This window comes from Mytilus californianus, unplaced genomic scaffold, assembly GCF_021869535.1.
Source record: "Mytilus californianus isolate M0D057914Y unplaced genomic scaffold, xbMytCali1.0.p SCAF_5, whole genome shotgun sequence".
NCBI classification, from domain to species: Eukaryota; Metazoa; Mollusca; class Bivalvia; order Mytilida; family Mytilidae; genus Mytilus; species Mytilus californianus.
This window is the reverse complement of record NW_026262701.1, coordinates 80,570,211-80,642,299: the sequence shown is the minus strand read 5'-3', so window position 1 is coordinate 80,642,299 and position 72,089 is coordinate 80,570,211. Positions and strand designations below refer to the sequence as shown.

Here is a 72,089-nt window from a genome sequence, read left to right as displayed (position 1 = left end):
CTGGGGTAACGAGTTTCCAATTGCCAATGGAAAGAGACAATCGCCAATCAACATCGTACCCGAGAATGTTACGTTTGATCAAAAGCTAGCAAGTTCTCCTTTGGTTATAAATTATAACCCAGAACCTAAGCCTGAAGTTATGAATACGGGAAAGTCAGTAAAAGTGCAAGCAACCCACTCATCTGGTAAGAATATTAGAAATAACGTCGTTTTCTCTAAGAAAATTTAAATCTTACAATTCAAGTACATTTTATCTGAAACTATTTTATTAGGAAGAGTTATTTATTGCAAGAAAGAAAAAAACACAACCAAAAAAACGCCGAGATTGAAAGTTACATAGCTTAAAATGTACTGCAAGAATCGCTAATTTGATCATTATTATAATTATGGCACCCTCAACGGAGTTGGGTGACATATTGTTATTCTACTATGGCACCCTCAACGGAGTTGGGGTGACATATTGTTATTCTACGTTTCTTTTTTTTCTTTTTTTTATTATCATTTTTCTTCCACTATTTTTGTCCGGAGCAGTTCTCAGAATAGAATGGACCAAAGTTGATGGAACTATGGTATAATGTTGACCACCATGCGAAGTTGTCCCTCTGACTTTGGAATGGTCAAGATGGCCACAGTTACCATGGAAACAGCAAAAATGCGAAAAAAATCAAAGTGTTCCAAAGTGGAAGAAACTTCCCAGGAATGGTAACTGGCATGTGCTGATTTACTGTTTGACTTCGGAATTTTCAAAATGTCCGCTGTTACCATGGAAACTGCAAAAATGTCAAAAATTTCAAAAAGCTCCAAAATTTATGAAACTTTAAAAAAAATGTTAATTTGCAAGTGTAGATGCACTCTTTGACTGAGGAATTTTCAAAATGGCTGCCGTTACCCTGGCAATGGGGGAAGGGTGCCATCCGTTATTGCTAGCAATTACAAATCTAGTTGACTTTTATTATTCAAATATATTTCTCAATGTATGTTTATTATTAGTTTGATAACGTCCATGCATGTTTAATGCAAACGCTTAATTTAATTTTCGTCTGTATGTTTTCAGAAATAAAAGGAGGACCTTTAACGGGGACGTATAAATTGGAACAGTTTCATTTTCATTGGGGAGCAAATGACAAAAAAGGTTCTGAACATACAATCAATGACAAGATGTACGCCTCAGAGGTATAAATGATACGAAAGGGAAATAATAAAATTTTCATAGAAACAACCGAGATATACATGTAATAAAGTTTTCAGCGACACAATTGAGATATATAACAAATTTTCAGAGGAACAACTGAGATGTTATAAAATTATAACAGAAAAAAATCGAGATAAAATAAAATTGTCATAGAAACAACTGAGATATTGAATACCGGTAATACAAAAAATAGATGTTGTGGCATGATGACAATCAGACAATTTTCTACCATAGAAGAAGAAGCAAATAGAATAGCTACATACAGAATAGGAAACGATAGTTTATTTTCTAAATAACTCAACTGTTATTCTTCTTGTTAGAATTTTATCATTCACTTGAAATGTTTGTCGATGTCAAAGTTTTTTACCAAATAAAAAAAACTCGTACAGCATATTGATGTGTTTACTGTTAATGTAAAAACACAAATGATATGATTTGCATACTCACAATACGTTCGGAATAACCATCAAGAGGTACGGTTTGAAAAGGCAAATATATAAAACGTTTGAGGAAAAATACATGATTGACAGATAAAATCGTCTAAATCAACCTTAAAGTTTGACAATATTTCATGAAGTCAAATTTTACAATCAAAATGTATCATTTCAATAGAGAAGATATAATATAAAAGACTCCGAATGTCGGTGGTTCCCTCCTGGCACTTAGCTTCCAAATGTATCATTTCAATAGAGAAGATATAATATAAAAGACTCCGAATGTCGGTGGTTCTCTCCTGGTACTCGAGCTTCCTACACCAATAAATAACTGGCCTCTACGATATAGCAAAGAGCCTTGAAAATGACGTGTAACACCAAAAACAAATCAATCAATCTATATTTTAAAAGAGAATCGACTAAACAACTTATTATGTTGGTAGGACGTTGAAATGTACATGTAATTCCACATTTATCTTGAGAAGGATTGTTAAAAGCTCGAATTATTATCTGTTTTTGGATTTTTTTTATACAAACTGAAACTGCCATAACTGATTAAACTTTATTTTCCTGTTTTACTTTCAGCTGCATTTAGTACATTACAATACTAAATATCCTAATTTTGGGGCGGCTGTAGATAAACCAGATGGCCTTGCAGTGTTTGGCTTCTTTGTCAAGGTTTGTATCACGAAGAATACATTGAAAAAAGGTTTATATATATATCGAACTTAAATATTGTCCTACGCTTTAAAAATAAAATAATGTAACAAACAAGTTGGAAGTTGATATGCGCTGGTTGTTATGAATATAGAATTTATTCAAGTGATAAAACAAATCAATTTTTTCATTCCAACATATAAATATTATTTCAACCACTAAATAAAATTGTAATACTGAAGACCGAAAAACAAGAGCAGAATAAGACTTTGAACGTCTCCGTAATGCTGAAGATAAAAATTCAAATGAATGTGAACATTTATATATTCACTTTTTAGCCAGGAGCCAAACATGTCGGCATGAAAGAATTCACAGATACTGCATTGGCAGCAGTTAGAGATGAAGGCAAGAAAGTCCATTTGACTACTGATCTGGATATGAAAACTCTCTTAAATTGTAAGTCTTGTTATATGTAGGACACTGAATATTTTATATTTTTCAGAGACAGAACTTACCAAAAGGACAATCAAATACATTGTACCATATTCAAGTATATGGAAAAAGCGCCAATAGCACGGCAAAACTCGAAAGACTAAAACAGTCATCAAAACACTACATAGAACACTAAAGAGTGAGTAACACGAACTCCACCATAACTTAGATTATGCTCAAGAAGGATCAGTTAATTCTGCTTCACGTTCGGAACCGTCGTGTTGCTCATAGCAAACTAATTTGAATATTAACAAATATATTCAGCTTGTCTACCATAAGCCATATTTGAAAGTCAACTTATGATTTTTTTCACAGCGGACACATCAAAGTATTGGACGTACTTAGGTTCACTGACAACGCCACCTTTGTATGAAAGTGTCACATGGATTGTATTTAAAGAGCCAATCGAAATATCAGATGAGCAGGTATGATTTGATTTATGTATGCATAACACGTGTTTCAAAAATAACCTTAATAAGGTCAACTTGAGACAAAATGTTATAAATTTCATCTTTCTGTGATACTAATTAAACCATGTAAGCAGTCCATCATAGGGACGAGATAAAAGTAATCTTAGAGACACTTTTCTCATTCACGTCGCATTGACATGTTCTGCTTTGGCATACGTTAACTTATTTACTTTGATGTTTTAAATTAACCCACACACAAATGCAGTCAAATTATTCTGAAAAACTTATTACTTCTCATATTTTAAAAAATGTTTGTTTTTCTTTGGGATTTAGACTCCTTCAACCGAAAACTTTTGATCAACAAGGTATTCGAAAAATCATACTACCTTCTATAATGTTGAACCTTTAGTTAGCATACATTTCAGATGTGTAACTCTTTATGAAGTATATTTTGATACGATATATTATATAAAAACACATTTGTTTTCAAATTGTGTAATATGGACGTAATGTTTTCTTTTCAGTTACATGAGCTACGTAATCTCCGATGTGGAAGTAACTGTATAGTAGACAACTATAGGCCACCTGTTCCACTGGGTGATAGAATAGTCCGAGCATCATTTAAATGAAAGACTTGATGAAAGGAAGAAAATTAGTAATAAAATTACAAATCCTTTTGCAATACTACAATACAGATACTGCATCATATGCCTATACATTTTTTCAACAGCATTATCAATGTTCCATAAATGATATCAACAGCATTTCATACAGTGCAACAGTTGAATAACTAGATGTCTGTTCGATTGTTATATATTTTTTAGCACGTGGCAGGTGCGTTTGACTCTAATCGTATAATTGGCGATTGTCAGTTTTCCTGCCAAAGGTAGGTGGTTTTCTCCGGCTTCCTACTCCAATAAAAATTCACCGCCTAGATATAGCCAATAGTGCTGAAAGTGGTGTTAAACACCAATAATCATTCAATCAATATATATGTTAGGAAATTCACCTGTTACGTAGTATCAGCATTTTTTAATTTAAAATATCTTTCTTGGAAGAGTTGATGTTTCCCTAACTTTTCGTATTCATCTTGGGCACAATGAACAAAATGAATACAGTCATTAAGTTATAGAACTGGAAACAGTTTGTACATGTTAAGGTATTATTAGGTATTATACCTAATGTGGAATTTTATTAAGTGCCATTTTACATGTGAAAGTGCTATTTCATCCTGTTTGAATTTTACTCATTTTAGTGCTTGAAATTTGTCGGATTAAAGTGCTCTGCTTTGTTTATTTTTAATGTTAACATAAATGTTTGTTTGTTTATAAAGAATCAGCATTATTTGAAATGTCTCATTTATATTTGATTTTATTGTTAAATAATTTTTATTATACAATTTTTACAATTTACATTTTACTCGACATTGGAGTTTTTAAGGTATTGAAAAATGTATTCCTCCTTTTCTATTGTCATGGAGGTTTTTATTTTTTACCATTTTTACTACGCATAATATTATTTTAATTTGATTATATGGTTGTAATTTTTTTGTTGAAACAATATAAATAAGTGATATTATAATAAAATACCCTATTATACGAAACAAATGTGTTTAAACACTAAATATTAATGCTATATGATTGTTGTTTATCGGCAAACTATCAAGTATTAAAGTTGTTATGTCTGTCTTTCTGTGTTATATCTTTCCGTGTTCCCAACAATTTGCCAAAATGTTTTCGCTGCCACATTCAAAATGTCCTGAAATGGGAAGTTTTATAAAAAATAAAAACATTGACATGGTCCATTATACCTTTCAATGACAACGTTTTAGTAAATCAGCTACGGTGTTAGTTTCTCAATTAGAAACAAGAAGATGGTTGTTTTGAAGTCATCTTAATTGCCATTTTTTTCTCGATAGCCTTAAGGTACGCCGCGAACTAGTTTGAGTCAAATTACAAAAAGAGACTCAATACTTTGTAAAACCCATTATTTCAAGACCAGTTAATGAATATAAATGTATGGTGGAACATGTCTGCCACTACTTGTCACTTAAATAAGTCAACTTGTCAAATAAACATGACAAATGTAATAAGCTTTTAATAAGAAAATCCTTGGGAGTGATTCATGCTCTTACATTTGTGTAAGAGCCTCTATACTGTATAGCTACCCTTTCTGGCCTAGGAGGCATGGCTTCAGGTTGACAGTGACAAACACCAGACTGAGTGTGTTTTATGGAACTTAGAACTTACTCTTAATGTATTCTGAAAGTTTATGGAAATAGTTTTTTATATACTCGAAATTATATGTTGAAGTTCGGGAAATGAATTAAAAATACCAGCCGAAGGGTTTTAATTTTTTGATTAAAAGATATGTATACGCCAATGAGACAACAACCCAACGACAAAATTAACTAAAAGACAACTAGAGGGAAACATACAGTCTTCAACAATAGACAGCTAAAGAACAATACTAGAAATCGACGAAGACAATCCTCCAACATAGTCTATGGACTGATGGAATATCATAAAAGAACTCAAAAGTACACACAAATTAAAATTCCAAGAGGAGGGGCAGCAGAATTATTGAGATGAATTTGGATGATGGATATAATCTGGGAATAGTATATCTAACGGGAAATGAATCTGATAGGCTTTTCAATATAAAATTGATAAAATCTCGGACTCCACGAGATTTCGCGAGATTTGTGGATTTTGGTGGCGTCTGACTGAAAAACTATCAGAACTGCTCAATAAATTAACCACATAATTCTAATCGAAATAAATACAAGTTTTATCATAAAGTAGATACATTTTGTCATATAAAATGACCAAAATAAGTGTGATTATTTGATGTGAAGTGTTTTATAATGTTTTTGAATTTGGGAAGGCAATCGGCGCCATTTTTTTATTACCCTGTTTGCATTCTGTACCATTCTGTGATAAAATGAATGCGATTATAACAAGTTTGAAGTGACAGAATACAAGTTTGATACACTGGCATCACTGTAAAACTAGTTTGAATGACATTTTATTGATATTATCAGAAATTATTAGGATAATAGCGAGTACATTTTTAACACATGTCCATTTCCGTATCGTATCTTTATTACCTATGACCCGACGATAAAATTGGCTACAATTAGGTAGTGTCAAGTCCTAATGGTCAGTCAAACCAAAAGCTCACCTTTGGTCCATCGATCATGCGAGATTTTGCTATCATCTGGAGGCAGCTGTAGTGGTCATAAATAAGCTTTCGTCACTTGAAAATGCTTAGCTGATTTGGATCAAACTTTGCCAGAATATTCCTTACGGTAACTACATTAAAGAGGGCGTAGTTTATTTTCATGGTATCCAGTCATTTCGTACCCGCATGATTTCGTACCATTGTCAATTCGTACCCAAAATGACCATTTCGTACCATGAACATAAACCATTTCGTACCATAAGAAACCATTTCGTACCATATGGGGAAAAAAATTACCATTTCGTACCATATGGAAAAAATGCTTTACCATTTCGTACCATATGAAAATTGAACTTTATCATATCATACTTGGTACATGAAAAATATTCAGTTTTAAATATTAGAAATTACATGGGAACATTAGTATGAAATTTATTTTATGAGAATTTTGTTTTGATAGGCAATTTCCCTTATACTGACTCAGTTCGTTTTAATAAACGTTTTATGTTTTATATATATCTAGCGTTTTTATATATTGTCTAGTGACGTAATTATTATTTATTATATGAAATAGTATACATTATAATATCCCATATGGTACGAAATGGTAAACATTATAATCTTCCATATGGTACGGAATGGTATACATTATCTTCCATATGGTACGAAATTATTTTTGTTATGGTACGAAATGACTATGATTCATTTTTATAAGCTAAACATTTTGATAACTTAAACTAAAAAAAGAACTTTTGAGTAGAAGAGACCACATCAACGACGAACAACACATGGTCCAGATAGCAGAACTACAAACTTAAGTTGATGATTCTAATTATAAGTAGCCTGGATTAAAGTTCAAATTATTAGATTAGTCAAGAAATTTTATGTTTTAACACCTTTTTACATTCTGCGTATAGATGTATATACTTTCAACAACGCAATGTAACATTCCCTCTTATCAATAATTGATTCAGTAGTTTAACGAGCAGATGATCTGACTTTCTCCAATCAAATCCTTTGGGTTTAGTTCCCATATTTGACCGGACGTGCCTGAGATCTAATTTTATGTTTGTATATGCATATATTTGAACGAAACTTGGCTTGGAAGTAATTCTATGGTTTAATTTACGTCAGTCTTATATACCTCATTGACGCTAGTATTCGTTTTCGTTTTAACAAAGTCAGGTCGAGACTCCTCCGGTCTTTTTTTTTTTGTATTGGTTGTTATACATTCTTCAATAAACTACGAGTGTACTTCTATCGTCTCCCGATCATAAATTATACAATATTTCCTTTGATAGAAAACATGAGTATTATTACGGAACATATTGGTTTTAGGAGTAGTAATTTATTGCTACTTTACTAAAGTGTAAATTAAATTAAAACAGCGTAAAATTATAGATTACAGAAAAATAAATAAATGTGGTATGATTGCAAATTAGACAACTGGTTTCAAATGATGTGCATGTAAGCAGCTATAGGTGACCGTTCGGCCTTCAACAATGAGCATTTCAAATGCGGTTAAGTCAGCTATTAACGGCCCTGGCATGACAAACTGTAAATGAATCAAACGAGAAAACCATGCGACGGCCTGAACTATGACAAAACAAAAAACGAAAAACAAATGTAATATACCATTGCAGCAACAAACGACAGCCACTGAATTAGAGGCCCCAGACTTAGGACCAGCACATACAGAAAGTGGCGGGGTTTAACATGAGCGTTCAACCCTTCTCTATCCTGGGATACCGGCGTAAAAGCACAACCTATCAATGATTCATGCTTAAAAATGACCCAGGACTTTTGATTTAAAAACACAAAAATGCTTTATCGAGAATGTAGGATTTCTGAGTTGTGAAGACTCTTTAAACAATGTAAAGCGTAATATCACCACGAGACAATAGGATTTATGTCCGATGAGTTTATTCATTACAAACAGACTAACGAACAATAGCAGAAAAGCAGGTCTTTTTATTACTGTATGTTGTAATGCAGAATTAACTTGATACAAATTGTATTTTGATGAAATGCACTCTCCCACCCGACAGTAAAACCCATGCTATTGAGGGACGCCCGCGTTTGGTTGTGAGGGATGTATAAATACGTAGCCACATTCTACCGAAATAGGGACGTTAAATTAGAGGTCTTTTGTAGAGATATTGCCCCACTCTCTACACGTTACATTATCCTGACAACAACACTTACAGAAGTTCGGTGGTAGCCTGTTGCAAGGAAAATGTCTGCTCCTATTCAACATGCCCCAATTTTCCAGTGGCCGTCGAAAGTCCCTTCATACTGGTCTTGTTGAAAATCTGTTCTCGTTTAGGACATGCTTAAACTACATGTTTTTCATTGGACGTCAGCAAAACAAATGTAAATATATTTCACACGATTGATGCCACTGTCGGAATGAACAATGAAAGATGTTTGATAAAAGAGTTATACATATTTAAGGATACACAACACATTATATTCTGGAATAACCTTCATCAGATAATTTTTGACGCATGCAATTTATAAAGTGTTGTCATTTTCTATCTTGAGACCGAACAAATAATTTCTAGTCTGTATATAAAGCAGATGATGTAGGTCTATCAAGGAAATTAAACTAATAAACTAAACGTTCTCTTGATATTCAATTAAATACTAGGATCTAACTATGGTTCCATGGACAGCTTTAATATTTTATAATGGATTAGAATTACTTTTACCTTTTCTTGTTTCCATATGCAAGTATATTAGTGAATACATTGCTTACTAGTCTTTTTAAGGCAGGGTTGGGGAGGATCTGAAACTTCACTTCTATATTTTTTAAAGATTCTCATTTTCGTTTTAACTGTCACTAACAATACACGTCTGGTCTTTCTAATAATGCTTTTTGTGCAATCACGTAATCCATTAAATTAATTGCCATATTCCTCTCATAAATTACACTTTTTAGATATTATAAAAGTTGAGTGGTTTTTTTTTTAAGATACTGACATAATATTATGTCATTCAAACAGTTGCAACCACATGATATAGTATGAATTACAGTTTTTTGTTATTTTCCCCACAGCTGTTCCTTATAACAAATAGCAACAGGTCTGATGACACATATCCTTGGATTGATTTCAAAATTGTGACAAAATATCGTTTATCGAAATTTGTCAACTTTCCAAGGTTTCCCACCGAAGCACAGCTTGCCTTGACGTTCTATTGTTTTATTTTGTTTTTTGTGTTTATTACGGTTCTATTTTTGATATTGGTAAATTTTCCATAAATGTTTTTTTTTCATCACTAAAGAGAAATGAATTTTCGAAATGCGCATGTGGTGCATCAAATTAAATTTGGTGTCTTATAACTCAGCTCTGATTTGTCCCTTAACATCGCCTTTTTGACGATGCCATATAAAATGCTAATATTATTATCACCATAAAAAGACGAGGCTACTGGACAACAGACTGTACATTTATACGTGTCAAATTATGACAATATTAATTCAACGAAATGAGAAAAAAAAAGACAATCTCACAATGACGCATTTGTAGAATTATTTTCTGTAACTTTTTATAGGCTGCGTTCGATTAGATGCCAGGTAAAAGTTATTCGGTTTTCACTTGCAATATCGATATGATTAAATTCTATGAAAATGTAGCAATATAAATTGCATTTACAAATCAATTTAATGCTTAAGCAAAAAGATTAAATCTACAATATCGTAATTCATTTCAAATAGCCAGTTATTGGAAAATATGCCAAAAAACTTTGTTTAAACTTTTTTTCTGCTCCTTCTAATTCTAATAGTCTTAAATTGCTTAAATTAGACCAATGACATTAATAAAATTGAGAATGGAAATGGGGAATGTGTCAAAGAGACAACAACCCGACCATAGAGCAGACAACAGCCGAAGGCCACCAATGGGTCTTCAATGCAGCGAGAAACTCCCGCACCCGGAGGCGTCCTTCAGCTGGCCCCTAAACAAATATGTATACTAGTTCAGTGATAATGGACGCCATACTAAACTCCAAATTATACACAAGAAACTAAAATTAAAAATGATACAAGACTAACAAAGGCCAGAGGCTCCTGACTTAGGACAGGCGCAAAAATGCGGCGGGGTTAAACAATGAATATTTCTAACTATTTACAAGACTCAAACAAGTATGCTAAAAATAAAATTCGTCGTATTCTAGATGACGCCACTTGTTGTTAGTTCTTAACAAATAAACCCGTCATATTGACCTTTTTTGAAAAAAAAACTAGACTCAGCATTATTTACGAAAGTACAAAGCACTATTGTTTAAAAATTCGTTTTCCGCTTCCATGTAAACGTGGCGTGTTATTCTGAGTCACCATTTATTTAAATATTAACTAACATCTTTTTTTTTAATCAAGAACAATAAAAATGTCCTTGAGTTGAATAAAGCGTCCGTTTTAAGTTTCATCGGTTGAGCTTTAATGACATTTTAACACAATTATTGGACACATATCATAACCTTGACATAACCCTAACATTGTTTAAATACAAGCAAAAAAACCCGGATAATTTCTGTCCAATTTATACAAATGTAGAAATAATATGTTATGTATGCATGCTCTTATGTATTGTATTGTTAAATATGTTAAGTGGAGAAGACTCCATTAGTCTGTTTAACGTGTGTCTAATCCAACTTGTGTTTATGCAAATAAAATATGTTTAAATTTAAAATAAACGAATAATTATTTAACATATGTAATGTCTCTGAAATATCATTAAAACACTGCTTACAACTAATGCAAATTCATTTCTGCAAGGTTATCCAATAAATTCACAGACTTATTTTTTTCATTTATTATACAATAATTTTATCATCTTTCTACCATGAATAAATAGTTTATCTGAAAAGTATATCCTGAATACTTATATAGAGATATAGTTCTTACAACGAGGTATGTATCTTGGTGATTCTTTTGGAGGAGGGATCTAAACGGATACATTTTAGAAGAAAGAAAATCTATTTTTTTCTTCATGTCCATCTCTTGGTGCAGTGTGAAAAATATTATATCATGCGTTTTAAGAATTATTATATTCATACTATCATTACTAATCCTAAATTGATTAAGTATAAACGCTGTAAATTATTAATCATATCATTTGAATGTTCCGTTTTGTATTGTACGTATTGCTGAGTGTGAATTCGCATGGCGGGTGACGCATGCATAGCAGGAGACGCTTACCATATCAACGCACCCGGTCTCGCTCCTTTTGGAGTTCATGCGATCCCCTCAGTTTCTGTTTGTTACCTTTTTTGTCTCTTCCTACTCGGTTTGAACATTAATCTAATGGCCCCAAGTATAAGAATATTGACTAGAGAATCTATAAATTGTGTATCACTGTATTGATTTCACTGTCATTTCTCTTTTAATACATCTTTTGCTTAAAACATTTTGACTAGGAGAGTTTCTCTTGAAGATCTATTTTATGGTCCCCTTTGGTCATATGTCTCTATACGTGTTAAGGTTTAACACATCCTTGGCTTTCAGATGTTGGGTTTAATCGTTGATGAAGATAGATCCAAATAAGCGCTTCGGACCCACGAAATTAATAGTGCTATATTAATTTTCTCTAGAAAAACAAACAGAATAAAGCAAAAAATGTATATTTATTTTAATTTATTGAATACGATAAGTTTTTTTTCTTGTCGTGTATCAAGAATTAACATTTCATTTAAGTGCAAAATTTAATGGGCGATTTATATTTTTAATACAAGGACATTTATACGATCGAATAATGATCCACACCAAGTGTGACTGGGGGATAGAAATATGGGCACTTTGGTCTTCATCCGGCCGGAAGTAAAACCCTGGCTAAAGTGGGATGTCCGTTTGGTTGCGCGGGATGTATAAGTACGTAGCCATCTCCAGTCAGAACGGGGATGTTAAATCATATGCCTCATGTTGAGAAAGGGCCACGCTCTTTGCACGTTGAGAACCCTTGCGACCACTCATTAAGGGTCCGTAAGTGTCCAGTTGCAAGGCCAAATTCCTTTCCCTTTACAATATACATAAATTTCCCGGACCTTTATCTCCGACTGTGTCTTTAAAAATAAATCATCCCTTCGTAAATTTTACGGACGCCATCACGAGTTGGTTGACCGTTATGGAATAACCGTTTCACAGATGATATCGGATATGTTCCTTATGTCGTAACTACAATACCCTTCCCTTTTCACGAATGTGACTTACCGAATTAGACTATTTACCGGATTTGTAATAACATAAGCAACACGACGGGTGCCACATGTGGAGCAGGATCTGCTTACCCTTCCGGAGCACCTGAGATCACCCCCAGTTTTTGGTGGGGTTCGTGTTGCTTAGTCTTTAGTTTTCTATGTTGTGCCATCTGTACTATTATTTGTGTGTTTGTCTTTTTATTTTTGGCCATGGCGTTGTCAGCTTGTTTTCGAATTATGAATTTGACTGTCCCTCTGGTATCTTTCGTCCCTCTTTTACAGGACCTACCTATTGTATTTATTGTAAATTTGTTATCGTCCTGAACATGCATGAAATATTTCCCACTGTACGTTAAGCAACCAATAATTACTCAATCGAATAATGATTAAGATATAGAAATTCCATTTTAACTTGAATACCAACATGCATAATACTATATTTTAAACGTAATGACTTCTGTTTGGTTATCATAAGATGTCCCAATAACCCTATTTTTGATCCATTATACAATAAATTTATCATTTATGTAGAACAAATGTAAATCTTGAATCACACAGGACATCTAAAGAACGCCTAGGAATACACGATCATCTAGTCAAATAAAAGTTAAATATACGTTACTTACCTTGATAAGTTTACGGATATTTTTCGCCACTGTAGGTATGTATATCTTTACATAATTTATCGATGTTTTATTTATATATTTTTTATCTGAAATGATTATTTTCACTTTTGTTAAAGCTGATTTAATGGCTAATGAACGTTACAGTAATGACATAATTTGTTTATTCTAATATCTTAATTACTGATTTATATAACTAGTCTAATCGTTTTTCACAAAGTCTAAAACATGCCTTGATAATTTTTATTCTGTAGTTACAATAACATTAAACGTTCCAAATTTTACTGCAGTCGACAATTAATATATTGTCGAAGTGATTGAAAATCAAAATCCTAATGCAAATGTTGATGAGCAGATATAACCAAAAAGGGCTAACAGTATAGCCAAACCCGGACAACCTTAATAATCATACAAAAATCCAAGAACACATCTGATGTTGAAATATACTTAGAATATTTTTTTTGGGGCGTCGGTATGAATTTACCTCATTCAGTCTGTACGTCTATCCACATAATAGGTATATGGTGTGTCCGTCGAGCTTCACTTACAATTTAAAAGGCAAGATATTTTTGTTTTATAGAACAGTTGGAATTTTCCCAAAAAGGGTACATTGTTTGTCTCTCATACTTCCTTTACGTTCTCTTGTCCTCGAATGTAGCCTACCGAATTAGACTTATCACCGGGTTTGTACTTACATGAGCAACACGACAGGTGCTACATGTTGAGCATGATCTGCTTACCCTCCCAGAGCACCTGAGATCATCCCCGGTTTTTGGCACGTGTTGCTCAGTCTCTTGTTTTCTATGTTGTGTTCTGTATACGGTTCTTTGTTTTTTGGTCGCTTTTCGTTTTTTGCCATTCCGTTGTCAGTTTGTTCTTGACTTATGAGTTTGACTGTCCCTTTGGTATCTATCGCCTCTCTTTTACAGTTTATATGGTAAACCCTTATTATTTAGTAGAACATGTGGACATTTGTATATAATAAAATTATGCATGTCGACAGGATTCTAATTTGTTTAACTTAATTTTTTTTTTAAATACCAGTTATGGAGAAATTACCAATATGAGGCACAGAAGTTGTCTGCCAAATTCCTCGTAAAGCTTACATACTTGTACCTTTTCATTGTGCCCAAAAAATTGTGCAAGTGCGAAAGATTTTGATTTTCCCAATTTTTCATAAAATGTTTTTGGACAATTTTAGGGAAATTCTCAAATGGTGTAGAGTTTTTTTTCCTGTCGAACACGCGTCTGTTTACACGATAAAACGTTTTTATTTTATAGAACATTATATTGAAGTACATTATTATATGCACTGAAAATGTGGACAGAATTCTGCTTTTCTTCAATTTTTATTAAAATTACCAATTCTTGTATTGTCATTTCGGGTTAATGTTTGGTCTGTGGAAGGTTCTTAGAGTTTAGCTGATATAACTTGTTATATTGTGTAGAACAGTTGCACAGAATGTTCATGTAGACAAACATGACAATTATTGTCTTTGTAATTTGCCAAATAAATGTACATGGTAATACTGAAAAAGTGAATGTTATAAAATTTTTGATTTTCACAAGATTGTAATTTATGTTTTCAGTCCTGTTTACATCTAATTTGTAAAGTAACAGTGATGACATGATAAGTGATCATTAGCCCATTAGACAGAGTTTTATATAGTTATTTGATATTTCTTCAATAATGATACGTGAAAAAATCCATTTGACAAAAAACGTTAAATTTGTTAAATTCTAAGGATGTCGTAGTCTTTTTATGAGCAGGTGTTCTTATTCTAATGTTGATTTCCGTTTTATGCGTTATTATTGGTATCTTCGACGTTTGTTAATTTTTTATATGTGGTTTCAAGCAGAATAGACACGAAATAAATTAGCATAACTATGGTCAACTTAATCGGAAAATCGCAATTTTAAACTCCCTTTATTTCTAATTCAACTTGAATCTTTCTACACAAACGAATATACCAGTTAAAAGGGGTTAACGTTTTGTTTGAAGAAAAGCCGAAGTGTGGGCGTAAATTACCGACAACGTCCGAGTACTAACAAACACTACTACAGACCTTTAAAAACCAATACACTGAACATTTGGCACATAGCCATACCAAACAGCTAGTTCAATCATACGATGTCTGGTGTGAAAAAGAGTTATTCTGGATTTTTTATTTCACCGGGGAAGCTCTAAGCTCTCAGTCAACAACTTTGAAGCTAAGGTAAGAATATTGGAAGCAATAAAAACTAAACTACATATTAAAAACCGAAAATTATAATGGTTCTTTGCACTGAGGTGTTGGACGCTTGATTTAAAGTGAATTTACAAAGTTCATGATTAAACCGATAATTTCATAAAAAAAGTTCATAATTGATAAAACTGATAAATCCATAAAAATTATCTAATTAATCAAGTGATCGTCAGGCATATGTATGTACTTTGATAAGTGCACGGACGTATATTTTAGCTGAAGGTATGTTTTTTTTTAAAGTAATAAAAATCATGATTTTATCTTTTAATTACTCTCTTCTTTTACAAATACAATTGCATGGGAGTTGAGAATATGCATTTTCGTAGAAATTTTTTCACAGCATTAGATATTATTAGATCGAAAATTGATAAAACCTGAAATTCTAATTTCAAGTGGCTCGAAATCAGGAACCAAGAAGTAATTTTTAATTTCAATAAAAGGCAATTTGGGTATAGGTCAAAACACACAAAAAACAGAAAATGAACGAGACCAAATTACAATCATGAGCAATAATAAGACAAGTATGTATATGTCAATTTAAGTTCAAATCAACTAAAGTCTAGTCAAAATCTATATCTCATTACTTAAACAATCATAAAGGTTTGTGACCTCATCTGTTAATTCGAACTGGTGATGTTAATAATTTTTGAAACATGATTGTACCACAAATTTGCAGATTTAACATTGTTGTGCTAAACAGGCGAATATATATGCATGTAAATTGTCTTGTTAGACCAGAAAAGCGCTAGGTCGATACCGATGCTGGGAGACTACTAGCTGGTCCCCCAGGGTATCATAAGCTAAACTCTTAACCTATTACGAAACACATGTTCCAACTCCCTCAGACAAAGTTTTCCTTGGATGTATTTGGTTGTTCTATTTAGGTCCCTTTTAGTCATATGGACCCTCATTAACTCAAGTTATATCCATGGCTTTCAAATCTTTTTGGTTGAGCGTTCCTGATAATAAATCCAGAAAAGTGCAACGGAGGAACCAAATTTATCTTGCCGACAAATCAGTCAATCCGTAAAGTATTCCAAACCTAAATGCAGCCGACGTGGAAAGGTGGCACTCGACTAACGATATCTACATTTTTTTAAGCCTAGTTGGCCGAGTGGTCTGGATCGCTGTACACAGTGCAGACACAGTACCATGATTTCACAGTTGCATGGGTTCAAATCTCGCCGAGAGAAGGAAATCATTTAACTACCAAAGATCTGATTTTGTGCTAAATATCAGACGGAGTTTAAGAATTTAAATATTACATTTCATATTTGCCATTAGAACGTATATTCAATGTGACATCACCAATTTAAATGCAGAAATAACGTTTAAGGTGGTACAAAACACTACAGGGAGATAACTCTGTAAAAATCAGCTGAACGTTTTAATCACATTCTATTGTTAAGGAAATATTAAGCTTCTTAATGATCAAAATCAGTGTTTGTCAAACTGCTATATATCCAATGAAATTTTTCCAATAAAGTGTTTGGTTCAAGTTTTTTGAAATTTTTATACTTTTGTCAAAGGGTCAAAGTAAATATTTTGTCATAAACTGTATGAAAATTAAACGAGCTAAAATAATTTTAGTCAAGGTGTTTGGTACCACCTTAAATTTAAAGTGTTTTATTTATTTATGCAATCTATTCCTATAAAGAAATAACTAAATAACTAAAACAGTAAGCCCCTCCTTGTCGATGCAAAAATAAAAATGCAACTTAAATTTCCGATGTTGCATTATCTAGGCGTTGGATCTTACATAATTAACATACATTGTTTAAAAGATATTTGAATGAATTGTCTTACGGTTTTATTGTCGTCGTGTTAAAATATTGTCAAAATTTAAAATTAAGCCTTGACATCGTTGAAGATCACCTTCCTTCAAAGTCATGTCAGTATTAGTTTGTTCAACTTGAGAGATATCAAAAGATCCAAAGGTATAGATAGATTTTTAAACGTCGATAGTTTTTGTTTAGTAGTAAATGAATCATCTCTGTATTGTCATTCAGGTTTAATAACTCATACAGTTAACGTAAGTAATTTTTTTTTTAAATAATTTTTGACTTTTTACACTTTGGTCAATAAAATACTTATTGGATATGAAAAGAGAACAGAATGTTATGGATCTCTGAAATTTAAAAAAATGTTTAATTCGTTTTGTTTCTTACAATACATGTACAGCCTTTCCGGTACAAATATGTAATAATTTGCATGATAAATTACTTTTTGGGGAAATAAAAATAAGCTCATATCATGGTATTAATATGATTATTGCTGTTGAAATTAAAATATCTGGACAGCCAAGATAGAATATTTCAGGTTTTTTTAATTTTACATATTGATATTCACTTGACTTTGGTGGGAAAAAGAAAAAGGTCGATAACTGATGATTTTTATCGCTTCAACAATTGAGATTATTTTAGTTCAAATAAATGAAGGAACGGAAAATGTAACAAATATCAATTTCAACTACTTATATTGATCAAGAAGTTACACCCATCATTGTCTATTTTACATATTGATATTCACTTGACTTTGGTGGGAAAAAGAAAAAGGTCGATAACTGATGATTTTAATCGCTTCACCACTTGAGAATATTTTAGTTCAAATAAATGAAGGAACGGAAAATGTAACAAATATCAATTTCAACTACTTATATTGATCAAGATGTTACATCCATCATTGTCTAGACAGGTTTTGAAAACTGTTGGCACTTGGTAGCATAAGATCTTTTAAAAGCATAAAATCTTTTAAATTAAAAGTTTTTATTAATGGATTTAAAGTCATATGAAACGAATTTCAAAACATTTAAAGTTCAGGAAATTATTGAACCAATGCATGCATATATACTAAACTATGTCCTCTGTGCACGTTTTTAACATTTATTACGAATCTATAACGTATTTTCAGTGATTGTTGATCGCAAGCTCATTAACTTTCGAGTAAGTTGCCGAAGTTTGCCGGCTCGTGACATTGATAAACAATCAACACAGAAGCATGTGGAGCATGTAAAAAATAAGTGAATTAAAAGAGCGATTTTATTTTTTTATATTTTTCTATGCGTTCCCATGTGTTTAATAAACTTTTCAATAACTGTTGTTAAACGATTTTGTGTATTTAACATGTTATTTAAGAATCAATTATTACTATATACCTTCCAGTGCACGTTTGTTTAAATTCTGTCATCACGGTTTTCCCTCGCACATGTGCTGTGCGGTGGTCGAAGTTCTAACGAGCGGATAAATATCGACGAATAAGAATACGGGAAGACAATAATTCAATAGCAGTACATTTCTGAAGATTTTGATATCCACAAGAAAGTCCATGTACAATTGCTTTATAATACAACTTAGCAATTCAAGTATATAAAACATATTCAACTTTTTTTTTAAATTTGAAGTTTCATATGACTTTACTTTTGACTTTTAAAAGGGACAAGTCAGAGCCACCATCTGTGGCGCAGGACGTTTGCATTTTTTGATAGGAAGTTTGTGTTTTGAATTTTTATGACATAATGCTTTTAAAAAGATTCTTTTCTACAAGGATAAGGACCGACAGGTTTAACCAGGAGGAGTAAAGTCATTTTGTTAAACATGTAATGAATTATTTATTGTTGTTTACTTTACGTCTAGTGGCAAATATTTCGTGCATGTTCAGGACACCAACAAGTAAATAATAAATACAATAGGTAGGTACTGTAGTAGCGGTCGACCGGGATGATGGGCGAGCAATTTGAAATGCTTCTTGGAAATAATAGGGTATATTGGATAAGGACAAACATTTTGAAGGCCACCCACAGACCATAAAAGAGTTAATGTAAGGATTCTGAACGCACAGAGAGCGTGACACTATATCAACGCGAGGATCCGGATTTAACGACCCCATTCTGACCGGACGTATCTGCATATTTATACATCCCACACAGTCAAACGGACGCCCCACTTTGTAAATGGTTTTACTGCTCTGCACCATTTGTGATTCGTTTACTGTATGATGTTTGCTCAACCCATAGTGTTGCTTTCAGGCGAAAAGCACAACTGTCCGGTCAACGTAAAACATTAAAAGCGTAGGTGTTCCATCATGTTTGGATCACAAATGTCGTTACAGATCAAAAAGGGCACACATCCATGATCTGATTATAAACCAAGCAAAGACACGTGATCAATAGCATAACGTCCATGTAGTTCTGAAATATGAACACAATCTAGTTTTACCTCCCACTTTTAAACTGCCTGCATACTAAAAAAGTATAAAGATAAAAAACGGTTATAAAGAAATGCATGACATATTTGACCAAAAAAATACGCCATCAATTGCTATAACTGAACCGATGCATTGTGACTTTCTCATTTAGTCATGACAAAGATAGAGATACAAATTCACTTTTGTTGTTGCTATTCCAATTGGCATACTGTATCATATTCGATTTGACTGTATTTAAAGAAGATTTGATTTAAAAGAAATGAAAAAGGAGTCATATATTGCGGATTTATATCCATTTTATATCATATACATCTAACAGGGTGTCGACTCTATATACTTAAACAAAATTTCTTAAACAAACTTACGATTCTAAACTCTTATTTACCACGTGAAGGCATTTAGGTAAGAAGATACTTTAGTTATGATCGTCCTGAACATGCACGAAATATTTGCCACTGGACGTTAAGCAACCAAGAATCAATCAATCTATAGTCCGTTTGAGTTTTATTGATTTAAATAAAAATCAGATTTTAGTTATGTTGTTTATTTTGCGGTTCATATTTATCTATTTGGAATAAAATTTGACGGTAAATGCACTTGTTTGCTTACGTTATTAAAAAGTCATCCATCATCATTTTAAATAAAAAGTTTTTATTAATGGATTTAAAGTCATATGAAACGATTTTCAAAACATTTAAAGTTCAGAAAATTATTGAACCAATGCATGCATATATACTAAACTATGTCCTCTATGCACGTTTTTAACATTTATTATGAATCTATAACGTATTTTCAGTGATTGTTGATCGAAGGCTCATTAACTTTCGAGTTAGTTGCCGAAGTTTGTCGGATCGTGACATTGATAAACAATCAACACAGAAGCATGTGGAGCATGTAAAAAATAAGTGAATTGAAAGAGCGATGTTAATTTTTAATATTTTTCTATGCGTTCCCATGTGTTTAATAAACTTTTCAATAACTGTTGTTAAACGATTTTGTGTATTTAATATGTTATTTAAGAATCAATTATTACTATTTACCTTCCAGTGCACGTTTGTTTAAATTCTGTCATCACGGTTTTCCCTCGCACATGTGCTGTGCGGTGGTCGAAGTTCTAACGAGCGGATAAATATCGACGAATAAGAATACGGGAAGACAATAATTCAATAGCAGTACATTTCTGAAGATTTTGATATTCACCAGAAAGTCCATCCATGTACACTTGCTTTATAATACAACTTAGCCCGATTCAAGTATATAAAACATATTCAATTTTTTTATAGAATTAAAAATGTTTCATATGACTTTACTTTTGACTTTTAAAAGGGACAAGTCAGAGCCACCATCTGTGGCGCAGGACGTTTGCATTATTTGATAGGAAATTTGTGTTTTGAATTTTTATGACATAATGCTTTTAAACAAGATTTTTTTCTACAGGGATAAGGACCGATAGGTTTAACCAGGAGGAGTAAAGTCATTTTGTTCAACATTTAATGAATTATTTATTGTTGTTTACTTTACGTCTAGTGGCAAATATTTCATGCATGTTCAGGACGCCAACAGGTTAATAATAAATACAATAAGTAGGCACTGTAGTAGCGGTCGACCGGGATGATGGGCGAGCAATTTGAAATGCTTCTTGAAAATAATAGGGTATATTGGATAAGGACAAACATTTTGAAGGCAACCCACAGACCCTAAGAGAGTTAATGTAAGGATTCTGAACGCACAGAGAGCGTGACGCTATCTCAACGCGAGGATCCGGATTTAACGACCCCATTCTGACCGGACGTGTCTGCATATTTATACATCCCACACAGTAAAACGGACGCCCCACTTTGTAAATGGTTTTACTGCTCTGCACCATTTGTGATTCGTTTACTGTATGATGTTTGCTCAACCCATAGTGTTGCTTTCAGGCGAAAAGCACAACTGTCCGGTCAACGTAAAACATTTAAAGCGTAGGTGTTCCATCATGTTTGGATCACAAATGTCGTTACAGGTAAAAAAAGGGCACACATCCATGATCTGATTATAAACCAAGCAAAGACACGTGATCAATAGCATAACGTCCATGTAGTTCTGAAATATGAACACAATCTAGTTTTACCTCCCACTTTTAAACTGTCCTGCATATAAAGATAAAAAACGGTTATAAAGAAATGCATGACATATTTGACCAAAAAAGATACGCCATCAATTGCTATAACTGAACCGATGCATTGTGACTTTCTCATTTAGTCATGACAAAGATAAAGATACAAATTATTTTTTGTTGTTACATTTCCAGTTGACATACTGTATCATATTCGATTCGACTGTATTTAAAGAAGATTTGATTTAAAAGAAATGAAAAAGTAGTCATATATTGCGTATTTATATCCATTGTATATCATATACATCTAACAGGGTGTCGAATCTATATACTTAACAAAAAATGTCTTAAACAAACTTACGATTCTAAACTCTTATTTACCACGTGAAGGCATTTAGGTAAGAAGACACTTTAGTCATGATCGTCCTGAACATGCACGAAATATTTGCTACTGGACGTTAAGCAACCAAGAATCAATCAATCTATAGTCCGTTTGAGTTTTATTGATTTAAATAAAAATCAGATTTTAGTTATGTTGTTCATTTTGCGGTTCATATTTATCTATTTGGAATAAAATTTGACGGTAAATGCACTTTTTTTGCTAACGTTATTAAAAAGTCATCCATCATCATTTTTTAACAAGGGTAATGCAAAGGTATTGGAGTGAATAATTAAATTGACCGTATAGCACCTAGCTAGTTGTTCTATTCACAATTATATACAACATACAATTTAAATTTCAACAGCGTTCATGATCAGCGGTCAAGCGTCTGCCGTTTGTATTTTAGTGAATGGTACTGTTAGTGTCAACTAAATGGCTGTTGTGTCTGGGAACACCTAACAAAACCCTTGCATGACCTTAACAAAAACGTTACCTTTGACGAGGTAGTTTGCAAGTAAACTGCCACAAATACTACTAAATTTTAAAATTTACAATTAAGATGTAACTAATATAATCAGCGTCGCACTTTTGATGGTGCGTGGGCTGTTTTGCTCGTGTATGTATTTAAATTTACCCCTGAGGGTGTTAGTCTGATGTGGTATATAATTATAATTTGAACAATGATTTGATGTTAAATGCAAGGTGATAGTTTTTTTCAATAATTATACCCTACTTGACGAAATTCGGGGGTATACAGGAATCACTGTCTAGTCTGTCCGTGTAAGTCGTACCCGGTTCAAAACATTAAATGCGTTAAAAGATTTTAATGATACTTGGTATTATTTGTTGGTCAACACCGTAGTGTGTCGCGATTAAGGTTGAAATGTCTGCCAGTCTGGAAGGTCCGTGCCGTAAACTTATTAAAATGTACGAAGTTGTACCTATGTAATTTGCTGTACAACTATGACTGCCTTGAATGATATTGGTGTGTGTTTCCAACCAAATTGCTAAATAGGCAATGTGTTTACTTTCGTAGCTTTGTACATGTATATAAATACATGTACATATATCATTTTGGGAGCTTGGCTCTCCAGTACGTCTAATTGGTACAGTTATCTTTCAGGATTTAACATTATTTTATAAGATATAGCCTCTTGTGGAGAGTTGTCTCATTGGCAATCATACCACATCTTTTTATTTTTATATATGATGGGTATCCAATTACATTTAATGACACCATGGCGCAGTCTACAAGAAGTTATATGAACTAAAAACCTTTTCACTGCGATATTTACTCTTTGCAAACAGTTCACGCTGTATTTGTTTTTATTTGAATTGTATAATGAAATGAAACGCGAACAATATAAACATTGCGAAGATTTAACTGTCCCTCGTAAGGCAAAAACCGCAAGCTGGATAATATTAAACCCATGACAACCAACGGAAGTTATATTCATATGACGGTTATCTTTGTATTTGCAAAAACAAACAAACAAAGAATGTACTATAAAAATCAAAACGTGTCCACTGTACCATAAATCGATTAATTTAGCATCCTTTTGTTTATTTTTATTTTTGGTTTCAGCGGTAGTTTTTATGATGGAAGTTTTGACATGTTGACATAATAATAAATCGTTATGTTATTTTTGACATGATTTTTTTACATACAAAAGCAGGTTAAGCAGAGTACTTGATTAAAGTACCTTAAGTATACTTGTGTAAATGACGTGAATGTAGTTGCATTGAAGGGGAAATTGATATTAAGGATTAAGTAGTTATTGAGGTAGATATAGAATTTATAGAATTTATTGTTGAAAGATTTGATTTTCCAAAATTTCCCAGAGTGTCAAACTGATCTAAATTCGAACATGGTACTTTTAAAAATACTATCTTTTTCAACATAAGCTTCTTTTAAGAAAAATCAATAAAATTAACATTGTGCTATAGTCATGTATTGTATTTCAAAGGAAGACTATAAGGTACTTATAGTGTGAAACATTTTCAATTCGATCTTTTAAAAACAAATAAAACTGTAAAGAGGTATTATCTGGCCTCCGAAATTTAAAGTATATATGTAAAAATAATCTATATGCACGTTCAGATTCAGGCGGGGCGCACCCCCCCCCCCCCCAAAAAAAAAAAACACACATTTTTTTTTTAATGTAATAAAGGTGAATTTATTCAGCCATTTTTGCGTCAAAATAAGAGTCTTATTCCTTATTCTCAGGATGCTCCCCTACATCCAGTCCTGGACCCGAGCATGATATACTTTAGAACACAAATGTCCGTTGTGATGTAATAATTATGTCGAAATTGGCTTATCCGTATTTTGTTCTAAAATGGTAATTCAGTTACACATAGTTTTTAACTATATTTGACATTTAATTTTAGTCAAGAAAAAAAGGGGATTTTCTCAAAATTGAATATAATTGTATATGGTAACCGGTAGGAATAATATCATTTTGTTTTAGGTCTTGTTGATATCTATATCCTTGATAGAAATCCGGACAGTTTGGCAGTTTTAGCAGATTTGCATACTATGGACGAAAAATAAGCACTAGAAAAATATGAAAGACACAGTTTAAACCTCTTATCTGACAGACTAATGTCTTGTGAACATCTAAGGAATGTTACGTGATAGATCCAAGACCTTTCTAATTTTCGAATTAAAGGGCCCAAAAAATGGCCTTATCATTCCTTCTCCTTTATCGATATAAGTAGTTACCTCTGATTAAGCGGTCATATTTTTTCTCCAAGCTTCTTCGGTTTTAACGGATTTCGTTTTGTTCAATCTTCAGCTGCTTTTTTACAAATTTTGTTTACTTTTTTTTTTACTTGTGCCATGCCCTTGTGTTTTATTTACCATCGCTTGTCATCTTCCTTTAAAATAATCAAATATCTAAAGAGAATTTGATAATGTGTTGCAGAAAATTATTTTAATATTATGTTTACTACATATATTTGCGGGATCACATATAATTATACATATGAATTTAAAAAGATAAGCATTTTCTAAATTATGTCATTTTATGTTTCAGGTTTTAAATCTTTTATAACAAAATGTCGTGGGGATACGGAAACGACAATGGTAAGTTTTTTCTAGTTCAAATGTCGTTTCATTCTTCAATTACAATCATACACAAAGTATGTGCAACATGAGTACACTTACAAATCAACTAAAACAAATCAGAGAAAAGATAGATAAATTTGGTGCGTCCGAATGAATTTCTGGATATTAATATATATATATTAATCAGTCTAGGTGGCCGAGCGGTCTAGAGCGCTGGACACAGTGCAGGCGGTGTTGTCTCGATATCCCAATAGCATGAGTTCGAATCCCGGCGAGGGAAGAACAAAAGTTTGCTTTCGCAAATTTGCAGATTTAACATTGTTGTGCTTATATTTATAAATACAATACTAAGCCAGTTCTGGAACAGGTTGTAAAAAGACAAAAACCAAAACTATCCTGATAATGAATTGATATGGGAAGATAATTAGTTCCATGGGATAGCTACTGTTCATTTGATTAAAGAAATATATGATTGTCAGGTACATTGTCATTCGGTCAAAAATTCTTCATGTGAAGAAAGGAGGTCAACATGTATAGGGACACAATTTTGCCTCCATATAAGCATAACTGCTCTGTCTGTAATTTCAGAGTCCTGTTAGTCGTAAAAAAGTCGATGGTCGCCAAAATAGATACATGGTGGTAAAAAACGCTAATTTTTTGTCAAAATTAATATCAGTAAGAACTAAGACCATGTAGATCTTTTGTGGTAGTTTATATAGCTAAACATTCTTAGCAACATGCAGCGTAACACTCTACTGCATGTTACACGATGATCTTTTGAAGTTGGAACGTATATTTACATTAAAATCTGAAGTTATTTTATTATTGAAATTGCTTCATTTGCTATTTTCAGCGAAAAAAACCGGAAGTGGCATTCTGTTGTCAAAATTTCTCATTTGAAATTTGACTTTTCTCATTTTTATCTTGACATTTCTCACTTCCATCTTCATAATTCTCATTTCAAACTCTGAACTGAGAAATGTCATTTTGGAAATAAGTATAATTTAAACAACAGAATGTCTACTACCCTTTTATGATATCGCGCATTAGTAAAAAATAGATAGCCAAAGTGTTACTTGTAACGTTATAGACGTTATAGACATTTTGAGCTCGTGCAATAAATCGAAAAGTTAAAAAAAAATTGATCACTAGATGGCTTTGAATAACTTTGATATGACCTTTATTATATTTTAAGAGTGTTACAAACTACTAAAGGTTGTATCATGAATATTCAATAAGGTTGTTCTAAGGTGAAAGTCGTAACCTCGGTTGAACATTTCCTATTCATTGTAATAAATTCTTAGAACTTTTTTTTAAATTGCTTGAAGCAAAAGAATGATAATTTCGCTTAACAGTAGAAGTTTGACATTTATAACTCGAGTTTCTTTTTTTTTAAGATCAAAAGTAACAAACCGTGTATGTTTTATCATGGAAGTAATATTAACTATTACTTCCATGGTTTTATAAACTAATACGTAACATGTGAAGCAAGAGACAATTTAGTATTCATTTGCTAAGATACCTTTCGTTTCTTACTGAAAATCAATTGTAAAAGGATATTTGTCGCAGATTCGTAGATGAGAAAGTGTTCTTATACGTGCAACAAATGTATTGGAAACTAAGGGCAAAATTGTGTCCCTGTTGACCACCTTTCGTCATATGAAGAATCTCAGATCGAATAAAAAATGTACAGGACAAAGAACAGTAGGTACCACATGGAGCTATTTTTCCTCATCATATCAATTAATTATCAATCCAAAAGACAAGGAAGGAATCTGACCGTGATGAATGGCGGAAACATATTGGATAGGGGAAAATTTGTTTTGCTGTCGCGACACTAGTCAAGTACGGACCAGTCAAAGAATATATATATATATATAAATGTTATTTAACGGGCATAAATCATTGGACTGTTATCAACGAAAGGCTCGGGATGGAAATTCCCATTCCGAACTGACGTGGCAGCGTAGTTATGCATCTCGGAGAGCATAACTGACGCCCTCTTTATCATAGGTTTTAAAGCTGGATGGGAAAAGTTCAGATGACCATATTTCAATACCTAGTACATTGTTGATTTACTGTAGTAATTGGTTTACATCCTTAAAACATGTAAACCCATGAACTTTTATGTAACAAACAATCAATCGGTTAGAAATCTCCAAATTTTCTAGTAAACCTCGGGGCTTTGAAAGGAACCTTCCAGTCGTACTTGGTTTCAACTGGTCTTGCAGTTTTCCACTAATTTCCCATGGACTTCCACAAACTTGCATCCATAACGGAATCACAATCAACACCTAAATACTAAATACAATATAAATACCATTCAAGGAACATTCCTGTTATAAATAGATATAAGAAGATATGGTATGAGTGCCAATGAGACAACTCTCAATCCAAGTCACAATTTGTAAAAGTAAACCATTATAGGTCAATGTACGGTCTTCAACACGGAGCCTTGGCTCACACCGAACAGTAAGTTATAAAGGGCCCCAAAAATAACTAGTGTAAAACCATTCAAACGGGAAAACCAACGGTCTAATCTATATAAAAAACGAGAAACACTTATGAACCACATCAGCAAACGACAACTACTGAACATCAGATTCCTGACTTAGGACAGGTGCAAACAAATGCAGCGGGTTTAAATGACTTTAATTGGTTCTGAAAACGATTTCTACATATTATGTTTAATAGTCTCTATTGTGGAAATTTTAGGGAAAAATCCTCTATGTGTCATGCAAGAAATCCTTGTTTTAATTGGCTGAGAGACTCATGTGCATATATATTGTCTTTTGGTTAATATTTCTCATTTCAATGCAAAGCAAATACGTAGCAGTAAAATATCTAAATATGAGTGAAACGTTCTCTCTCCCACATTTTGTTAATGTGTTAAAACAAATTCAAATGATAACTCTAATACTGTGGATTCGTCAAAGCAGCTGAATCACAAAGAGCACGATACATTCCAAACATGAGACAGAATTTATTTAAGCCAAATGGACGCACGCCTTATCAACACGGGTCTTTCCGTTTAACCTTTGGGATCGGAATAACAAATAATTACATTCTAGTATTTTATTCTTTCTCTTACTTCATTTGTATTCTGAATGTTAAATTAAAACATTTTATTATTTCAAAAATGAAATTCCACAAGTTTAATGTTCCATCAACTTACAAGACTACAAGGATATATTGAAAAGGAAAACTAATCATTAAAGCGTATACGCAATAATTATATTTATGTATTATACTTTTTTATTAGTATTGCTATCAAAACAACTCTATTAAAAACGAAAACAACATAACAAATGGTCATCACTCAACTTTATTTGTTTAAAAATCATCGTACAACGCGGGAAAAATCCTTGGCTTCTGACAAGTATTTGAGTTATAAAGTAAAGCGATAAGACACAAAAGCAAACACCTTGAAATACTTGGGACATTTAATCTGCACGGCCTGGAATAAGAACACTACACTAAAACAATTGGGTTAAATCAAGGAAGAGTAAAGATATAAAAGATTAGGTAAACAGATCTATTTTAAAATAGATAAAGATATAAACAAATCTTTGTGTTATTGCTGCTAGATATATCAACTTATTTATAAACAACTAATGAAATACATTTAATGCATGCTATTTATCTTTACAAATTAAAAAGCGTGCACATTTTCGGTGCCTGGACAACTACATATATATTTGGCACAATAGATAACATAAAAATGAGAAAGTCATAAGTTTAGGATGGAACAATAAATAGATTATTCTATGTCTGTTTTTACTTTCTGAACCCGCTTTTAGACGAGATTTTAAAAATACGATTTTTATGGACAAGCCGCAAAAATTATAATATTTTACTTCACAGATTGTTCTTTGCTAAACGTTGCTTAAAGTGTTCATTTTACAACGTTTGAAGTTAAATGGCAAGATAAATTAACGATGCAAACACATTTTTTATTAGGACCATGTACTTGGTGTAAGCAGTTCCCTATTGCCAACGGGAAAAGACAATCGCCAATCGACATTGTTCCAGACAAGATAACCTTTGATCAACAATTAGCAAATTCTCCATTGGTTGTCAAATATGAAAAAGAACAAAAAGCTGAAGCAATGAACACAGGAAAATCAGTAAAAGTACAAGCAACCAAATCATCAGGTACTTAGATTAGAATATAAATAGTTACTGGAACTGTACAGTGTTAATCATTTTCATTGAGTTATAGAATATACACACTTGCGATCCCAAAATGATATGGACAACATGCATGTAAATATTAAACTTAATAGCAAAAAGTCCAGTTCCGGGAAAAGGGAGGGTAGATTAGTACATAACTTCATTATTTCTTTAGCATATATCAAATATTTAATTTTTTGTCAGATTGTGGCAATGAATTGCAAAAAAAAAGGACTAAAATGAAGAACTATATATATATATATCTATAAAAGACAAGCTGCAAAATGTAACAATTTATCACAGCTAGCAGCCTATTTGCTGTAGGATGTCAGAACTCAAAACCTAATTTGATATATTTCATCTAAAAAATTAAAGCCTGTCGTATATACTATTTCTTAAAAGTTCAGCTCATATTTTAGCACGCCTCCTCATAGGAATAACCCCTCCCCTGGAACTCCACGTTTTTGTAATGATATATCAAGCCAGTTGTAGATAACTTGCACTTTTTCACAACCTTTTGATTTTCCTTTTACAAATTTAACTTAATAATTGTATTTTAATTGCATGAATTTTAAAAACACTGAAAAGCGTTTTTGATATTTCAGAAATTAAAGGAGGCCCTTTAACAGGGACATACAGGTTAGAACAGTTTCATTTTCATTGGGGAGCAGATGACAACAAAGGTTCTGAACACACAATCAATGGCAAGATGTACGCTGCAGAGGTAAATTATCAGTTAAATAGGAAATAAGGAGCCATAAGCATATTTAAAATGAATATTTTAAAGTTGCAAGTGACATAGATTGAAAGTTCTACGGAAAACAAATAATATGTCTGCGTTGTTTTATGTTTTCATTGGAAATAGTAAAGTTCAGGTAAACAGACATGAGTGTTTAATTTATATGCATGCGTTACCTTATAAGTCATATGAAGAAAAATACTAAATAAAAGTTGATAATTGTTTGTCACAGTGCAATTGACTAGTATGTATACAACAGCACCTGTAAACTACTTTTAAGTGTCGAATTGAAGATATAACAAACGTTTATATGGTTTTTTTTTCAAATTTCCTATTTAAAAAAAAAGAAATTTTATTATCGTCTGATATGCTCGGTAAAGTTTTTACTTGTTTTATAAGCGCATATAATTGTTTATTAGACATTTTCAAATTAAGACTGAAGACCTACTTCAGTTTTGACAATGAAATATATTAATGAATGTTGTAATTAAATTAAAATATTGCATAGAACCATGAAAGTATTTTTTATTTCAGCTGCATTTAGTACATTACAATACCAAATATCCCAATTTTGGAGCGGCTGTAGATAAACCAGATGGCCTTGCAGTGTTTGGATTTTTTATCAAGGTATGTAGTGGAGAGTGGAGCTATATCCGCTTGCCTCTATTTCTATTGTGTTTTCATACTACTATATTCAATATATGAGGTAAAGTTTTTCTAACAGAGGTAGAAGACACCTAAATGAGAATAAACAATCGAAGGTCGAAGAAAACGACAATACCATGGCAAAAAAAACCGAAAAACGGTCAAAAGACAAACAACAGTCTTAAACTCTACATAGAAAACTAAGACAACAAGTGGCCAACCAGAAACCGGGCATGATTTCAGGTGCTCTGGAAAGGTAAGCATATCATGATCCATATGTGGCACCTGACGTGATGCTCGTTTCATATACTCAACTCTAATGACTTTTTTTCATTAGGACTACATACTCTAATTAATAAATTACAGTGAAGACTTACTGAGTGTGCGTATACACAGTAAAATAAGCTTACGTCTCTATTTGAAATAATCCTGCATCTAAATGCGCATATATAAATATTTCGTCTTGGATTCAGCCAAAAATTGTACGAACTGCATTTTTGTGTATACATTTTTCGAAGATTTGATATACATCCGTATAAAACAACAATTTACTCTCGTATAAATAGAATTCCACAAGTTATATGTATTTTCATCACAGTTTATATGAACGTCATTTACAATCATTTTTGAATGGATTAATTGTTGTTTGCTTAGTGTCCAGGGGCAAGTATTCAAGACGAAAACTAATCAAATAAACACATAAAAAGGGGGTAAAGCACATTATGTTTGTACCGGGATGAATGGCGAGACATTCAGACTTTTGATGAAAAAGGAGTATATTTTTTATGTTCAATAAGTGCAGACATTTTGCCTAGCAACAGGCCGCCTATGGACCTCTCAAGAGTTGTCGAGAGTTGTTTAACATGAAGAGGGTATGACCCACTCTATTTGAGGTATCGGGATTTAACGTCCTCATTCCGATCAGAAGTGGCTGTGAATTTAAACAGAGCATGTTGTTTTTTTACCGAACACAAAACCTAGATAATAAAATATATGTAAAAAAAAATAAAATGTTTAAATCAATAAATATTTTGGATTATAAATATCGTGCATCAGTATGAGCAGTCTGGTGTAAAATGGCATCGCTAGCTATGCTAATTTTCAAAAATCTTGATTGTTATACAAACACCGAACATCGTTTTCAGAAAAGTTAAAGTTACAAGTCAATAATCTTGAACTTCATACAAATTAATTGAAAACAAAAGATGGAAAGTTTTCTAAAACTCTAAACTTTCCATCTAATTTTTGAAGAGTCATATGCTCTATTATATGCAGTTTTGTCACTTTATCCCGGTCTATCTTCAAAACCTACCTTCAGGTATTTCTGTATTGCTGAATAATTTCTCTTTTTAAATATGAATATTAATTATTTGTTACTTGTCTTACGCAAACAACAATCAATTCAATTAAGGCTGTTTTACGTAATAAGTATCTCAGAGTTCTCGCTGGCCCACGAAAATATACGTTTTATACAGATTTTAGTAAGCGCTTTATGTATTTTTAGACAGAAATTTACACAAGCCAAAAAAAAAAAGCGAGAGTCATATCTGTTCAGCTATATCTAAATAACTTGCAACAACAGGTTTACTGCAGTAGTATTATCTAAACTGGAAAATAAGTATGAAGCAGTAAATCATGCTAATACTGGCTACAGAGTGGACATTATCCTCGAAGAACAAATCCTAATAAATTAGAACAAATGTTGATACTCTGTGCCAACAAATTCCAATAAAAATGCATTTCCAATTTTCAGCCTGGGGCTAAGCATCTCGGTATGAAAGAATTGACAGATACCACCTTGTGTAGTATTACAGCGGAGGGGAAAACATGTAATATGGCTTGTGATTTAGACATGGTCAGTCTTCTCAACTGTAAGTTTCTTTCAACATGATAGAACTGTAAATAGGCTAATAAAATTATATGAAAAAAGGACACATAGTCAACCCTGCTATAACGGTCACCACTTGTCTTGTTATGTCGCCTTCTTTTGTCCCGTAGTAGAAATACAAGTATCTATGCATTTTAACCTCATTTCAAAGGTCACCTTGCCTTGTGCTTCAGTTTTCTCTGGTTCTAAAGGTGATCTCTACATACAGTTGTGACTGTATCTCATAATCTGGAATTACAATGGCATCTCTCATTATGGACCATTATGTTGGTTTTAAATTCAATTGCTTCTGTAAATCCATTTATAACGATAAAAACAAAAAGATGGTTTCTCTCATTGTTTCCCTATAATGCTTAAGTCATATTGATATCGGGTCTGAACTATTGCTATATATACGATATTAATGATATACATGTATAATGGTTTTCAACAGCTGATCTGACAAAATATTGGACCTACCTGGGTTCTTTGACAACGCCACCATTATATGAAAGCGTGACATGGATTGTCTTTCAAGATCCAATTGAAATGTCCAATGAACAAGTAAGTATTTAATTTTAAAAAATGAATCAGGTGACTGAATATCAATTTGTTGATTTATGCAGAAAAAACTGTCGAACAATATATATACGTTTACGACTGGTAAAAAGTATCAATGCGCTTCGCATTTTGAAAATTGCTTGAAGAAGTCAAATTGGAATCAGAAATGTATAAAATTTCCTGGAAATACACCAGTTGTGAAGCTTTATGAGAAAGCAAAAATAGGAATATAGCGATATTATAATTTCCTATTTTTTTCAAAAGAATAACAAAATCTATCACAGCAATGAACTTATATAATTAGCTACATGTACTGTCATCGCCTAAGGCTCACATGACGCGACAAAAGTTCTGTTCTCAAATCTTTAAGCTGAACGATGAGCTGTTGGTCGGGTTGATTCATTCTGGTGTGTACCAGTCATATTGGCTTTTATGTAAAATTATGAATTGCTAAAGACAAACAATTTATACAACAGATTTGCCATCATCGGGAAAGCCAAGAATGTATATAAACGACTTAGAGCATGCACAATGATGACGTAATGGACATATAAAGACAGTCTAGTGTTAACTTCGGGCAATTTTTGAAGCACGCGATTTTAATCACTTTATAAATCAGTTTATTTTTTGTAGTTGTTATTAATTGTATGTGTCACGAGTATCTTGTTTACTTTTATGATAATAAATATAAATAAGAAGATGTGGTATAAGTGCCAATGAGACAACTATCCATCCAAGTCACAATGTGTAAAAAGTAAACAATTATAGGTCAAAGTACGGCATTCAACACGGAGCCTTGGCTCACACCGAACAGCAAGCTATAAAGGGCCTCAAAAAGACTAGTGTAAAACAAATCAAACAGGAAAACCAAAGGTCTAATCTATATAAAAACGAGAAACACTTATGAACCACACCAACAAACGACAACCACTGAACAACAGGCTTCTGACTTAAGACAGATGCATAAAAATGCAGCGGGTTTAAACGTTTTAACAGGCGCCAACCTTTATCCTAACCTGAAACAGTGGTTTAACATTAAAACATAAAAAGACACACAATAAAATATCAATTGAAATTAATTAACTCGATCAAAAAGACAATACACAAAAACAAGTAAATATACACTGAACGAATAAGTTTGATCTATGACACAATATAAATAAAAAAGAATTTCATATGATAACAACTGTTTTTGTATTTGTAGTTACAGGCACTACGTAGCCTGAAATGTGGACGTAACTCTATAGTAGACAACTATAGGCCACCTGTTCCACTTGGCGACAGAACAGTCCGAGCATCATTTAAAAATTAGTAATAATAAACTTTAGATCCATAATCGGGAATCTCATCCTATGTACTTGTGTAATATATGGTTCCCGGTGTCTCCGATATTTTACAACATGCAATATTTAATGTTTTTAAAATTGGTGTTCAATTGCAGCGACATTGTACAATTCTTTTAATAAGTCATTTTATCAATTCTGCATTGGGTTCTAAAGATGTATTTCGATACGAGTCACTTCACTTTTAAGTAATACTCATGCAATCAAGATAGTCATTTTTTCTATGCTAATTTACATCCTTGTTCTCTGGTGTCTAATATTCAAGCATAACAAATCTACGTATGTTTTATATAGCTACCTTTTAACCTCATCATTGTTTGACGATTTTGCACTATACCAGAAAATATTGCAGCAAATTTTGAGGTTATATTGGAATAATACAGGTTTCTGGAATAGCGATACTATTCAAGTTTCATTATGTTTGATACTAAACAAAGGAAAATTTCTATTACAAAAATGATAAAATTAACAAGGGCACCTATATTACACGTTCTAGTAACAAAGAGATTTACCATATCCCAATACCCGAAAAAAAGTTTTAAACGAATACAGTAGGCATTACAAATATGTTAGGACTCTTAGAATAATTATAATTATACCTCGGCACATCTGAGAGGTTTACTTTATATAACCACGATTATTGTAAGAAGATAGATAACTCTACTGTTTTATTATTCCACCTGATAAGGAGAGTAACATGACATATTGTATTGTACTGAAAGTGTGTAAATAAGTGCTATTTTATTAAGTCTTGAAATGGTAATAAGTACTAAAAATTTTGAATTTTATTATGCCATGTAGCGTGCTATTTTATATAGTCTTGAAAACATAAGTGCTATATATTTTTATTTTGTTATGAAAAAGTGTTATTTTATAAAGTATTGAAATCATAAGTGCTAAATAATTTGAATTTTATTATGAAAAAGTGCTATGTAACGTGTTACAGTCTTATGTTTTACATTTTATTATTTACATATGTTATTATTCAGAGACAATTAAGAAACCCAAGTATTTAAGTGCTATTACAATGATTATAAATTGTGTATTGTCACTTTGTTTTTCAGTTGTTATACAATAATATTACCATACAAATGTTTGTGCATTTTACATATTTTGTCGAGAAATTCTTTGTTATGAATATTTATGATGTGAAATTATTCAAAATTGTATTTATAATAAAAGACATTTGGAGCATTTTTGAGTTATTTAATACACTAAGCCTGGTTTAAATCTCTGAACTAGTCAGTCCTTGGGACCTGTGTGCTGACCATTGAACAACATGTGTTATTTGTTGAATGGTTGGTGTTTTCTATACGCATCCTAGCTTAGCACAAAAGACTATATTTTCGGCAATTCAATAAGTAAGATATTTTCGTGTAGTGGTTTATATAAAAATAAGGAGTTGTGGTATGATTGCCAATGAGACAACTATCCACCAAAGTTCAAATGAAGTGGATGTAAGCAATTATAGGCAACCGTACGGCATTCAACAATGAGAAAAACCCATACCGTAAAGTCGGCTATAAAAGGCCCCGACATGAAAAGTATGAAGCAATTTGATTGGGAAAACTAACTGCCTCATTTATAACAAAACAATTTACGAAAAACAAATATGACAGACATGAACCAACGACAACTATATGTCATTATATGTGTAGATAAATCCTACTCGCTGATCTAGCTAAATAAAATGACCATTTATTGAAATTTAGAAATTTTTGGTTATATAAGAAAGGGTAAACAGGTGAGTGTCTAGACATCTACTTATATACTCCCGTTCCTGCAATAAAACCCTTTTAAGTGGGGCGTCCGTTTGGATCTGTAACGTGTAACGCCCTCTGCATGTTTAAGTACCCATATTACCTGAGGGTCTGTAGGTTGTCTGTTTCAAGGCAAATTTCTGTCCCTATCCAATTACAACATGTCCTCATTTTCCAGTGGCAGTCCTTCCCGTCCTTCATCCCAGTCGACCCTTATCTTGTAGAATCTACCTATTGTATTAATGTTCCCGTCCTTCATCCCAGTCGACCCTTATCTTGTAGAATCTACCTATTGTATTAATGTTCCCGTCCTTCATCCCAGTCGACCCTTATCTTGTAGAATCTACCTATTGTATTAATGTTCCCGTCCTTCATCCCAGTCGACCCTTATCTTGTAGAATCTACCTATTGTATTAATGTTCTCGTCCTTCATCCCAGTCGACCCTTATCTTGTAGAATCTACCTATTGTATTAATGTTCCCGTCCTTCATCCCAGTCGACCCTTATCTTGTAGAATCTACCTATTGTATTAATGTTCCCGTCCTTCATCCCAGTCGACCCTCATCTTGTAGAACCTACCTATTGTATTAATGTTCCCGTCCTTCATCCCAGTCGACCCTCATCTTGTAGAACCTACCTATTGTATTAATGTTCCCGTCCTTCATCCCAGTCGACCCTTATCTTGTAGAACCTACCTATTGTATTAATGTTCCCGTCCTTCATCCCAGTCGACCCTTATCTTGTAGAATCTACCTATTGTATTAATGTTCCCGTCCTTCATCCCAGTCGACCCTCATCTTGTAGAACCTACCTATTGTATTAATGTTCCCGTCCTTCATCCCAGTCGACCCTCATCTTGTAGAACCTACCTATTGTATTAATGTTCCCGTCCTTCATCCCAGTCGACCCTTATCTTGTAGAACCTACCTATTGTATTAATGTTCCCGTCCTTCATCCCAGTCGACCCTTATCTTGTAGAATCTACCTATTGTATTAATGTTCCCGTCCTTCATCCCAGTCGACCCTAATCTTGTAGAATCTACCTATTGTATTAATGTTCCCGTCCTTCATCCCAGTCGACCCTTATCTTGTAGAATCTACCTATTGTATTAATGTTCCCGTCCTTCATCCCAGTCGGCCCTTATCTTGTAGAATCTACCTATTGTATTAATGTTCCCGTCCTTCATCCCAGTCGACCCTTATCTTGTAGAATCTACCTATTGTATTAATGTTCCCGTCCTTCATCCCAGTCGACCCTTATCTTGTAGAATCTACCTATTGTATTAATGTTCCCGTCCTTCGTCCCAGTCGACCCTTATCTTGTAGAATCTACCTATTGTATTAATGTTCCCGTCCTTCATCCCAGTCGACCCTTATCTTGTAGAATCTACCTATTGTATTAATGTTCCCGTCCTTCATCCCAGTCGACCCTCATCTTGTAGAATCTACCTATTGTATTAATGTTCCCGTCCTTCATCCCAGTCGACCCTTATCTTGTAGAATCTACCTATTGTATTAATGTTCCCGTCCTTCATCCCAGTCGACCCTTATCTTTGTAGAACCTACCTATTGTATTAATGTTCTCGTCCTGAACATGCATGAAAAAATTGCCAATTGATGCAAAGCAAACAACAATTAATTAATATACTTGTATAATGTCAGAGACGCTAACAAACATACGAGTGAAAGACAATCTAAATCACATGAAATCCAAAGGAATGAAATCAAAAACATGGAAATGCATACGCATAATGTTAATTGCAGATTATTGATTGTTTTTTGGTTTAATGTATTCCCTACTTTTATAAACTTGGGACGATTGGGAGCTTGGCATATTGTATAGATGCCTGGGTATAGTTGAATATAAATAAGATGTGGTATGAGTGCCAATGAGACAACTCTCCATCCAAGTCATAATGTATAAAAAGTAAACAATTATAGGTCAAAATACAGCCTTCAACACGGAGCCTTGGCTCACACCGAACAGCAAGCTATAAAGGGCCCCAAAATGACTAGTGTAAAAGAATTCAAACAGGGAAACCAACGGTCTAATCTATGTAAAAAACGAGAAACGAGAAGACTGTATGTTACCCTCTAGATGTATATTGGTTATTATTGTCGTTGGGTTGCTGTCTTATTAACGTATGACCCACATTTTCTTTTACTTATATGGATAATTTTATTTTATTAGTCCAGCCATCATCCGTCACACGATTTCAAAGAACTGTCCTGTAGCGGAAATTCTTGCCCTGGAACAATTCCGATAAGAACATTAGACTTATTAAATCTACCTCCATATGATGTGAATACGCATGCATACATCTTTTAAATGTTCCTACTGCTTGATAGCAAAGTCCGGGTAGCTCATAACTTACTACAGCTCTATGTATGCACATGTAACCGCAGAGATATATTTATGCTAGTACAATTACGTATTTGGAATAACAGACCTTATAGCATCTGTCTTAAGTCAGGAATCTGATGTTCAGTAGTTGTCGTTTGTTGATGTGGTTCATAAGTGTTTCTCGTTTCTCGTTTTTTACATAGATTAGACCGTTGGTTTTCTCGTTTGAATGGTTTTACACTAGTAATTTTTGGGCCCTTTATAGCTTGCTGTGTGGTGTGAGCCAAGGCTCCGTGTTGAAGACCGTACTTTGACCTATAATGGTTTACTTTTATAAATTGTGACTTGGACGGAGAGTTGTCTCATTGGCACTCATACCACATCTTCTTATATCTACTTATGAATGTGAACGTGTCTGATTTTTAGTCATTCGGTTGACATGAGTGAATCCACTTTAGTTCGGAAAAAGGAATTATATAGATAATGAAAAGGTTAGTTTTATCCTACAGTACAGAAACAAAGACATCACAGATATGTATTCATACAGACCAGAATTTCATGAAAAGTAAGCTCTATACTAAGGGAATGACCATTAGATTTTCGTTGGGGAAAAGGGGGGGGGGGGGGGGGGGGGTCAAGAGGAGTTCGAAATAAATAACCTGGCCTGGTAAGAACTCAAAATAAATAACTTTGAACATGACAGGCAGAAGCTAAATGCAGGATAGATCAGGAGATAAATGATTTCAAGAGTGAAAATAAATGTCTGCGGAAAAAATAAGCCTGCGTAGCAAAGGATGAAATTACATACTAGTATTTAAATCCGGAAAATGTAATGGCGGAAGATGACGGTTGAAAATTAGAAACTGGGACCTAACGCGTTTATAGGTCAGTACTAGGTTCAAAATTAACAAAACACAATTGTTCTAACGAATAGCATTCACAACAGAAATTGAGATACATAAATTGGCAGTTCTGTCAGTTTGTCTGAAAGAGGGACGAAATATACCAGAAGGACAGTCAAACTCATAGATCGAAAACAAACTGACAACGCCATGGCCAACAACAAAAAGACAAACAGACAAATAATAGTACAGATGACACAACATAGAAAACTAAAGACTAAGCAACACGAACCCCACCAAAAACTGGGGGTGATCTCAGGTGCTCCGGAAGGGTAAGCAGATCCTGCTCCACATGTGGCACCCGTCGTGTTGCTTATGTTATTACAAATCCGGTAAATATTCTAATTCGGTAGGTCATATTCGCGAAAAGGGAAGGGTATTGTAGTTACGACATAAGGAACATATCCGATGTCATCTGTGAAACGGTTATTCCATAACGGTCAACCAACTCGTGATGGCGTCCGTAAAATTTACGAAGGGATGATTTCAACTTCACCATTTGGAACTCTTGGTTTAATAGCTTCCTTGTGAGCAGCAATCCTCTATCAAGGAAATGTCATACATCACCAGGTCATCATCATTTAATGACACATGTCAGTAAAATATGTTCAATTAATTGGAAGAATGTACAAAAATACGGATGTACTTATACTTTGTACTACCTATAGTTGATTTTAAAGGATTCAAAAGTGGTGTATTCAATAAAATTGTTTTCTGACTCAATATAAGGATTATATTAGAATAGACCACTTTAGACAAATATTAAAAGTGGATCGCGGGCGGAAATCTTGATTGTCACCGATTTCTTATGTAATGAGAGTATCACGCTGTATGCATGATAAATAACCCTTGCAGCAACTCTTTGAGTGATCTGTATTGTTGTCCTGTTGGTAGGCAAAATGTCTGTCCCTATCCGATATGTCATCCTTTTCAAGTGACGGTTCACATTTTACGCCCTTTATCCCGGTCGACCGACTTTGCAGAACCTGTTTACTAGAATTTGATTGGTTAATGTGTTCTCGTCCTCTATGTGCATAAAATATATGCGACTGTCATTGACGTAGCAAACATTAATCTATACTAAAGTTTGTAACATCATAGCGAACGTCTAAAATCTATTGGAGAGGATGCATTTCATGATCAAATGTCCAACATTTTCGCTTCAGAATGCTGTACCAAATCAAGTAAACAACTGCCACTCCCTAGTCACGAAGTCTCTATATAAAAATCGTCATTTTTGTAATTCTGGTTTTCTTGTCTACCGTAACGTTGTCAATGGTAAATGTTCCAAGAGAAATAACTCCATATTGTAATAGTGCAGAACAGTATAAATTTTATTTTAAACTAATTAGGTTAAGAAAATACAGTTACATAAATAAACAACTATGTTGTTAGTACAAAAAAATGTTGAGATATGAAAATACAATTTGATAATATTACAAAAATAAAAATGGTTGACGTTGTAAACTAAATCTATTTATTATACATGTATGTTGTAAATGATGATGAAAGTCATCCATGTTCAAGACGGTAAATATATAGTGTAATTCTTACACACCATACGAGGTAATGAATGGTTCCATCGAATTCTTTTTTCTCTTGTCTTGGTTTATCATCTAAAATTAAGAATTGCTTTAAAATCTGAAAAATAAATAAACGTAGTGCAATTGAAAAGTTGATTGAGTGGTGCTTAGCGACATAGGCATACTAAGTATACAATAGTATATCTGAATAAACTGAGATGTCAACGCGATAGCAATCTAAACATAACAAAAACATAAACGACACCGGTATAGAGGTTGACGCATAGTTTTAAACATGCATATTCAAGACGCAAAAATATTAATGCACTCACTGTGCAATTTGCAATAATCCGTGTGAAGACATATCGGCTTACCTAACGAGTCCGTACGCATTGTTTTTTTCCCCAAATTCCACATGTTTTCGAGTATTTGGTATTACCTGGCCGGTGCTGAAAACCGTAACAAACGCGAGATCGCCAAGTCCGTAAAAAATTATGAAGAGGTTGATTATATGTAGTAATGGTGAAATTTAGGTATTCATTTTGGTGCCAGCATAATATATTAGCTTATTTATCAATTAAAGATTTTAATATAAGAAGAGCTATATGTAAAATGAGAATAAGTGCACATGATCTTAAAATTGAGAAAGATAGATATAGTAAAAAATACATAGAGAGAACTCAGCGTCTATGTCATCACTGCCTATCACATGGATCAAATTCCATTGAAGATGAGACTCATTTTACAGTAAGTTGTCCTTTATATAACGAACAGAGAAAATTATTATGGGATAAAGTAAACAGTCTTTGTACTAATTTTAAAGAATTACCCAAGGATAAAAAATATTTCTGTCTGTTCACAAATGAGCATTTACCAACTCTTATGTGCCTAGGCAATTATATTATTAAGTGTTTAGAAATAAGATCCAGGTGGATACAAAAAATATAAAATAATATTTAATTATTATGAAATTATTGTTATAGTTATGTAAGACACATGATGTGTTAGGCTCTGATCCTGTCCATAATATGATAGTATTATATTAGGATCTAGTTTTTCTTTTTTCCAATCATATTGTGCTTAATAGTGTAGTAAATGATGCCCTTTATGGGTTCTCGATTATATAGATTAATAAAATTCTTATTAAAGAGGCACCCCGAGATAAGCATCGGAATTTAATTCAGTCTTGTCTTCTTTGAATTGTTATAAAGGGACCATTTTTCATTTAGATTCATTGACTAGTGTTTTTCTGAAATACCTTTTTGAACAGCCGTCCCGCCTATAACCTATGCTGACGTAGCAATAATCTTATTTTTTAGAACATTTTCTGCTAATATAATAATTTGAAATGGAATACTATCAATAAGTTGTACATACATTTAAATATGGTTACGACATGTAAGGAATATAGGATACACCAAATAATGTTCTTCCAATTAATTACAGCGGACTACACTCTGCTGCAGTCCGATTACCTGAACCTATTACTTTTATATATTTTATTAGATCCATGTGTGAATTGTAAATTTTATTTTATTTTTTTTGCCTTTTTAATGTTTCATTTATTCTGTGAAATCTAATCTGCACTGTCTTCTCGATTCTCTGTTTAGTATATTAAATCTAGGGTCTGTGTGATGATCTATTTATAGTGAATGAATAGACATAAACTATTACTATTTAGTAAGTATATACCCAACAACAGAACCATCAGCACAAAATGACAGACAGAGGTAAAATGCAGTTATGATTCATTCATTTAGAAGAATGTTGCAATTGTTGTTCTGTCCACACTTCATTTTGTATATTTATATTGGGTTTTATATTTTATTCTATGTTACCGTCTTTTGTATTTTACCATGGCGTTGACAGTGTCTCTCGATTGGGTCTTGGATGTACCAATGGTACCTTCAGCTTCTTTTTACAATTTATCTCTCGACAAACCTCTTTAATGTCAAAATATTGGGCTGTTTTGTTAAATTTTTTGGCTATGAATGCTTTTCTTGTTTTGTTTTACAATATAATGTTTGTGTTTATAACTATTACTTGAGTTCTCAAGAGAGGCAAAAGATACCGAAGGGACATTCAAACTCATAAGTCGAAAACAAACTGGTAATGACATGGCATGAAACGAAAAACGACCAAAAGACAAACAACAGTATAGAAAACTAAAGACTGGGCAGCAACAAGAACCCCACCAAACACGGGGGTTGATTTCAGGTGATCCGGAAGGGCTAGCAGATCCTGCTCCACATGTGATACCCGTCGTGTTGCTAATGTAAGTACAAGCCCGATATGATATCAAATGTTCAGTTCTCTGTTAACAAATTACCTGTATAGTTAACTTTACCATCTCGATCAAGATCAGCTTCTTTTATCATCAAATATGCCTCGTCCTAAAATAAATTGATATTATCAGATTTTTAAAATTAATTACTGTATACCAGTAACCAGATTTGGTAAAAAGTATTTATTTAACAGATACATATACATTCGCAGCTGAAATAAATATTGTGTACATTGAAATGTTGTTTGTCTTGTTATCACAATGAATATAATTTTATGTTTCTGTCAGTTTTCGCAATCTTAAAACATTTAACTACACATAATTTTAGTAGTTCGCTGTTAACATTTATAGATCAACCAAACATGGCTCGTCGTGAAATATCGGGATACACTCGTCAAAGATACCAGGATTAAAATGCACACCAGACGCGCGTTTCGTCAATAAAAGACTCAACAGTGACGCTCGAGTTAAAAAAAGTTAAAAAGGCCAAATAAAGTACGCAACTGAAGAGCATTATGGACCTAAAATCCCGAAAGGTTTTGCCAAATACAGCCAAGGTAATCTATTACTGGGGTAGAACATCCTTATAGTATTACGAAAAATTCAAACTTTGGTAAACGTGGATGTGTACATGGTTTTCTAAATGTTTTATTACTTGTGTTTTTTACAATGAGATTTTCGGGGAAATTATAACAATATTTTTGTGGTTTTTCCCGTTGTTGTTCATAATTTGTTAGTAATGTACCTCGATTGTCTGTATTCTTCAATGTGTTATTGACTTCTTGCAAAGAATTCAATCTAAGCTGGAGCTAGAATAACGTTGTGTGGTAAACTTTTGTCCTATATTGAAGGGCTAACTGCTACTTTAAAATGGAGAACCACAAAATAGCGTTGTTTCCTTAATTTGGATTTAGTCAATTGCGCATAAGGATTTTTTAAAAGAATTTTGAGTTTGTCGCTCGTGCTGAGTGGAGTTTCCATGTGCTTGAGAAATAAGCTGTGAAATCATGCACTCGTATGTCTTTCTACACTCTTCTTGTTTTCTACGTCACTTTTCCATTTCGGTCTGTATGTTTATGGAAATTGTAATTCTGTCCAGCATTATTCATAGTGATTTCGAGCCACGTTAGCTAACAAATATATTAATGTGACTTATGGTTTTCCAAAATATTTGTATGGTTTCTGTGGTGTTTTTTTAATGAGATTGTCCGGCAAATTATGGACGTTTTTGTTAAATTCTTTTTCCATTATAGTGTACAATTTTTTATTATTACACCGTATTCGTGTGCTTCAATGGACATATGAAGTTATATCGAAATCTAGTGTGACAAAACCGGAAGTAGGGGGCCTCTTGGAAGTAAGTTTTTTCTCCGTGCTGCTGTGTGATTTTTAAATTATGACAGCTATCAAAGCGTTGTTCTTATGCGTTGGATTCTGTCAAGGTCTTGTAGACGTGTTGTTTCAAGAATTAATGCACAATGTTATTTTTTTTCCATGACGAACATCAATCACTCTTGAAAAGGTTTTGAATGCATACCTTGGTAATCGATTCGCCTAGTTTGCTCAACACTTCATAAAGTTCCTCTGAAGATATAAATCCGTCTTTATTTTTGTCAAAAACACAAAAAATCTCATGAAGTTCTTTTTCGGGGTCTATGCACATCTTTTGGGCAAATATTTTGACAAATTCATCAAAATCAATTGTACCACTTTCTGAAAATTATAAAATTAATCTTATTTGTCAGAAACAACAAAATTTAATGAACAATTAGGAATGTCCCAAGGCGCGACGTCAAACAATTTTGTTAACGTATCAGAAGCAAAGTAATGCATCTGTAATATGTGTTTTTTTACATTACATTTAGTAAGATCTGTCTTGATATAATCAGTTACATAATTATAGGTTTTTTTTAATATTAGTTGGCATACAAATTTAGTTTGTGCACTCTTATTGCATTGAAGATAAACAAAAGGATTGGACAAAGGTAAATTAAACCTTACTTCTTTCATTATTTACACATACACTACATGAAAGGAAACAAAATAGTACATTTTATATAATAAAACAAACATTATATGTAATGAAAGTAATGTGCATAGCTATTATGTGTAAAGATGGCATCGCAAAAATTGCAAAAATCATCACATTTAGAAGTAACAAAACGGGTGACATAACCGCGTCTGACTTTGTTTATCCAAGATGTATACACTAATGCTTCTGTCAATTATATATAACAGACTACTATTTACTTTGAAATCTTTTCTGCCCAGATAGAACGAAAAAAGATTATTTTTTAGATGTATATACATTGAATTCATTGTTTCTTTCATCTATCCAAGGTCAATGACGTCACCTTGTATACATAAGATAACCAATTTATTTTAAATTTACAGAAGATATACGTTTTAGGAATAAAGACAGTCGTTGTCCGAGAAGAAAATGAATACGAAATTATTTTTGTTTTGAAGAAAAGTGTTTTACATTATACTAATAACTAGGAAATAGGGCTATTACTGTACGAACTTGTAATCTTTCACTGGTTAAATCTTAATGAAACTTTATGATCCTAGTGTAGTTGTTACTCATTAACCCTCGTCTGGTGTATATCATAAATGTTTTAGACTTATAAGTTAGATTATCCCTTTGGTTTCTTTCGCCTCTCTTTTGGCTAAACCGATGGTCTAGAAATTATATGTTGAGCCAAAACCCGGTCTGATCGTCGACACAATGTGTGTTCAATATAAAATGTTATTTCTATACAGCCGAATTGAAGAAAATATAATGTCCATTAAAATAGGTACATTGTCTATTGCAGCAGTTTTCAGTTTACCATAATAGTTTTGTTTGTTCTGTCGGAGCTTTCGATTTCAATGTTTTTCATATATCGTTGGCCGATTGGTTGACTTTTGATTGTGTTACATGCAGTAACAAAACTTACATGTATATTAAAGAAGAGAACAAAATGTAAAATTTAAGGAGATTGAAAGTTGACTGACCAAGCGAAAAGGCAGGAAGGCGGATTTGATGTTTACATGATGGTAATGGTCAGAATTGTGTCATGCGCCAGTTAATTAGTACCCATGGCAAAGTGGCTGTTAGGGACCGGTTGTGACTGTATTTCTACAGTGTACAGTTAGCGGAAGCGTCATCAGCCAAGGTTCTACTGATGCCATCATGGACAGGGCAGGGAAAGTCCAGTTACCCCACTGCTTAAATGCAGCTGAATTTCTTTGGCTTTCCAAAGTTTTTGGTTACTAGCTTAAAGTTTTCTTTATGAATGGTACTCAGGCCTTGAATTGTTTTACATTTGTCATTTCAATGCCTTTTAAAGCTTACTATGCGGTAATGGTTTTGCTCATTGTGGAAGTCCGTACGTTGCGGTGGCCTATTGTGGTTGATTTCTACGCCATTTGGTCGTCTCTGGTGGAGAGTTGTCTCATTACCACATCTTCTTATTTTTATATTGTAGAAAAGAACTTACGTAGCCAGTCAATTATTTAGGAATTTACTTTCCCGTTACCTAAAAGCACTATAGATATCTGTATATCCTAGTCTACGTAACCGTATGGGTAAAACATGCAAGAATATACCATTTGACGCAAGTTATCAAAATTCTATTCCATAAGTGCAGTCGTAGCAAGGGACAAGATCATCACAAGCAGTGATCTGTATAGAATAATGATATGTGGTATGATTGCCAGTGAGACTACTATCCATCAGTGACCAAATAACGTGTATGTAATCAACTACTAGTATAGGTCATCGTAGGGCCTTCAACAATGATCATAATCTATACCGTCTAGTAAGCTATAAAAGGTTCCGAAATGACAAAATGTGAAATAATTCAAACGAGAAAAACAAAGGCCTGATTTATGATAAAGCAATAAACGAAAAGCAAAAAAGACACCGCAACCAACGGCACCCACTGAATTACAGGCTCCTGACTTGGACAGGCACATAAAGAATGTGGTGGGGTTGAACATGTTTGTGATGGCTCAACCCTCCCCTATTCTTGAGCAGTAGTGTAGCAGTACACGATAAGATGAAGCTGTAAAAATCAGTTGGAAATGGCTTGACTCACCACTTACACGAAACACAAAACACAACTAACAAATTTACAAAAGGTACAATATACTTATCTATAAGAAACCCGAATAATTCAGTCATTATATTGCGCTGCTCTATGAACGATGGCTACATCGCTAGTGGGAGGGTCGATCACGGGGAGGGACTGAATTATTCGGATTAATCTATAAGAGTATTTATTCTCAGTTACTGAGTTAATAATCGCATTTATTTTCATTGAATCAAAAGAATTAAAATTGTGTTTAAGATAATTTTTTCCTCACATACACATATTATTAAGTAATTATATATAAGCACAAGAAAACAGGAAACAATTATTGTAAACTATGGTGTCATGTGACGGAAGGAAACCATACATTTATACACACACTTGATATCTACATATATATGCATCTGTTGTTTGTTTGTATGGTAAGTCAATTTGTAATAAGACAACAATTAAAATTTGAATTCATAGTATTGTATACATTCTAGGTACTAGTGGAAAGTGTCGATTTTCCACTCTCTGTACGTGCAGGGTCTGTTGTTTATTTTTTTCTGTGACTATATTGCAAATTTCCTTTCCAACCTTAAATGATTATCCCCATTTGTTGGAAGTTTACAAGTCAAGAAAACAAAATTAATTAATTTGAGATAAAAAGAGTAATGCTGAACACAAACCCCAAATACAAGTACAAATGTATCAATAATTTGACACGTCTACTTGTTCATTTGCATGCGTATTCCAAAGCCTGGAAAAGAGAAAACAAAAGAGAGGCATTCGCATGTGTTTAGTTAAGGTAATTTCAGTAAATTTTCACTAGAATACACACACGACATGCTTTACATTTGAAAGGATAGACAAAAGGCAATGGATCAGTCACCGAGCTCAGCTGGCAAAGACCTATTGCCAAAATCCTCCATGGATTATGAGTAAATCTGCGACATACTTTTATCAACAACCTGATAACATTTGTTAATTGAAATAACCAAAAAACTGTAAGAGGTTTATAAATATATAGTTTATCTATTTTTTACTTTACACTTTCTGTAAATGTATAATGCAAGAGGTATGTGAATATATATTTTATCTATTTTCTACGTTACACTTTCTGTCAAATATGAGATAAGAAATTTTGTTCTTACAACGAAGTCACTTAAAATACTTAATTATACTACACAGAAACAAAACAACGGTCAAATCGAATGTTTTTCTAGTGGATAGATGTTAACGGCTTCACTCACATCTATTTTATTGATTTGATAATTTGTATGTACACTTGTGATCCCACATATGCATGTTACATGTACATCATGTCGAAAACTAACTTTTTAAAAAATTGTACATGAGAAGGAAGTATCGATAAAACATTGTTTTCAACTAAGCCCTACGAAGATATTGATATATTAATATCGACTAAACTTGGGATTCTTATTAGCTTTTACATATCACAAGTACTAAAAAGTATACGTACTTCTTGTATCTTGTCATTTCTTTGAATGTGTTTGCCCTACTATAGTCGGAGGATATAGAGCTTAAACACATGTTTAATCGGACCACAAAATTTATGTGCATGTGCAAAACCAGACGCAAGTGGTCGCCGTCTTAGTGTTTTTATTCGTATTACGTTATTGGCTTTCCAAATATACATGAAGCAGTTCTTTTGATTTTATCCGGGGCCTTTTATAACTTATTTTACGTCTTTGTCCGTACATTGATGATGGCCGCAAGGTGGCGTGTAGATGAAATATATAGCTACATTTTCTGCATGTCTCAAACGTATCGTCAGATAGCAAATAGACAAAACATAGTATTATATGTCTCTGATAATTCTCAACAAAAACCTTTGCTATTTTACCTTTCAATTTTGATTTTCTGGGAAACCCCAGAATTCATTTCATGTTTATCGCGCATGAACATTTCACAGTGTAAACCAAGGCAAAATATTCTAACGGACCAATCAAATTCAAGTATTTGTAACATGCAAATCTTATAAGAATTATTGCAAATTAATAATAAATACTTACTGTCAGCGTCCACCGACTTTATCATGGTCTGGACCTCTCTCAATGTAGGTCGCTGTCCAAGTTTGAAGAGGACTGTGGCTAGCTCATCCGTTGTTATCATACCGTCGCCGTTCTGATCAAAAACGTAAAATGTATCTTGCAATTCTGTAAATGATACAAAGAAGCTTTGTGGAAAAGAAAACAAATTCAACCAAAAAAAAAATGCTTCGGATTGATTTATAATTTTTTATGACACTTTAGCTCAATTTGCCCTAATGCAATTAAAGGACCATTAGGTAGCTCCCTTCCAGAACGGTGTTTGGTGGCTCCCTCTGAAATCAATTCGTCGTTTTTTAGTAGATGGCGATTGATGAATGAATTATGACGGACAGACGAATATCGTGATCACTCTGTAGTAGTGTAATGTGTAATCCTTCCGGTCTATAATTCGGTTTCTTAATAGTAATATATGGGTGCCTATGCGCATGTATTCTGGTCAGTATCTCACTTTTAAGGTTAAAAAGTCCTAAAGGTCAAGAAAATATTTAGAAATAACGCGCATTTTTCATTTAATAACACATTTTAAATACTGCATGGTTATTATGAAATCGAATATACCTTGCACCTTTTCAGTTGTCATGCCAACCTTCTTTGCCACCATCTCTGCCTGTTTCCGTGAAACAACCTGAAAGTGAAGACAAAGCTTTAAAACATGCAAACGATCAGTGCAATATATACATAACATTGAATTAATTTTCAAAAGACGTAAAGATTAGAGCCAGTAACTTACCCCATGCACACGGTTTCTTCTGTCCATATCAATGGTGGTCCTCTTAATTTATCTCTGGAAAAAGATACAAATATAATTCAACAAAATATTTTAAAAATTTGTAAGTCTTCCAAAGAAGACGATTGTCGTCTGTCGTCTCATAATGATGTAAGTAAAAATGGCCAAGTCCCTCATTTGGTATGTGAAACCCCAAAACTCATTTGGAAAAAAAAAAAATAAATGGTAGATGCACAACGTCATGTTTTGTAGAAGAATCTTACCAAGTTGAGTTGAATTGTGTATAAACGTCGTTTTCAAGTACATGTAGTTGCGGATTAACACAGTGTGACGCAGACGACATACGGGATCCCCATGTGTCGCTACAGCGTCGCTTTCCATTACACACGAAAAGTATTTATATTGCAAATGATGTTCAAAAATTCTTATATAATGAGGTTGCTTTGCTTTATGTCTTTTCCTCGCTGCCTTGCATTAATTCAATTTTCGTAAGAGTACATGGAAAGGAAAAGTTGACCGATTATTTGAAACAGATCTTGTCTGAAAAGTTTTCTTGCACCTACATGTATAGCTTAATCTCGAATCAAATAATTGAATTATGTATCTGCATAAAGAAAGCGCAAAACTGTACTGTAATTATAATTAGCCGACCTCAGAAAACATTTTTGGCCGAGATTTTTTGAGTAATCAATTATCACGATTATTGAATTTCGTGCCAAAATAATTATACAAATTAATATTACGCTGTAGCTTAATCAGGTAAATTAATATGTAAGACGTGAAAATTTAAGATAATATAATATTACAGATGAAAAAGCAGACAAAATCTCGGATAAAATTACACATCGAAACTATAATGTACTGTCTTATCCATTATGTTAAATTTGACCAAATTAAAGTCCTGCCTTTGAAAATATTTTTCTGCTTTCCTTCCAAAAATATCGGGAACATATAAAAACCGTTCATGATTTCTGATTGCACTCGTGTCATAAAAAGTGCACTCAGGACATAAAAAAATAACTCAGGACATATACTTAAATTCAAAATCAAAATTAAAATATGACACTGAAAGATAAATTTATTTCTAAACTACAAGTGTTTGTTTTAAGATTATAAGAGCAATATTGATAAAATTATGAAGGTTTTTATCGGCACGTGCCATACTTCTGTGACATGTCAGTATAAAAAATAAGAGGATGTGGTATGACTGCCAATGAGAAAACTCTCCACCAGAGACCAAATGACATAGAAGTTCTGTAACAACTATAGGTCACCGTATACGGCCTTCAACAATTAGCAAAACCCATACTGCATAGTAAGTTATAAAAGACCCGAAATGACAAATGTTAAACAATTCAAACGAGAAAACTAACGGTCCGATTTATGTACAAAACAATGAACAAATAAAATGCTTCGCAGAGCGCAGCCTGATACGACCGCAGAGGTCGAACCTTAACCAGTTGGGGCAAGTTTGGACACAATATTCAAGCTTGATACTGTCTGAATTTGGATTGTGATCAAATTTTTGACATAATATAGGTTTCTGACACAAAATAAATGTGGTCAAAGAGCTAAAAAATTTGAAATGGGACATTCATTTTACCTAGAATGGTCTGATATCCAAAATCTAACAACATGGTTAGATTCAGCATATAAAAAAACACCAAAAAATTTAATTTTAGTTGAAATCAATCAAAAGTTTAATTTTGGACCCTTCAAACCTTAATATGGACTAATTTGAAAACAGGGCCCAAAATAAAAAATCTAAATACACAATAAGATTCAGCATATCATACAGCTGCAATCATTCAGTTTTTGATGAAATCAAACAAAGTTTAATTTTGGACCCTTTTGACCTCAATGTAGACCAATTTAAAAATGGGGCCCAATATCCAAAAAAGTAATACAAGGTAAGAACCCCCAAAAATTAAAGACTTTAAATGAATCCCATTGAAATTGGTTAAAAGATTTGTATTTATTTTCAATTGAAGATTTCTTGCTATTGCACAATACTGTGCAATTGAAGATTTCTTGCTATTGCGCAATACTGTGTAATTGAAGATTTCTTGCTATTGCGCAATACTGTGCTATTGTGCAATACTGTGCTATTGCGCAATACTGTGTTGTTGCGCAATACTGTGCAATTAAAGATTTCTTGCTTTTGCGCAATACTATGCAATTGAAGATTTCTTGCTATTGCCCAATACTGTGAAATTGCGCAATACTGTGCAATAGGAGATTTCTTGTTATTGCGCAATACTGTGCAATTGAAGATTACAAAAACTTTGAAGAAAAAAAATATGAACCCCAAAAAATTGGGGAAACCCCCCCCCCCCCTTTTCGCACCCTCCACCCCCCCCCCCCCCAACCCAGTACAATTTTAGAGAGATCCATACACTTACACACAAGTTATTGTCTGGAAACTAGAAAAAATGCAATGAAGTTTATTAAACTAAAGTTATTGGCAAATTTCCAATGAAATTTATTAAAAAATAAAGTTTTTGGCAAATTTCCAATGAAGTTCATTAAACTAAAGTTATTGGCAAATTTCCAATGGAATTTATTAATAATAAAGTTTTTGGCAAATTTCCAATATACATAATTTAAAAGCAGTTTAGGTGAGATAAACAAAAAAGCTCCATCAGCAACATTTTATATTGGCAAATTTCCAATGAAGTTCATTAAACTAAAGTACTTGGCAAATTTCCAATGGAATTTATTAATAATAAAGTTTTTGGCAAATTTCCAATATACATAATTTAAAAGCAGTTTAGGTGAGATATTCAAATGAGTTTCAATTACCAACCTTACACTGCCTTTTAAATTATGTTTTGTACTTAAGTAATTGTCCATTAACCTGGAAACCCTTTTCCCCCCTTTTTTGCACCTTATTCCTTAACGGTTTGAGCCATATCTCCCAAAGACAATTCTCACCATCCCTTTGTGGTATTCCAATATCCAAAATCTAAATCCATGGTTAGATTCAGCATATCAAAGAACCCCAAGAATTCAATTTTTGATGAAATCAAATAAAGTTCAATTTTGGACCCTTTAAACCTCAATGTGAACCAATTTGATAACCGGGCCCAAATATCAAAAATCTAAATATATGGTTAGATTCAGCATATCGAAGAACCCCTTATATTCAATTTTTGTTGAAATCAAACAAAGTTTAATTTTGGACCCCGATTTGGACCAACTTGAATACTGGGCCCATATTAAAAAAACTAAGTACATGTTTAGATTCAGCATATCAAAGAACCCCAAGAATTCAATTTTTGTTAAAATCAAACTAAGTTTAATTTTGGACCCTTTGGACCTTAATGTAGACCAATTTGAAAACAGGACCAAAAATTAAGAATCTAAATACACGGTTAGATTAGGCAATTACCCCCAAAATCAATCCCAGCCTTCCCTTTGTAGTATGGTACCTTGCAGTACAATTTCAGAGAGATCCATACACTTGAACACAAGTTATTGTCTGGAAACTAGAAAAATGCTTATTTTTGGACCCTTTTTAGCCCCTTATTCCTAAACGTTTTGGGCAATTACACCCAAACTCAATTCCAGCTTTCCCTTTGTGATATGGAACCTTGTAGTACAATTTCAGAAAGATCCATAAACTTACACACAAGTTATTGTCATGAAACTGGAAAAATGCTTGTTTTTTGCCCCTTTTTTGGCCCCTAATTCCTAATATTTTGAGGCAATTACCCCCAAAATCAATCCCAGCATTCCCTGTGTGATATGGATACTTGTGGTACAATTTCACAGAGATCCATACACTTGAACACAAGTTATTGTCATGAAACTTGAAAAATGCTTGTTTTTTGCCCCTTTTTTGGCCCCTAATTCCTAATATTTTTAGGCAATTACCCCCAAAATCAATCCCAGCATTCCCTGTGTGATATGGAACCTTGTGGTACAATGTCAGAGAGATTCATACACTAACACACAAGTTATGTCTGGAAGTTACAAAAATGCTTATTTTTTGCCCCTTTTTGGCCCCTAATTCCTTAACTGTTGGTACCATAACCCCCAAAATCAATCCCAACCTTCCTTTTGTGGTATTGAACCTTATGGTAAAATTTCATAGAGAATCATTCATTTAAACTAAAGTTAGAGTGCGAAAACCAATGTGTCTTCGGACGACGCCGGACGACGCCAGACGACGACGACGACGACGACGACGACGACGCCAACGTCATACCAATATACGACCGCAAAAATTTTTTGCGGTCGTATAAAAACAAATGTGATATACAGCAAGAAACGACAACCACAGAATTACAGGCTCCTGACCTGGGACAGGCACATGCATAAATTAATGTGGCGGGGTTAAACATGTTTTAAGGCGCCAACCCACCCCCTAACCTGGGGCAGTGGTGAGACAGTACAACATAAGAACAAACTATACAACTCAGTTAAAACTCAACAGATCGATAACAAGCAGAAAAACAACAAAACACAGACCGGACGTGGTAGGGAATTTATATTTCCCTCACAACAATGTGTATTATGAATATCAGTGATCATATTCCAATAAACAAGTGTTGAAGATGAAATATTACAATTTTAATTCTTTCATTTTTAGCTATAAGATAGAGAAAATGTTGAAGAAAAGCAAGGTTTAATTAAAGGATTCATATAACTTTAAAATTTATTTATAACCTCAAGCAATTAGCGCGTCTTGGTCACTTTTGATGACATGTTACATTGTTTGATCCTTAATAATAAGAAAAGATTCGTATACTCGGCATTGATAGACTATTTAATCTAGGAGCGCTGTTTTCGTCACGAATTTTATGTAGAGAACTCAAAGGTTATTAACAAAGAAAATGGTGATCATCATTTTTTATGCTATCATGGCTATTTTCTCAATTTTACGCTTTTCGTGTAAATGTTATTTAATGAATAAAAACCATGACATTTATATATTTGTTTGTCTGGTTGATTACGAAGCGTAATGTATTTTTACATATATTTGGACAAGAGATGACAATATATACTAATGGTTTTTAACCAGGATACTAGACTTTCACCATGATTTTATGTTATGCGACTGTCATACAAGTGAGATGTTTAGCTAGCTATAAAACGAGGTTTAACCCACCATTTTCTACATAAGAAAATGCCTGTACCAAGTCATGAATATGACAGTTGTTATCCATTCGTTTGATGTGTCTTGGCTTTTGCTTTTGCCATTTGCTTAGGGACTTCCCGTTTAGCATTTTTCATCAGAGTTCGGTATTTTTGTTATTTTACTTTTTTTATATATAAATCTTCGAAGTTTCTCGAGTTCAACACAATTTCGAGTTAAACATACTTGTCTGAATTTCATAACATTTATATTATTGTTACAATATTGTGGTAAGTATTTGTTTCTTTGAAATAATTACATGACATTATATAATGGTATTCGTCACCGATGTCAGCTGAGTCATAAATGGTCCTGAGTGCATTTTGTATGTCTTGATTGTATTTTGGAGTCCTGAGTGGTTTATAGAAGTATCGAAAAATATCTATACTAATTTACACTGTCACCTTGACAAATATTTATCTTAAGTTTCTGGACATAAAATGTTATTTTGACAAAAAAGATATTGCTAAGATCTTACAATGAAGTTTTTTTTTTTTTACTTTGAACTGGTTTTATAAATTATCTATCTAACTAATAATAAAAAAATATGGCGTAATTTATTAATTTATATACTGTATCTGCATAAATGTGACTTGCCAACACCGTTTGCAAATAATTTTAAGCATTCACCATTTAATCTATATATCATAAACATGTGTATAACGGAGCGTTTATGGTACGAATTAATCGGCTACAAATATACAGTTGTAAGATTTTTTCACAAATGTTATTAGAAAGTAAACAAACACTCACCATTTTGTTGGGTCAACATGCATCTCGTTATCGTGATGGGATACACGCTTGTAGAAATTCCTGACTCATCTGGCTGTCTGCACACATTAAATATATCAATCAGTTAGCAGGCTACTTACACAAAATACACATGTGATAACAGATTCCTCTTTCTGTTTATTCAACTTTGCCTTCTTATATCATTAATAAGTACTTGAAGTGGATCTTTACAAACAGATAACATTACTTTGCAAGCTATTTGGTGCAATTGGGAAAGCCAAACTTGCATAATTAGTATATATTCATTTGTTTACAAGACTTACAGTTATCCGTAGTAAAATGCAAATGACCACGATAATACCAAAGCTGTCATTTTTTTCATTTAAATTTCGCTTAATTTACTCTTTGAAGAGAGGTTATTTTCCTGGCATCTGTTTTAGGCATTGAAAAGAAGAAACCTGTCTTTTTGAAAACTACACCGTTTTCAACTATCTAGATCCGCATATGACACAATACATTTTCCCATACAAATTGTGAAATGAGTAAGACATGATAATGCAATTCCTCTTGACATTTTGCGACCACTCTTTTTTATCCGACACTTCAAGCACACTTTACTTGATTTGGGTTATATTTCGCGATGGACTATAATGACTATAGTAAGATTATAAAACTCCGGCAAGAAAATAATTTTTTTTTAGCGCAAATTCTCATTATTTTACTGCCGAGTTTTTCCTCACTTTTCTGTTAGCCCATCCACCAATTTGTCTTTAATTAAGTCTTGAATTCACCACTTCCAATAGGAAAATAAAAACCATAAGTCGAATAGAATTATAGGTCACTGTACGGCCTTCAACAATGAGAAAAACCCATACATTATAGTCGGCTATAAAAGACATGAAAAATAAAATCAAAATTATGCATTTCATTGCAACTTTGATATACATTTCTTTCACAAGTCATGTTTTGAAATCTTAGTATATTCTATAAATGAAATAGCGGTTTAATTGTTTGTTTATAAATCATTAAAACTCGTTACAGTCAATGCATTTGAATGGGGACATATAGTTGGAACCCCCCCCCCCCCCCCTTTATCCTGGGTTTGGAACCCCCTTTTTAAAAATGGCTGGATCCGCCCCGGATTGATCTTTTATTTGTGTCTTCCAGAACTAGATATTGTCTGTAGGGCAGGATAGTAAACATTTTCCCTGGGTAACTTCTTTCTGATAAATCCTCTCTATAGATTTAATAAGCCGATTAATTCTGGTAATCAGGTATCAAACAAGTCACACAATAAACAAACCTTTATGTTGACATTATCGAGATAACAAGATAACATATTAAAATCTTATTTATTTCGTTTGCATTGGAAAACATCGATAACAGGCGGAACTTGTAGCGACGCCATTTTAGGACAAACTATTTATAAAGGTAGGAAGATCTTTTAAAGCCATATACTCTACTCATATATCTCCGAAATTCTTGCTATGTGGTTTGGGTTTTGCTCATTGTAGAAGGCTGTATACCTCATATTTTCTATGTCATTTGGTCCCTGTTGGAAAGTTGTCGTATTTGATATTCGGTTTACCACATCGTCTTACTTTTAATTTGTTTAAGATATGTGTATAGTGATCGGAAATATCATCTTATCGTGAGTACTGTACACACATACATGTGGTATACACGTACATGTATGAATAACCTTAAGTGTTTACTACATTTGCACAGTCGTAAGTCATTTAAATTTATTTATGTTTCAACACGACAACCCATTTGATCTTTTAAAGGGTTTTAACAAAGTTGGCAAAATAAAGTCGATCGAGACTGCACGTTATAAGTATATTGGCATTCATTTTATCAATTCCTAGCCCAAAATTACTATATGGTTCAACTGATAGTTATTTAGACTTGCTTTACTATTTCAATTTTCAATGGTAGAGATTTTTATTGAGGGTGACAACTTATGCGAAAAGATGTTGACAACAAAAGATATATTTAATATTTAGCAATGTCACAGTCATTTTGAAAAGTTGTACTCTATGGCCTTAATATTTAATAACCATTTGATGTCCCTTTGGAATATGAAAAGTCCTAACTATACGGGCTACCAAATATGGAATGCTCAGTGACATTTTAATGTCGAAAAAAGATGACAAAATTGTATTTTTTATCAAGCATACAAATTAACCAATTTTACTTATTTTTGTAATAACACTTGGTTGGCTGTCCAACTTTTACTCGAGCTTGATGAGCATTGCCTCTGATAACTTAGTTCCATGTAAACAAATTAGTTTAACAATCTTTCAAATGCATAAGAATTGAATTATACATGTCCATGCTAATCATTTGAAAATGGTATCACTCATACAATAAGCTGAACTGTAAGCTATTGATACTTATGCTGATGAAATCAAAGGTACAGAGAATGACATACAAAAAAAAGAACTACACATAATACATGGTGTGGTTGAGGTAAGTTAACATTAGTGTAGTAAGAAATAAAATATGAAGACAACATGATAATGTGATTTAGTCAGGAGACAGAGAACCTATTTTTTTTTCTTTTATTGTTTAAATTATCTCTATATATTATTTTGAACAAATTATTTGATTAAAATCATTTGATCCTGCAGTGCAAAATCTAGTTGCAAAAATTACCTCCCCTGCAAACACTTAAAAAAAATAGAACTCTATACGATATTCGGATCGTTTTCCACAAGGACGCCACTGACAGATTTAATGTAAGTTAACAACAAAAAACGTTCTGTTAAATAGTAACAATGAAAAAAATAAAATAGAAAATGAACTACCATAAAATGAAATAATTTTCCTCGCAAAAAAGCAAACGATATGAATTACATGGAGGCTATACAAATTTGTGTAAAATTGGTTCAAAATGTTGCTATTTGAATACATTCCTCACAAACCACCTCATTTTGTGTTACTTGCTGTAAATGTCACTGAAACATGCTTGTTCTCATACATATATGCAGCTAGATCATAATTAATAATTATTTTTTTAATCAAATCGACTGAATGATGCAAAGATTAAAACTTTTGAGTCATGCACTAGGCAAGTTCAAACGGACCTTATTTCGATATAAACATTTAATGCGAATACATCGAGAAGACCGCACATATATGTTCAAAAATCAAGAAGAAGTTTTCCCCCAATTGTTTAAAAAAAGTAGGGTATATCTTTGAACAGGTTTGGACCATTAGCTCAAATTGGTTAAAATATAAGTTTTAGGAAAAATATAACAAAGTGCAAATTGAGTGAAAACTTGCTAACCAAAGGTTGCTTCTATTGACATAGACACACTAACTTTTGAATATGTTTTCTAAATATATACATAAAGAATTACACAATTTGGGTTTGAATACTCCAAACGGGTTATATACTATTTTGGCTGACTGGTCCACACCAGTTTAACGGATTATAATTTTTGTGAAAATAATTTTCCCTCAATTTTGAACAGACATTACTTTTTAATCGTTATATTCACACAATAATAAAATATTTATATTATATCAATAGGCCGGCATGCTACAAAACTTATTTGTGGGAAAAGGTAGATTTTGGTAAATTGTTCCATTGTAAGGACGAAGTGAAACACTATAAAAATTGGCGTAAGAAAAGAGCATTATATTTTGTATGTAGATAAATAAATTTTTTTAAAAATAACACTTTATATGTGATTTCGTGCGTCCGAAACGATTTTCTTCGAAAAAATATAAAGCTAAAGTTGTCTAATACCTGAAAACGCGAGGAACTATATATATATATATATAGTGTTTATTTTGATGTATATTTTATATATAACCAAATGGGACCTAAAAAGAATACTGTAAATTCAGAAAATATTGCGATGTTTTTATTATTGCGAAAAATGCGACAGGATTATAATCGCGATAATTTAAATCTCATTTTGAAATATTTTATATGATATAAACAGGATTTTTCTCAATATCGCAAAAATTAAAATCGCATTTAAGTTTAAAACGGCAAAATCGCAATAATAAATGCACGCAATAATTTCTGAATTTACAGTACTAGTCAAATTCATATAAGGTCAATTTTGCCTGATATATCAATATGCAGCAAAATTTATCCTTTATAGTACATATGCTTGTTTCTCAACCTGTTACATATATACATGGATATGTTAATTTCAGAAACCTGACGTTCAGTGGTTGTCGTTTGTTGATGTGGTTAAGAAGTGTTTCTCGTTTCTCGTTTCTCGTTTTTTATATGGATTAGACCGTTGATTTTCCTGTATGAATGGTTTTACACTAGTCATTTTTGGGGCCCTTTATAGCTTGCTGTTCGGTATGAGCCAAGGTTCCGTGTTGAAGGCCGTACTTTGACCTATATAGCTATAATGGTTTACTTTTACAAATTGTGACTTTGATGGAGAGTTTTCTCATTGGCACTCATACCACATCTTCTTATATCTATGGATATGTTAATGACGACCAATAGAATGTCAGTAGAGAATAAGTTGTAGTTATTAAAAAAGCATATCGGTATATGTCATTTAATCTGCACGGCTCGGATGACCCTTCTTGACCCAAACGAACTGTTTTAACACATGACGTCAACCATTTACATGAACGTTTTTGGGATATGCGGACATTTAATCCACGGATCATGAGAAAGTTCTCTTGTAGGGTATAGAAAGGGGAAAATACGCCTTTAAAAGGTTGGTTCATTACTTTTGAATTTTTTTTTTTTTTTCAGGCTTTTCCCGCTAATTGGATTGAGTGGCTGATCTTTGATTGTGTCTGTTAAATTTATTCACAATTTGGTATATATATAATCGGGACTATTTAGAGCTTGTCATATTGTGTAGACATCTGTCTATTGTTGAATCCTATATCTTGTTAGCTAGATGTTCTTTGGTTGTATTTTCGTTTGGTTGCTGTATTATTGACGTACACGACTGTCTGTATATCCCACATCTTATATAGTTCATATAATTTTAGTTCCGTTTATGTACTTAAACGGTTTATGACAAATCAGATCTTAAAGGGTCATTGAGAACAGATTAATTGCTTTACTTTTTATGCAAGAATATGCACAGAGGAATATTAATAGAAACTGAGATGTGACTTAATTTATATTGTAATGTAAACAGAAAAAAAACGTGGTACTATTAGTTCCCAGAGGCGGATCCAGCCACTTTTAAGGGCGGGTTGGGGTTGCAACCATATGTTTCCTTTCAAAAGCATTGATCGTCCAAAAAAAAAGGGGCCCCCCCCTTGGATCCGCCACTAGTTACATTGTGATAGTGACCTAATACGATATATACGGGGCCAGTTAATTCCATATGGGGTTCGAGCGAATCGTATTAGGTCACTAGCACACTGTGTAACGAATTTATCTTACCGACTATCTGAACATGTGGCATTTAGACTAGTGGCCTATCAAAGTGATCAAGTCCTCAATATAAGGAACCTATTTCCATTGCTCTATACAAAGACAGATGCCAACAATAACAACTTGTTAGTTTTTAATGTGTTTTCTGCATTTATTTCAATCGATCATCATCAATTTCTTTATCTGTTGTCCGGGTGAAACGTTTCAGATTTTTCCGTAATGTCGTGTTGTTTTTATAAAGGGACGTAAAGCCACTAACCATGTATTAAAATAAACCACGCTTGCTAACCCCATATTAAATATACAGGGTCTCCACGCGGTCACATTTAACCAATGATATTCCTAGAAATGTATAGGAGGTAAGATAAATTTCAATAGTTAAGTGTCTCCCTTTCCCCACATTTAAACTGTAATCGGCGACCAATTTTGAAGACCTGTCGCATCTTAACATAGTCTGATTGATCTATAACTTTTAAATTTTTCATGTTTTGGAACATACATAAATGTGAACCTCATTAAACTCGATCCGGAAATGGTCACTAAAAAGGAATAAATATTTTAAAAGTATCCATTAATTTCATTGAGCACAAAACTAATCCAAATAAGATTTTAATGATTTGGATATTCTAAACTTGCATTTATATTTTTACAGGAATACAAAAAACTAATTATCTAGTTTTACTTTAAGACACTGATTTTTAGGTTTACATGGTACACATGTACACAATATCATAAAATGTTCCCAGCTTTAGGAATGAGTGATACTTTTAAAACCTTTAATTTATTTCATATTTTGAACTGATTAAGTTTGAAAACGTATAAATAATGTTTTAAAAAAGTGCAAAATAGTTGTTATTTAATCTGTTAACACATGACATAGGCAAAATCTCTATGTTCTCGCTGTGCTATAATCTGGATAATGCACAGCTAAGGTGTGCATTAACTACCTCAGATATACTGCACTGTTCAGAAGTACTCTTGGCTTACAATAACGACATAGTAAATTAATCAATCAACAACTTGAGAAAATACAGAATAAATAAAAACAGGTATGATATAAAAATATTGACAATGAGACAACTGTCCATCAGAGACTAAATGGCGATAATGTAAACAGCTACTAGTAAAGGGGACTGAGCTCAGCAAAGATTTAAACACAAATAGTAAATGAGTTTTCTACAGTTAGCTACAGTGGAGATCACATCTAACCTCTCATTAGAACTGTCAGAATAATCTGTCATAGAACTTTTCTAAACTGTCCTAGAACAGTTCTACCCTAGAACTGTTCTAAGTAGAACTGTCAGAATCAGTTCTAGGTAGAACTGACCAAATCAGTTCTAGGTAGAACTGACCAAATCAGTTCTAGGTAGAACGGTCAGGATCAGTTCTAGGGTAGAACTGTCTAAAACTGTTCTAGGTAGAACTGACCAAATCAGTTCTAGTCGAAGAACTGTAAGCAGAACTGCTGACAGATCTAACCGTAGAACTGTCAGCAGAACTGACTAAATCAGTTCTAACCGTAGAACTGTCAACAGAACTATCTAAAACTGTTCTAGCCGTAGAACTGACCAAACCTGTCAGGATTGTAGAACAGTTCTAAATGAGGTCACTGCAATTTTTTAATAAATAATATATTCTTTTGACTTTTTTATATTTAAGACAAAGAGTTCTTAAAACTGTTCTATGGATAGAACTGATCAAATCAATTCTAGCCGTAGAACTGACCAAATCAGTTCTAATCGTAGAACTGTTCTAGTCGTAAATGTATAACTGTCTAAAACTGTTCTAGGGTAGAACTGTCAGGATCAGTTCTAGGTAGAACTGTCAGGATCAGTTCTAGGTAGAACTGTCTAAATCAGTTCTAGGTAGAACTGACCAAATCAGTTCCAGGTTAGAACTGTTCTAGCTAGAACTGTCTAAAAGGTGTCAGGATGACAGTTCTACATACTGTCCAAGATCAGTTCTCCTGACAGATTCTGACAGATTTGATGAGAGGTTAGAAGTGATCTCCACTGTACAAAAGACCCCGGCATGACAAAATGTGAAACATTTTAAAAGTGAAAACCAACGGCCTGATTTATCTACGTTTTTCGAATTTAAAAAAAAGTGTTGATACGGTTTGACGGGTAGGTTTGTGGCAGAAACTTAAAGCTATAGTGGAACCAAAAAGACAATATTGACCGCTAGAAATCATGGATATGTATAAAGATATCAAATCATGTGTCAAACAAGGAAATTAATTATCTGAGTTTTCAAGTAGTGAAATGGGTGTACGCCAAGGAGAAGATCTATCACCTTTTCCATTTGTAATTTTCTTAAATGACTTGGAAATCTTCTTTACCGAAAATAAAGTTTTTGAACAAAAGAATAATAACTAAAACGAAAATTTCTCTGTAATCCCATAGTTTAATTTCAAGTTTAAATATGCTAGAGTTTTACAATTTTTTTAGCAAAACAAGAATTTGGGAAGAAGTGGTGCTTTTTTTGTTTTGTTAATTATACATTGGTGATCAAATTTATAAAACGGGACAAATAAGTTACCTTGCGATCCGCTGTCATTTGTAGCAGCCATAATTAGAGGCTTTCGTTACTTCTTTGATTTAATGGTACTGTGATTAGTTTCAACGTGGTCCAATATAATTCTTGGTCTAGCACAAGCGACCATATTGGCAGTATATTTCTTACACTATCACATACACACACACACACATAAACACAAACGAAAGTAGAGACAGACAACTCATATGCTTTGGCTTTACTTTTATTATAAAGATGCATTTTCGCAAGCTTTTTTGAAAAACAACAAAAATATAAATGTTGTCCATTCAATACCATATGAACATTTTGTGTTCCTGTATACTCCGTTAAACATGATGTCAAACGTTTGGGAAGTTGAATTATTACATATCAAAAGTGACATATATAACCAAAAGGAAATATTGTGCTAATTTTGATATGTTGACAATTAAAGATCAGTTTATTTGGTTAATGAGTAATGAAAACAAGGATATCTTGTATGAAATGTGTGCTTTCATAAAACAGAATGAAAAATACTCATAATTCATACCATTGTTTGTGTTTTTTGTGTATTTTCTTTTTTCACTCAGAGCATTGGAACAAGTTGTGTTAGAGGCTGCGTCCAAATCCAAATATTATATACAGAAATTTTACACAATATATTACTATGTCCTTTAACCACCTGCCCTTGGTGGCTCCTGCATTTGGATAACTACATATTAATCTTATTTATGTGCATTAGCCACAAGGAGGACTATAATATAGTAATTCTTTTTAAGTATTAGTTTATGCTTGTGTTGTAAAGTGTTTAAGTTTTCATATTTCTGTGTATTGGCTTGAGTGTCCTTTAAGCACCTGCCCTTGGTGACTCCTGCATATGAACAACAATACTTTTGTTCATATATATCAGTCACGAGGAAGGACTTAACTCAAAAGCCTTTTTCTATAATGGATGTGATGCTGCTTCTGGTGCATGGTCAATAAACACTAAACATACTGGTTTATGTCACTACATGTATTATTAACTCAATTTATATTTCATGTTTTTTGTCAGTTGTATTTCTATTTTTTTATTTTCTTGTGTATTGTCTATTGCAATTGTGTGATAAAAAAATCAATGTACTGATTATGCCTTTAATGGGTCCTCTATTGGAAATAAAATTTATCTTATCTTATCTTATAACCAAAAAGGTGTTTTAACTATTACCACAATAACTTAGCCCAGATGCCTGAATGAGTTGAGTTTTAGGCTTGAGTAGAATTGTATAATTGGCATATAGTTTCGTATATCTAAAGATATGTCGGAAACGCTGATTTGAAGAATTTAACTGAACGACGAAATCAAATGTATTTATTTATTTTTCAGAATGATGAGGGGAAGAGTTGTAATAGGATTGTCGTTTTTCTTTATGGGAGGATTTGTAATGATGCTCATTGTTAGGAACTATCAAACACTGGAGAATGTACAGGACACTCGTGTACTGACAAGTGACGACACTTCCGGTAGTAAAAATGATCCAAAGCCAGTGTGTAAAGTAGATTTTACAAATGTGTATTCAATGGATTTAACAACGTGGCGTAAAAATAATCAAGTATGCAGCGAGTGTCAAAATTTTATAAAAGCAACTCTTAAAACTCCATACGGGAATACTCCGATTTTTGTGTATCCAGCAGCCCAAGATCCATGGGTCTCGGGAATATTAATAAGCAGTGGACACTTCGAAGCAGAGAAATCCAGTATAATGTTTGATTTGTTGAAATCCGATCCAAAATTAAATCTGGTAGACATAGGTGCTAACATTGGAGTTTATACGCTCTCTGCTGCTAAAATGGGGAGAAAGGTTTTGGCCGTGGAGGCTTTAGACAGAAATGTCCGTCACATTTGTACGTCTGTTGCCGAAGGCGGCTTACAGGATAAAGTCACTCTTGTTCATAATGCCATATCCAACAGTAATGGTGTTGTTAATCTAGGAGTAGATAAAAACAATATGGGAGGGACCTTTGTCGATGTAGATTCGGATCATATTAAGAAACTAAAGGAAGGCCGAGCCCAAGGAACATATGGTACTGTTCATACGATAAAAATGGACGATCTTTTAAAAATTCCAGGAATAGAAAACTTTCAAAATGTGGTAGTTAAAATGGACATAGAAGGCTTTGAAGCTAAGGCCATGGAAGGGGCGTCGTTATTTTTCGAAAAAATAAAAATTGTTGGTTTTATCATGGAATGGGAATTCCATAGAAAACAAAAAAGTGCAGATACAATTCTTAAATTCATGAGTAAACACAACTTCATACCACATTCATTGAGCTCGGCAAAACAAAAATTGGACTACACAAAGTCTGACTCGTGGGGCTATGATGTATTATGGTTACCAAAGGGGTAGTTTTCATACATTTGTTTAGGGGAATAAATATTTAATATTAATCAGTTTTATAAGACTATTGTATAAGGCCACATGTATTACGGTATACCGTCTGTTTCTCTATTCGTATTCTCACAAAAAATCAAGGTGTTCTTAACACACAATTAAGAAATTAAGCACAATGTCAAGTTCTATTATCACAAGCTCCCTTTCTATTTGAATTTTGTATGTTTCTTGTCAGAATTATAATAGTTGAACAATTGACAATTTGGAATATGTGTCGCCACAACTCACATTTGAATTATTGGGTACTAGTGTTAACGTTTATTTTGTGAAATGAGCCTTTTTCATGAAGAAAAGCTTCCTGTCGACAATTGAAAAATTGTCTTTCTAGAGTTTTATTAAAATTCGTACAAATCTCAGTATTACTCACATTAAACCTTGACGTTGACCTCTAGCAATCTGTATCACTCATTATTTATATAGTATGTATTTTAGTCCTCTATTTGTTACTTAGAATATAGCAAAGTACTCTCGACCAATGAAATTGTAGGATTGGATGCCTCTTAATTGTGAAGAATGAATGTAAATCATGTTCTTAGTAAGGGATTATCCTATTATTTGGGTCTATTTACAGTTCAAAACAAAGAGTTTCTATAAATGAGTTACAACTGCCCCGAAGCACATTTATCAGATTGAAAGGATTTATCACAGAGTGATTGAAACTGACTAAAAGTTGAATTGTGAAACAAACAAAAATCTCAAAATAAGTTGAAGTTTACTGGTGCAGTAAAATTGGTACCGTGAATGTTATTATGAAAATATCAATAACTTCAAATTACTATAAAATTAAACAATACCAAAGCAATGTAAAATAAAGGAAAAAAAACTTTCAGATAAAAAATAACCTAAATCTTTAGCTTTCCAAAACTTTGATTACTTGATCAGCGGTTGGGGAGAATAGTTATTTCCAATACATGTATTCCGATAAAAAAAAAAAAACAGGAATTTAGTTTTGTACATATTAAAAACTTTTAAGTGCATTATTTTTGAACATTTCCCTGACATATTAAAACAGTATTTGATGTAAAAAGCCGGACCAAATTATTGGTTGTGAAATAAAATTTAGTTGTAACTCAAATGTATAAATTGATTTAAACTGTAAATAAAAAAAGGATAATTCCTCACTAAAATATTACATGATTTACATTCATACTCACAATCAGGAAACATACAATTCCTACCTTTTCTTTCTACTTTTGTGTCACCTAATATCTATAACGCATTTTTTTTAAAATATTTCCCAAATGATAAGAAAGTCCTCATATCACTAAAACTAATCCATAAATGACATGCCGAAAAGGGAAGTCATGCATCAATTATAAACATTGCACTGACAATGAAACTAATTGATATCATTTGAGCCTTGAGCACTTTACAATATTCTAAGTTTGTAAGAGAATGATAATCCCTTACTTCATGATAAGTACTCGCTAACGCTCGTACTTATTCATGAAGAAAGGGATTATCATTCTCTTACATATACTACGTACATAATTTGTGCTCGACAAAAACCAAATCCTGTATTTTGATTGGTTGATTTCTGAGTCTGAGTACGATAATCGTGCTCTAAATTTTCATGACCGTAAGGCCAGATTCAGATGCTATTCTATAGTTCTATAGTCGATTTTGTCGCTACATGCAACACGAGGACTTAAGCACACACTAGTACTATACATGTCATTTTATTTCCAAATTAGGTCCCATATATTTGTAATAAATAATATCTTTCACAAGACAAACATTACTCTTGACAGATTATAGAATATTAAAATCATATAAATAAATATATAAGGATTACTACTCCAGAAATGTGGCAAATGTCTTTTTACTTATGTTATACTTAAAGTACGAGAATTACTAGTCACGCAATAATATATTGCGAGAATAAAGTAGGTTTCCCTACTGCAACAAACACCAAGGAAAGGCGTTGAAGGAACTGCGTGCATTAAAATAAATAATACTGTATCTTACACAGTCATGCTCGTATTTGAAGCAGAGAGAAAAGTCACACTACATTTTAACTTGTAAAAATATATCTAGAACAACATTGAGAATTGTTTAGATTTCTCAGATCATAAGCCATTGTTCTGATTTAGTGCCCGTTCCAAGAAAGGAACTTCATAGATCGTATTCTTACGTCATACATTGATGTTTTCTGTTATATGGAGAATTTGTGTTGGTGGTATATTTTTATAGTTTCTGTATGATTTAAGATTTGGGACGATTCAGAACATGACAAATTGTATAGACAATTTATTGTTGAAGACTCTATGGTGACCTGTATAGCTTATGATCGTGTTGTTGGGTTGCTGTCTCATTGATGTATACTCTGAATGTCCTTTCATTCACTAGTACAATTAAATCAAATGGTTAAAAAAAATACATGTCTACAGTCATATTCAAATGAATAAACAGCTGCGCCCTGCGCATATAAAACGTCCGTCACGAATATTTTGATGCTTAAAGTCTATAACTTCAGTAGCCATTTTTACCAAAATCTTACACACAAAATCACTTTTTACACATGGAAAGTTCAGTACAGTTAACTTCATTAGTCATTTATAATTGCTACCTTGAGCTACATGTAAAGTTAGAGCTCTGTAGTTGTATGAAGGAAAATATAATTAAAGTAATCATACATATAATTTAACGGCTTCCGGTGCATGTTTTCCCCACAGGTCCTGTGTAAAAATACATTTAGACCATAAATGAAATAAATGTACCTGTTAGTTCGGTGGAATAAATTTCTTCTATCAAACATACATCTAAAATAAATTTATTTAGCAGTTAGCAAGTGGAAAGGAATGTCTTCTATCAAACCTTCAATGAAATATTTGAAGCAGTTAGTTCGTTAAGGTGGTACCAAACACCTTGACTAAAATTAATTTGGCTCGTTTAAGTTTCATAAAATTTTTACAAAATATTAACTTTGACACTTTGAAAAAAATGTAAAAATTTCAAATAATTTGAACCACACACTTTATCAGAAAAATTTCATTGGATATATAGCAGTTTAATAATCACTAATTTTGATCATTGAGAAGCTTAATATTTCCTTAACAATAGACTTGATTAAAACGTTCAGCTGATTTTTACAGAGTTACCTCCCTGTAGTGTTATGTACCACCGTAATAGAAATTTCTTCTATCAGACCTACATTTAGATCTAAAATGAAACAAAATTGTAGCTTTTAGTTCGTTGGAAGAAATTTCTTCTAACAGAAATAGACATAAAATGAAATAATTACGACAGTTAGTAAGTTGGAAGAAATTTCTTCTATATCAGACCATTATCAGATACATGTATCTTTAATTTCGTTGGAAGAAATTTCTTCCATCAAACTAAGACTTTAAAAAATGAAAAACATGGAGAAGTTAGTTCGTTGGAAAAAGTCTTCTATCAAACCAATAAGAAATTCCATGAATGTTTTCCAAAGTTATTAATGTCTGAAAAAGGGTAATTAAAAGAAATAATAACTCCAGAGTCTATCTAAATACTGCATACCAAATAGCATTGACCTATCATTATTGGTTCACCTTAAACCGACCTTATCACAAACTAATACATGTAAACTTAGCAAAATACATAACTAGTAAATACATATGAATAAAAAAAAATACACATTTTAGTAAGCTATGAACATGAATTGTACAGTACATGCGAATCTATAAAGCCATGTTTACGAAATAAAAGTACATTTATGTCTGGTACTTTGAGGTCTGGTAATATTCTTTAATCAACCTAACTACTGTTTAAATACACTCTTTCATTCATAAGAAATGAAGCAAACCTTCTATTGCAGTCCCTGAAATTAAAAAAAAAAAAAAGACAAACGAAAACTATACAAAACTGTCGGAAATTAATATGCATACATCGAATTCCGTTTATTTTTTTTTTATATAAAGTCATACTTTTTTTTTTAATATCTCTAAAGATCAACCAAAAGCACCAGAAATATGATATTTTTACCAGGATGAAAGGATTTAATAAACTAAGGAATATATAAATAGAAAATATAAATTCTAAAAATTACAATGTAATAATAGTTAACAATGTCAGAAAAAAAACCTTTTAGAACTATAAATAATTATTGAATACACTAGTTATCTGAAGACTATTCAAATATAGTATCCTTTTTTCAAATACAATAGCGTTCATAGGATTAAAGTAATGGTAAATAAATACTGACCAGATTAACTCTAGAACCCTGTAAATGCTTTTTAATCCAAAACAGTCCAAAATATCATATTGAGACATATAAACTGTCACAGATTAGTAGTATATGTTTGTGTAGTACTAGAAGTGTTAGGAAAGGGATTTAAATACTGTACTGATGTTAAATAACAATACCAATACAAGATTTAAGTGTGGACTTTCTCAAAATGCAATTGCATTGAAAAATATCTAGGTGTAGTATAGTTTACCATTTTGTGGTGTGTTTGGTACAATATAGCGAACAGTTAACGTCCACTTAAAATTTTGAGACTTGAATGGGCATTTCATTGATTATTAATATAGGTATATGCATTTTATTGATTTAGGAGTGCAAACAAAACTTTCAAAAAAATAAATAAAATTGGTAAAGAATGGGAATGATGGATTTTAAATACACAAGCCTTAATATACTTTGAATGATATGAGTAGAATATGTCTAATAGTCAAATAACTCAGTTTGTCACTCCACAAGTCAAGCACACAGTTACACAATTTGATTTAATTCGTGACTTGGATGTCTCCTCAATGTTTCGATAGCCCTAAATGTGTTTAAACGTCCGATTGCGTGTTCAACAAATATAATTGAATTTGGAACATTCCGTAAATTTAAACAAAATTCAAATTGTCGAATAACCTCTGTGATTACGGACATTATGTACATAACAAATTTATTAATTTTGTAAAACATGTTTACTTCCGTACTCCTAACAACACAATTATTATATTTAAATTTACCTGTGTACGTTGTTTTATTTAACGCCATTTTGTCCCAGGTAAGAGTTGTCTTATTGACACTCTTCCTACATCTTTTTTATTACTACCTGTAACGTCTATGTTATAAAGGCGCCAACGTTTTAATATTGTATTTATATTGTGTCATAGAGCAAACTTATTCGTTCCGTGTATGTTTTCTTGTTTTTGTTTAAATGTCTTTTTGATCGAGTTAAGCCATTTCAATTGATATTTTAGAGTGTGTCTTTTTATGTTGTAATGTTACACTACTGTCTCAGGTTAGGGTGAAGGTTGGAGCCTGTTAAAACGTTTAAACCCGCTGCATTTGTATGCACCTGTCCTAAGTCAGGAGCTTGTTGTTCAGTGGTTGTCGTATGTTTGTGTGGTTCATAGGTGTTTCTCGGTGTTTTTTTATATAGATTAGACAGTTGGTTTTCCTGTTTGAATTGTTTTACACTAGTCATTTTGGGGCCCTTTATAGCTTGCTGTTCGGTGTGAACCAAGGCTCCGTGTTGAAGGCCTAGCTTTGACCTATTATTGTTAACTTTTTATACATTGCATGTGACTTGGATGGAGAGTTGTCTTATTGGCACTCATACCACATCTTATTTATTGTACATGAACAGTGATTTTAAATGTGTAGAAAGACATGCTCATTTGATTTTTGTAACAAATGATGTAGTTATTTTCAATGTTCAATTTTTGTATACAGCTGTCATTACTTAAATTGATTAATCAGCATGCGTTCATGTATACATTTA

At 32.8% G+C, this 72,089-nt stretch overlaps 4 protein-coding genes across 13 annotated transcripts in view; 3 read left to right on the top strand and 1 right to left on the bottom strand.

The window, feature by feature from the left end:
• The window catches only part of LOC127703140 (carbonic anhydrase-like), a 21,016-nt gene extending 16,143 nt beyond the window's left edge, over positions 1–4,873 (top strand). For all 6 annotated transcript variants that reach the window (XM_052207633.1, XM_052207632.1, XM_052207630.1 and 3 more), the window contains exons 3-8: positions 1–185; positions 1,055–1,173; positions 2,212–2,304; positions 2,622–2,739; positions 3,091–3,200; positions 3,710–4,873. The exon at positions 1–185 is cut by the window's left edge and continues 10 nt beyond it. In XM_052207633.1, coding sequence (XP_052063593.1) covers positions 1–185; positions 1,055–1,173; positions 2,212–2,304; positions 2,622–2,739; positions 3,091–3,200; positions 3,710–3,814 — 730 coding nt within the window. In that variant the 3' untranslated portion in view covers positions 3,815–4,873. The remainder of the gene's footprint in view (positions 186–1,054; positions 1,174–2,211; positions 2,305–2,621; positions 2,740–3,090; positions 3,201–3,709) is intronic.
• An 8,247-nt stretch (positions 4,874–13,120) lies between these two features.
• LOC127703143 (carbonic anhydrase 2-like) lies at positions 13,121–35,704 on the top strand. Of its 5 annotated transcripts, none has more exons than XM_052207636.1 (8): positions 13,121–13,224; positions 25,151–25,200; positions 29,143–29,337; positions 29,961–30,079; positions 30,629–30,721; positions 32,493–32,610; positions 33,061–33,170; positions 34,372–35,704. In XM_052207636.1, exons 2-8 carry the CDS (start codon positions 25,173–25,175, stop codon positions 34,477–34,479), a joined length of 771 nt encoding a protein of 256 aa, XP_052063596.1. In that variant the 5' UTR covers positions 13,121–13,224; positions 25,151–25,172; the 3' UTR covers positions 34,480–35,704. The 5 variants fall into 5 exon arrangements, with proteins under 5 accessions (XP_052063596.1, XP_052063595.1, XP_052063598.1 ...); XM_052207635.1 differs by lacking the exon at positions 13,121–13,224 and adding an exon at positions 15,015–15,402; XM_052207638.1 differs by lacking the exon at positions 13,121–13,224 and adding an exon at positions 15,594–15,654.
• Positions 35,705–40,823: 5,119 nt separating this feature from the next.
• LOC127703144 (neo-calmodulin-like) lies at positions 40,824–56,231 on the bottom strand. Its single transcript, XM_052207641.1, has 7 exons — positions 56,077–56,231; positions 50,187–50,240; positions 50,015–50,081; positions 49,418–49,561; positions 44,861–45,036; positions 43,369–43,432; positions 40,824–41,157 (listed from the first exon to the last, which is right to left on the bottom strand). The coding sequence occupies exons 2-7, from the start codon at positions 50,211–50,213 to the stop codon at positions 41,129–41,131; spliced, it is 507 nt and encodes a 168-aa protein (XP_052063601.1). The 5' UTR covers positions 50,214–50,240; positions 56,077–56,231; the 3' UTR covers positions 40,824–41,128.
• A 2,518-nt stretch (positions 56,232–58,749) lies between these two features.
• LOC127703138 (uncharacterized) lies at positions 58,750–66,380 on the top strand. Its single transcript, XM_052207625.1, has 2 exons — positions 58,750–58,796; positions 65,319–66,380. Exon 2 carries the CDS (start codon positions 65,320–65,322, stop codon positions 66,337–66,339), a length of 1,020 nt encoding a protein of 339 aa, XP_052063585.1. The 5' UTR covers positions 58,750–58,796; position 65,319; the 3' UTR covers positions 66,340–66,380.
• Positions 66,381–72,089: the final 5,709 nt, after the last annotated feature.

Coding starts and splice junctions, on each gene's coding strand:
- LOC127703143 (XM_052207636.1), top strand. CDS start 25,173: ATGTCGTGGGGATACGGAAACGACAATG. Junction 30,722..32,492: donor TGTTTGGATTTTTTATCAAG/GTATGTAGTGGA, acceptor TCCAATTTTCAG/CCTGGGGCTAAGCATCTCGG. Junction 33,171..34,371: donor TTGAAATGTCCAATGAACAA/GTAAGTATTTAA, acceptor TTGTATTTGTAG/TTACAGGCACTACGTAGCCT.
- LOC127703144 (XM_052207641.1), bottom strand. CDS start 50,213: ATGGACAGAAGAAACCGTGTGCATGGG. Junction 50,082..50,186: donor GAAGAAACCGTGTGCATGGG/GTAAGTTACTGG, acceptor CTTCACTTTCAG/GTTGTTTCACGGAAACAGGC. Junction 41,158..43,368: donor TGGTAAAGTTAACTATACAG/GTAATTTGTTAA, acceptor TTTATTTTTCAG/ATTTTAAAGCAATTCTTAAT.
- LOC127703138 (XM_052207625.1), top strand. CDS start 65,320: ATGATGAGGGGAAGAGTTGTAATAGGATTGTCGTTTTTCTTTATGGGA.